We start from the raw sequence: 55,816 nt of genomic DNA, 5'->3' as shown, positions 1-55,816 counted from the left end.
ATTTCAGTGTCTTAAAAGAATAAAGGATTATTGCTTTCTCAAAGCAAATCAAATGTCAATCACTGATGAATGGATAAACAATATGGGCACATCCATAAAATGGAATATTATTTGGCCATAAAAAGGAACAGAGTACTAATACATGCTACCTTAAAAACATTATGTGAAGTGAAAGAAGCCAGGCACAAAGGACCACATATTGTATGATTCCATTGATATGAAAAGTCTAGAAGAGGTAAATCTATATAAACAGAAAGTAATTACTAGTTGCCTAGGTCCTGGGTGGGGAGCAGAAATGGGGAATTCAAGGACAACAGCTAAGTGGTGTGGGTTTCTTTTCATGGCAATGAAAATGGTCTAAATTGATTTGGGTGCTAGATGCATGATTCTGTGAAGATACTGAAAGCCAGTGAATTGTATACTTTAAATGACTGAATTTTATAACATGTGAATTATATATCAATAAAGCTGTTTAAAAAATGTATCCATACAAAATATAGAAAGAACTTACAAAACTCAACAGCCAAAAAACAAATAATCCAACTAAAGAATGGGCAGAGGACATGAACAGACATTTCTCCAAAGAAAACATACAGATGGCCAACAGACACATGAAAAGATGCTCAACAGCACTCATCATCAGGGAAATGCAAATCAAAACTACAATGAGATATCACCTCACACCTTTCAGAAGGGCTAAAATCAACAACACAAAAAACAAGGTGTTGGCAAGGGTATGGAGAAAAAGGAACCCTCATGCACTGTTGGTGGACATGCAAACTGGTGCAGCCACTGTGGAAAACAGTACGGAGGTCCCTCAAAAAGTTAAAAATAGAACTACCCTATGATCCAACAATTTCACTACTGGGTATTTACCCAAAGAATACAAGAACACTAATTCAAAAGGATACATGCACCCCTATTTTTATAGCAGCATTATTTACAATAGCCAAGATATGGAAGCAGTCCAAGTGTCCATCAATTAATGAATGGATAAAGAAGATGTGGTATATATAGGCAATGCAATATTATTCAGCCATAAAAAAGAATGAAATCTTGTCATTTGCAGTGACATGGATGAAGCTAGAGAGTATAATGCTAAGTGAAATAAGTCAGTCAGAGAAAGACAAATACCATATGATTTCATTTATATGTAGAATTTAAGAAATAAAAAAAGATCATGGGGGAAAAAAGAAAGGGGCAAACCAAGGAACAGATGCTTAACTATGGAGAACTGATGGTTACCAGAAGGGAGGTTGGTGGGGGGATGGGTAAAAGGTGAAATGGACTAAGAGTACATTTATTTTGATGAGCACTGAGTAATATACTGGATTTTTGAATCACTATATTGTAAACCTGAAACTAAAATAACCCTGTATGTTAACTACCCTGGAATTAAAATAAAAAATATAGAGGGTTTTTGTTAAAACAAAACAAAACATGTATCCATAGACAATAGGTAAAATTGGCAGTGCTGTATTTCAATAAATTTTATTTATAAAAATAGGTGGCTGGTCCGTGGGCCATAGTTTGCTGATCTCTGTTCTAGGGTAGTAAAATCTCATAACTTTTAGCTGGGTACTGACTTATGAGGAAAAAAAGTATTGCCTTTCCCAGCCCCTCTTGTAGAAGCTTGTGTACAACTTCCGAGAACTGTCTTTAAATGGAACAAGTGTGCTACTCTTTACATATCTCCATCCTCTGTTCACTAGAAGACTAGAACTCTAGCAGCCATCTTGGACCAGGAAATGACTTTGGAAAATGGTAATCACACACAGTGGGGCAACAAGCTAGCAGGAGCCTGGAATCCTCACCCACGAATGACTATCTAACCCCAAGCTAATTTCACCAGATTTCTTGAAAGAAAAAAATGAGTTTATATCATATAAAAAGCATAATAAATAACTTTTATTTTGGTGCTTTCTGTTACTCTGTGCTCACAGCTAAACTTAGTTCCTACTGGGGCACCTGGATGGCTCAGTCGGTTAAGCATCTGCCTTCGGATCAGGTTATGATCCCAGCGTCCTGGGATCGAGTTCCACATAGGGCTCCTTGCTCATCAGGTAGTCTGCCTCTCCCCTTCTCCACTACCCCCCACTCGTGCTCTCTCTCTCTCTCTCATTTATTTGAGAGAAAGAGAGAGCGAGACAGAGAGAGAGATACCATGAAAGGGGGAAGGGTCAGAAGGAGGAGACTCCCCGCTGAGCAGGGAGTCCGATGTGGGACTCAATGCACAGACTCCAGGATCATGACCTGAGCTGAAGGCAGTCACTTAACAACTGAGCCACCCAGGCGCCAATATGAACTTAGTTCCTACTACTAAACCCTCAAGGAATTAAAAACCAACTCTGCTTCCTAAAGGGATTCAAGTAGATACTAGGGACATCCAATACCCAATTCTATGGACATTATCATCCAATTCTATGTGTGTGTGTTTTTTAACAGCATTTCATTCCTACATTTGCTCTTAGCCTAAAGGCCAAGAATGGATTATAGCACTTCATTCTGATTTTACTGGCCTTTTGATCCAGTGTCTTGCAACTACTTGGGTTCATACCTGTAAGGAAGATACAGGAGAATACATTCTCTGATTATCCAATCTTTTGTAACTTTTTAAAAAATGTCATAAATACAGGCAACACCATATAGAACGGTTCCACTGTTTATTAAATCCCTCTTCTGTCCAAGTCCCGATCACCATATGCACAGCTATTGTGGGTTTCTCTATAAGTCCAGTAATGTGAACATGAGCTTGTCACCTCCTCTGCTCTACAGGACAGAAAAACAAAACAAAAAAACAACCCAAACAAAACAAACAAACAAAAAAACACCAGCACAGGCCTCTGGTGGGTTCAACTTTACCTTGACATGATTAAGATAATGTACGAAGAGCCCTAAAAGTGCCACAAATGATCTCTAAATACAATATAATGTTTACTTCTGTTCATAAAAAGATATAGGGCTTCAGAGTCAGGATAGTGTATCTTCTCCATAAGGGTGTGAGGCATGAAACAGACCTAATATCTTCATGATCCCCTCCCCAATAAAGTATCTCTGTGTTCCAGAGTTACCCTGGTAGGTATTGAATGTTTGTATCCCCTTAAAATTCATATGTTGAAGCCCTAACCCCCAAATGTTGCTATATTTGGAGATGAGGCCTTTGGAGATTTAAGGTTAAATAAGGTCACAAGGGTGGGGCCCTGATCCTATAAAATTAGTGTCTTTATAAGAAAAAACATCAGCAATACCTCCGACCCCTGCCTCTCTCCTCACACAGGCACTGAGGAAAGGTCATGTGAGGATATAGCAAGAAGATGGCCATCTGCAAGCTAGGAAGAGAGTTCTCACCAGAAACTGAATTGGCCAGACCCTTGATCTTGGACTTGTGAGAAAATAAAGTTTTGTAATTTAAGCATCCCATCTGTGATATTTTGTTATGGCAGCCTGAACACACTATACCCACTCTGTAAGGATGGTGTGGAAAAGAAGGTCCTGCTGCAGCATCATTTTCCAATTACCCCCTTGATAAAATCCACTATAATACTGGTACAGTCATAAGCTGGCTTCACATATTCTGAACCCGCTTGATATTTCAACTTGACTCTTATTCTCATGGGTGACTTGGTGGATTTTGGAGGTTCCCTGCTGGAGTGCCTTCTGACTGCAACTCCTGTGACAGGCCCAATGACCAACCATCCTGAGTTGCCTGGGACTGAGGAATTCCTGAGACTCAGGACTTTTGGTACTAAAACAGGGAGAGTTCCAGGCAAACGTGAGCAAGTTGGTCATCCTAGATGGGCAACACATTCTCTTTCCCCAGTTACTGCTCCTTCTACAGCGTCAGATTTTCTGACAATCCACACAAGACAGACTTTTTCGGTTGGAGTCCCATTTCCCTTCCAGGAAGTCCTCTTGGCCAAGAGTCAAAAGAGCTCCAGGCCAGCTTTTCTCGCATATGGTACAAATTTGGTGCACAAGAAACACTCAAACATGACTTGCCCTGACAAACTATGGGAATCACAGCTGATCCTAATATAGCAACACTCCTTTACTCCTCTGCCCAAACTTCTCACTGGCCCATTTCCCCTACCCTGGGATTTCTCAGATGTGAGTCAGGCACTATTGTACTTCTCAAAACCCATGGGACACATATCAATCTCCCTAAGCAGTGCCACTGAAGTCCCACTCAGTAGACTTGAAGGGGCGTGAGGAAGCATAACGGCTCTCTCCAAAGATCCTCCTCATGAAATCACCTCTTTTATAATCTTCTTCTAAGCCTTGAAACTGGCGAAAAGTTCCAGTAATTGAAAAGCCAGTTTTTGGACTGTGGTAACCAAATATAGGGAGCAAAATTGCCTAAGGGCCCCAGATGCTGCGGCACTCTGAAATCTTCTGCCACATTTGCACCAAGAACCAAGATTTCCATGGGCTGCTCCAGCCAGTGACTGAGTGCAACACAGATCATAAGGCAAGCTTCTTCCTAGGAGGACCCTCTGATGGCAATTTTGGCTTGAGCAGTCCCAGCAGCCTTTGCCAAATCTTCCTTAGACTGTACCGCAGTCTAGGACACTTCCACCAACCTCCCCCCACCCCCTTCACTGCATTTGACTTCCATCAGTCTGATGGTTCTCCCAGCCTTCCCTGGCTCCCTCCCCATTCCCTCTCACAAGTGTTTCCTCTGATAAAATTCTTGAATGTTTAATGTCATCTTAACAACTGCTTTGTAGAGGGCCCAGACTAACATGAAGATACTTCCTTTGAAAACATGCATCTTGTCAGGACCTCACTTGGTGTTTCATAGTTGTTGTATCATAATGCAGCAGGCAACACTTCCAGTTCGATATCCACTTACGCTACTTACTAATCACAGGATGAATGAATGATATGGTAAGAGGGAACACCAGGAAAACTATGGGATTTTACTTTACAGTTCTTGTTCAATCCACTCTAGGTTTTGTTAAAATATAGGTCTAATTTGTATGAGTATAAAGCTGAAATTTTGGTAAGAATTATCATAGTGGGTGCTCAATGTGTGAGTGAGAACACTGTATATGTAAATCTGAGTGGGCAACTGGTCTTGGGCCAGGACTTGGATGAAAGGGTTGTTACATGCTACCTTGGAATTTCAAAGCAACCTCAACCCCAGTATCAGCATTTTCCTTTATTCCTTCACATTTTCTTCCTCCCCAATCCCTTCTCATTTTTCTCTTCTATCTTTTCACTGTATTTCTTGTAGTGCCACTGCTTGAGATGTTGCTAAAAAGCAATAGTGGAAGTAGAATACAGAAATAGAATAGAGAAGCCTTTATTTTGCTTTTATCTGAACCTGGGAAGTTGTTTAAAAGTGTATCCCAAAGAAGGCAGAATAAAAGTAGCTTTTTATACTTGTTCTCCAGAATTTCAAGTGTCCCAAATCCTCCACTCCTCTTTTTTTTAGAAGAAAAACTTCTGACTGTAGTATATTTTTATACAAAGGTGTGTGAAAAACATCAATACCAAAACTATACTTTGATAATATCCTGACAAAAACCCAATGCTTTTCCAAGCAAAAGAATTCCTCTCTGTAATTTGTATCAAGGACTGTCAATTGTCAAAATATGACAACATGCCTTTGTCATCATTATTAATATCAGGGAATTAAGAAAGGTTTACTGTGGTCAATTTATTTCCCCATATTAAAAAGAATTGTAGCGGATGTGGAAAATAAAGACAGAAGAAAATAAATGGCCACCCTTCAAATACTATCATTCTTAATTTGTTTTTTACTATGCATAATTTGTTTTTACAAAAATATTACTTCACCCCCATGATGTCTAGCACTGGGCTCTGACCTCCCCTGAGGATGTGGTGCCCCTGGGACCTCTGACACCCAGGGGTCTGAGAGGTCCTATTCTGGGGAAGTGCTGGGGTGTGTGGCTATTTCCCCACCTGATAGCCTCTGTGAAAAAAAAAAACAAAGAAAAAAATGACTGAGTGGCTATTCACACTTTATCATTTGAGGGCTGGTTATAGTTAACGCTGACATAAGAGCGAAGTATTGGTTCTCACTTATACTCTAAGGGAATGGAAACCAGGACAAACAACTGATTTGGTGGAAAGTCCAAGATAATAGTAGTCAGGCCTTTATTATGGCCAGAGACTATTTGCCAATGATGACAGGCCTCGAGCTGTCCGAACAGTCTTGACTTTACAAGTGCTTGACAGGAGTTAAAATGTTTCCCAGCGCCCAACAGTCAGTGCCAGTTCCCTCAGTTAACCGGCGGTTGAGGGCAGCAAGAACCCTCCGTGTGCAGAGTCAAGGGGCAGGAGACCAAGTGAAATCGCAAGACACTGGGTTAGCGAAGGTGGCTTTGTCCACCGCAAAGACCACGGTGGCTGCGGCTTAGCCCTACTACTCCAAGGGCAACAGTGCTGAGCTGAAGGTGAACGCCCTTGCACAAGTGGCCTGCCAGGTGCAAGCACCAGGGCTTTGGGGTTTTTCTAAATGGAAGCATTACAGAGGAAATGTAAAACACTGGCTCCACAGACAAACTGAGGGGATTAGAGCAGCTCCAATACGAGCTGTATTATCTTAGACAAATCACTCGCCCTCTCCTGGCCTTAATTTCCCCGTAATGGAAACGATACCATTTCTTCCTCCTGGACCTGTTGTGAAGAAAGGATTCAAATGGCATGGTAATGCTGGTGTTGGGTACAATACATGACACGCAAAATCTGTTACAAGAAGGTGGTAATAAATAAAACTCCCAACCCTTCCCCGACACCGCCAGCGTCTCTACCGGACCCACTTCCGGAGCCCTTTCACCTCAGCCGAACGCAAATCCCTCCGCGCTTGCGTCACTTCCGGGAGACTCTGGCGGCGACTCCTCGAAATACCCGGATGCAACTATCATGGCTGCCATCAGTGAGAGACCGCAAGGGAGATCGAGTGAAGAGCTGCCCGGAAATCGCTCAGAGTTGGGGCTTCAAGGAGGCCTGTCAAAGGACAAAAGATGAGATTACTGGGCGGCAGGGTGCCCCAAACGTCCTAGGAACTGCGCTTCCGCGTTTCCTGTTAGTTTGCCGCCAAGTTTTTCTAGAGGAGTCCCTCCTTTTGGCAGGGTGGGGCCTCACTTCTTGCTTGGGCCTTCCTTGTGTGCCGGGTTTTGGTTTCCGTTACCCCGCTTAGCCCTGGAATTGCGTGGGCAATGCGGGCGCTGGCCGGGGAGGAAGGGGCGGGGCAGAGGCTAGGACGGAGAGAGGTGGGGCGCGGTGGGAAATTTGGGGTAGCAGAGGTTTGGGGCGCCCCACTAAATGCAGGCAGCGTCAAGCTGCTGCCCCATTGGAGTCTGGTTCCTGTGTTTTTGGCTGACATACACCTTGCCGTGGGGCTCTCATATTTGGCCATAGGGCTCTTCCCTGCTGACCCAACCATAGTCAGCATTAGACTTTGATCCTCGAATAATATCCAGGATGTGTATAATGAAGTATGCGATTGGTTTTTTAAAAATCCCAAACATAAGCAAACTAATAATGTTAGTTTTAAGTTTCAGAATTAATAGGGGAACTCTACATGTTGAGTATGGGGTTGGTTTTCTTTTAAGGTTTAAATTTGGATAACATGTTAGTGCTTGTGAGATTTTTTAACAAAAGCACTCAAAGTAACTGGTATGAGAAAATATGCTAATATTTAAAATATTCAGAAAATTGTTGCACTTTGCTACTGCGCAGTTGTCATGATGAAACACGAAGACACCAGAATTGTACCTCAGGATAAGACTTTAATTGCGAGGGGCTTCTGCAAATACAGTAATTCTAAATACAGATATATTCATTTCAGTTAGTTCTCTTTGCACAGTGGCCTATAGGTTTTGTCTTCTAGTGAAACAGGAACAAATGTGAGTTGATTGGTTAACATTTCCTAGTAGTTAAAACGACCTTTTAAGTGCTTAACTGTATATCGGTTGCATTCAGAACCTCAGTTGAAACCATTTTTATTTGTCTGAAATATGTAATGAACTCATAATGTAAAAATACATAGAGAATGTTATAACAAAAATATAGAAACTAATATGTAAAGCAAGTTGACCCCATAAAACATAGTTTTATATTTTGAATATAATTTGAGTTTTCACTTAAACTCTCAAAATTAGAAGAGCTGACCAGAAATGCTTAAAAAAGAAATGTAGACATTTACCCCTTCTCTAAACATGCCATTGTTTGACCAGAAAACAAAATGACATTGGAAAGCACCTGGGATTTATTTTTACAGTTATACTATATGCAAGGTACTGAGTTGATAATGGATAAAGAAAGTGCTTTACAACATATAAAGTAATCTATCGATCATGACAACAGTTAATACTCTCACTCTGACCAAATCATGTCTCCTTATGGTACATTTTAACCTCCCAAACTTGTGGTTCTTGTACAAGTATTAATATACAGGGTTGTAATCATATTTTATAGAAAACAAAAATAAATGAACTGTTTACACATTTTGAATATTTTTTCTTGTTTATATGTTGTTTCAGATTGTATTTATAAATGCATTTGTACACAGTAGAGTCCTTAGTAACTTGATAATCATAGTTTTTTGTATGGTTTTTTGCAGGTAGGTCTACTGGGTTCTTGGCACAGTACCATATGGACCTGGACAAAGCATTGTTAAGGTGGAAATTTTTATTGTATTAATCAGTTCAAACATTTGACCAGTCTATTTATTTTCTAGCATTTTAGTCAAATAACTAGATGTGGGCTTCATAATAGTGAGCAATATTTGTAGGATAATTGGTCACTTTAAATTTCTTCCCAAATGTAAAATTTGATCTCAAATAGTTAAATTTTACAGAGCACTAACTATATGCCAAACTGTGTTAAGTCCTGTACATACATTATCTTAATACAGTATCATGAGTTCGGTCTGTTAAACTCCTTTTTTTTACAGATGGAGAAGCTAGGGCAAAGAGGGATTAAGTTCCTTGTCCATGGTCCCAAAACTAGAGCCATATTCTAGAGGCTTTCTTTCCATATATTTGAGGACTTTGGTAGAAGAATAAGAATAGAAGTTAGGAGCTGGGCTCTGGTACTACCACCTACCCTGCTTTGTAAATTAGGGCAAGTCATTTAATCTATCTGAATTTCATTTTCCTCTCCTACAAGAAATGAACACTTTCAACTATTATATTTTTATTGAATCTTGAATCATCAAGAATCCTTAAGAGTGCTTTCACCATTGTCTCCCCTATTTTCTTCCAAGCCTCTGACACTGTTCCATGAGTTTTGATGCACATGCACAGGAGTGACGACTCTCCCTTGAGTGCAGCCTGGTCTGACCACATTGTAAGATGTGTCAAATTGTAAAATAATGTGCATCTTGGAATTGATAACATATAATAAATGATCTCTGAGCTCCTTTCAACCCCAATTCTATGACGTGACTATCTAACTTATTGCTGGTTTATGTATTTTTTAATATGAATGAATCAAGATAAAACAGGCTTCTTGGTAGTGGAAAAGTTGGAACCATTCCTGTCTTTTTCATTGCTAAATCTTCAATACCCAGAACAATGCCTGGCATGTAGTAAATGCTCAGTAAATATTTGTTAAATTAATTCAGCAAATCTTCATTTTACATTACAAATACAACGTCTTAAAAAATTGTGTTTGACTTGAATTTGACATAAAACAGAATAGTATCAACAGTGCAAAAATATTTTGCTAACATTTTTTGGGTTCAGGAGTGTACTGTTAGAAAACAGTCGTCTTTGTTTCCAAACGTCTTTTCTGTGCGTTGTTATTGATTGTCATCAAGTGTGTGGTACATTTTGTTCCTTGAAGAGGTATAGTAAAAATCGAAGTGCTGGCATAGACTTTTTAATAAGGCATCAAACTTTTTTTTAAACTAGCAAAAGTATGGAAACACTGATTAATTATGTAGAGATTCTCATTTTAACAAAAGTTGGAAAATGTTATTTGATATCTTTATTAAATTTTCATGTTTATTCTGGAGGTGATTAAACATACCATCCTTCCAAATATACAAATAATATTAAATATGACTGAGTTATCAATGATGAAAATAAACTATAATTGAAAGATATTTTGGAACTCTGGGCAGAAAAGTATTCAAGTTTTGGGGTGACTAAGTGTAAGATAATGTAAGTAAAGAGATTATCCCAACTATATTTATAGTATGTCTGATGAGGTCTGTACTTTCAGTTAGAACCAGGAAGGGGACACAGTAATTATACAGAGTTCTAGACTATTTTCTGGTGATAATCAGCTAAGTGTTCTGCTGTGGCCAGAAAAGCCAACAACCTGTGAATTATCATCAAAAAAGGATTTGGGGGAAATCAACAAAAAATATCTTACCCTGAACAACACAATGGTCTATCTAAACATGAAGGGACAGGCAGTTATTTTACATTCATGATGGATAGATCTAGAATGTTCAAAATCCTTTTAATTCTTAAATATGACTATAGATATTGTTTTCCTCACTTAATTCTGGAAAAGCTATATGCCTACATACCCACCTTTTAAAGACTAAAATACATAGCTAGTAAAATTTACATAGCTACTAAAATTTCTGCCACTAGAACAAAGCTCTGTATCACATTACAGCATATTATTACTGGATGAACATTAACCACTACTCTGAATTTCCACTATCAGTTTGCTTTTCTCAGGGCACCTTTTCATAGAAAACACAGTTTTTTATTCTTTTGTAAGTCACAGCCTGTGCAATAATGAGGAGGGAGAAGTGTTCACTTCTCTTAGTGCTTATTCCCTTGCACCAGCTGTGTAAATGTATCCTTTCCCGAAGCCCCAAACTCAAAGGAGAATAAGGCCAAGGGCCCACGAGACATTATAAATTCAAATGAAATAATTCAATTTATGAGGTTTTTACAGAAGTTTATGTGTATTGATTAAAGGCTTATTCCTCTACAGTTCTGGAGAAGTGAAGGAGGAGTGATATTTATCATTAAATTTGGGACAAATATGTTCATCAAAACGTGTTGAAAAAAAAAAAAAAGAATTTTTTTAAGTACCTAATGGTAGTGCTTTGTACCACCTCAAAAAACTTTTTGTTTAAAACTTCTACTATTTTCACATCTTTTTTTTCATCTTTTTGTTTCCCTATAAATAAATCAGTAAACCCCCTCCCCCTTCCTGGGCTGCCATCCTCCCTAACCTCCTGCCAGCTATGATTTCATATGGCTTCATCTGGATAAAATCCTAGGATACATTCATTTTGTTTTGTATACTCCACCTGTTTAAGAATTTATGTCAAATATATATGATTTGGAAAATCTGACATTTGGATAAAATAAATATAAATCAAAATAATAAAATCAGAAAGTCATGGGACACTTGAAAGTAAACCAGAAACAAAATTTTAAAACCTTCTCTGGTTATTTATAAGTATCACATTTAAACTCTAGGGCAAGTAAATCCCTCAAAAGTTTTTAGAAAAGGAATACAAATGGAATGTTGCTAATTCATTATTGTTTTTAGTTTGGTACATTGAAGGTAAAGGATTTTGCAAGTTCACGTAGCAACCTTATTCTTCAAATTTTGATTTTTTTCCCTTTGAGGTCTCAACCATGACTTCTTTTAATAGAGGGTGTTTAGAAATGTTATGCTGCAAGTTGGTGAAGAAGTACTGCATCTCCTTTCTAATACTTATTCGAAAATCATTTTTTTAAAGTAATCTCCCACTCATCGCGGGGCTTGAACTCACAACCCCAAGATCAAGAGTCAGATGCTCCACCGACTGAGTCAGCCAGGGACCCCAGAAAATCATTCTTTATAGTCAAAACTTAAAGTCTTGATGACCCATTTTCATAGGCAGAAAATTCTTTTTATGCTCTGCCTTCTAATTTGGTGACTGTGAGAAGTCTGTTGTTTAACAAATGACATTTATTAATGCATGCCTACACGGTTGAGAGAGAGACATGAAAAGATCTACACCTTGCCACAACCCTGGAAGTACCTGTATGAGAGTGACATTTAAACATAAGTGCGAGGAAGGATGACCTGTACTATGGTGAAAGTATGTACAGGGTAAAGAGAGACACAGGTGATCCTTCCTGAGGTCTGGAGAGCATGTTAAAAGGGGGAGAGGGGCTTCATAGAACTGTGATACCTTGGAGAGTCAGGATCCTTTGAGAAAGCACTCTAAATAATTTGGTGGCTGTGTTTCTTCACAGGGATAGTATTAACATAGGACAGGACAGTTTATCACTGTACTGGACTCCTAAGCGATATAAAATACTTAGCATCCTTGGCTCTGTGGTCTTTTCCCACCAACTAGCCTCAGTTGGCATCATGAGGAGCAGTTAGCTTCCTTGCTTCTCAGTTCTGATCGTTACACATGCTTACACAGACTGCATTGCTTTCGGATGCTTTCTGTCCATGTGTGTCATTCTCATTTATTCCTTGCATTCTCCAAAGACTTTGGTACCTGACTCACAGTTTCTCTCCCTGCCCTGAGTCCCACCTTTAAGCCAGGTTACATAAAATTCCATGTGGGTAACCCAGGCGATACCCTCGTCTCTTGATTGCTTCAACTTCTCAAATTCAGTGACCTTTACCTTTTCTATAAAGCCACCCACTCCCTGGACCTTGTCATCACTTATGTCAACTTCACCCTTAAAAGCTTAAAATAAACTCTTCTACTTTGTGCCCATTTTCCCAGCTTCCTAACTGAATGACTTCCAGTGCATCTATACTTCAAGAATTCCAGGCCCTTGACTGTGCTACTCTCCCCTATCAGTTTCTTTTCGCTTCCCATCACTTCAGCCACTGCACAAGACTCTTGCAATCTTGTTCTTCTCTTAAACCTATTCAAGAAAACGCAACCATAGGTCAGAAACGATAATAGTAGCTAACATACACTGTTTGCTTATTGTATTCCAAACCTTCTTCAGTTGACCTGGATTGTCTCCTTTAATCTTCATAATAGCCCTATGAGATAGGCATTATCATTATTTTCATTTTGCAGATGAAGAAACTAAAACACAGTTTCTGTCTACTAAGTAGGTCTCTAGAGTATGAACCCAAGCAGTTTGCCCCTAGAAACCGTGCTTTTTTTTTTTTTTTTAAGATTTTATTTATTTATTTGAGAGAGAGAGACTGAGAGAGAGCGCACATGAGAGGGGGTAGGGTCGGGAGGGTCAGAGGGAGAAGCAGACTCCCTGCTGAGCAGGGAGCCTGATGCAGGACTCGATCCAGGGACTCCAGGATCATGACCTGAGCCGAAGGCAGTCGCTTAACCAACTGAGCCACCCAGGTGCCCGAAACCGTGCTCTTCCCGATCACTTTAGACTACCTTCCAAAGCAGCTGTCTTCTGTGCTTCCATGCTTGGACTGCTGAGCTGTTTTAGGGACAGAGTGGGTTTGGCTAGATGGAGAGTGTTGAAAGTACTCCCATTAGCCCTTGGTTCCTTAACTACCCCTCGTGGTAAGTTTCAAGCCAAAGCCAAACCAGGAAGCATAGAGGGAAGTAACAGTGATTAGGTATTTAATGCCCTCAGCTACTTTTGGGTGTCTGTTAGCTAGAGGGAGGGGAAAACTAAAGAGAATATGCATCAGTTTGGGGGCTGGACATGACATGTCACCTCTGCTTGATGACCAGGTAACTACTGAACCGGAGAGACTGAACTTGGCTTTATCTGCAACGGAGTAGACAGGAGAGAGTCCGTCTGTTTTTAGAACAGTCATTCTCACCAGTTTTTCTTCTGGATTTCTTTCTCTAGACATCCCTCTTTTTTTTTTTTTGAAGAGACACAGTGAGAGAGGGAACACAGGCAGAGGGAGTGGGAGAGGGAGAAGCAGGCTTCCCGCGGAGCAGGGAGCCCGATGCGGGCCGATCCCGGGACCTGAGCAGAAGGCAGATGCTTAATGACTGAACCACCCAGGCACCCCTAGAGGTCCCTCTTTTTGTCATGGATTTGTTGACCCTGACATTATCACCTTAAGTAACAGGATAAAGCTCTTGAGAGCTGATTGTTCCAGTTAATTGGACCTACCTGGGTGGCCCTGTAAGTAGTTATTTTAGGGCTTTGGTTTTGACGGTGATTTTTGGTTCCCTGTATAAAAAAACCTTGCCTGTTGCCATTCTTAGGTACTTAAAAGGCAAACTTTTATTTTCTATGTATTTAAAATAATACCAATGACTTCTTACCTTTAATATTAAATGCACCATAATTTCTGTATTACATACAGAAATTTTATCTTCACCACAATTCTGAACCTGAATTTAAGTTACTCAATTTCAAGAGAGAAGGTAACCTCTAGTGAAGTAGGGATTTTCTTAGAAACCCCTTTCTGCTTAAAAGACTTTCTAGAGAAAAACCACACATCGGAGGACATCAGTAGCACAACAAATTTATATTCACGACTTTGCCTGGCAATTCTTCCCTGTCTCGCATTCTTCACAGGAGCTATTTTAAACTTCTGCTCACCTAAGACCTTCCCTGTTGTGTCCACCATCCCCTGTACCCCTTCACTCAGGAGATTATTTTACTTCTCATTTTCTCAGAGAAAAGAAAAACCATAAGATGGAATCTTTCTCAAATTAGTACCACCAAACCTTCAAACTTACTTAATTGATACCCATTCTTTGTCCTTCCCTCCTTTCGCAATGGAAAAGGTAACCCTTTTCTGATGCAAGGCTCTGGATCCCTTCCCAGTCCTACTTCCTAGTACCTTTGTTCCTTTACCTATCTGTGGCTCCTTCCCATTGGCATTTAGGTATTTTCAAGTCTTTTCTATCTTAAAAAAATAAAACCTTCCTATAGGAACTCCTCATTTTCCATTCTGTTTTTTACTTCTTTACAGAAATGGTTTATGAAAGAGTTCTCTCTATACACTGTTCCTTGCTTTGTATTCCTAGTCATTCTCCAACCAACTGCGATATTTTACCCCAACTGAAACTATCAGTTTTAAAGGTCTCCAACTACCACTGCATTTCTAAATCCACTGTGCACTTTTCAGACCTTACCTGACGACCTTTATTCAACAAATGACAGTTGAACCACTCTCTCTCCTTGAAATCTCTTCCTTGGCTTCTGTGACACCATTGTTTTCCTGGTATCAGATAACTTACTTCTCCAGCCATTTTTCTCAGTGTCATTAAGGGTATCTATTCATTCATTTTCTCATTCTCTTACTCAGATATTTACTAAGCATCTGTTACATGCCAGGCACTGTACCAGGCGCTGGCAACAGAATTTGACATAAAATCGAGTCTTTCTCCAGAAAAATGCACTCCCAAACATACGCTCAAACTTTTAGCAAATGTTTTCGAGCGTTTCATGATCACTAAATACTTGTTTATCACTGTAGATTAAGAGACCTTGCCTTGGAACTTCCAATTTCCTTAGTAGAAGCTTTTACAAAAACATTAAAAAACAAAACAACCTAATTAAATAAAAAAAAAAGTGGCGGAGGGGGGCTCAGAAAATGAAAATGAAGTCAGCTTTTCCCAGAAGATTTTATAACCATTGGATACTTCCTCTAAGATGTTAAGATTAAACCGGTTCCTCCAACCTAACATTTGTGGACAAGCTACTGTTTCCCTACCCTCCAACCCCCACTCCTCTATGCCTTGATTGGTGTCACAAGAATAAAATTCAGCAAAGAGTCTTAACTCATCCTTACAAAGGAGAAAACGAAGTGATAGAGTTGGTATCATTACTTTGAAATTAGATTGAATAGGATTCTAGTTTCTACTACGGTTCAAGCGATGTGTAGGATGTCAGCTTCAGAGAATGGGGCAAGCAGAAGGCTGAGTAATTCCTCACTTGATGAAGCTATTTCTAGTAACAAGAGAAGGAAATGGTGCTGGTGTTGATATCTTGTGGTCACAGTAATAGGACATTTACATTCTGGGCACTATCTTTTTGTGCCATCCATTGTCTCCCACCGGCCTCCAAAACATGTGGGTGCTGAGAAGATCCACCTCTGTCTTCTCATTACATGTTTTTAAAGGAAGAATCTTTTAGTCACAGATTCCATATTGGAGTTCCTTTGATCACTGGAAACAACCAGGAAAAACAAACAAACAAATGGTAAGATTCACGTTTCTTTTGGGACTATTGTGTATGAGATAAACTGTTTGCCAACATTTTTTTTTTCATCCAATGCATATAGTAAGCATCCACTGCTGTGCTCAACTCTGGTCATGTAATGATGAGTAAAAACAGATAAAACCTCTGCTCATAAAGCTTATAGTTTAGTGTAACAGATCACCAGTAACCAGATAACCACACAGAAATATAAAAATACAAATTTAACAGGTAGTAGGAAGAAGTATAAGGTTATATGAGAGTCTATATAACAAGAGAATTTGACTATGGTAGGGAAGTCTTAAAATGATGCTCAGGCTGAAGACTGACTAAATGTTATCTAGGTGAAAAAGGAAGGAAAGTGTTCCCCAGATAAAAGGGCTTGAATGTGTAAGAATCTCTGATAGGAGAGAACATTCAGGAAAGAGGCAGAAGAAAGGTTGGGTGGCACAGGGGAGAGAGTGAGGAGGAAGTGAGGCTTGGGGTCATATTTGAGTTTTGAGAGGATCTCCTTGGCTGAGGTTGAAGAAAGGACGAGAGTAGGGCAGAGTGCAGGAGAGAAGACCAATCACCCAGGTGTGAGATGATGGGTGCTGGGGATGGAAACGAAAGGGAAGAAGTTGATTGTATTTGGTAATTCATCTTGGGTATGAATACTGGATTAGATTGGATATAAATTTTGCTAATAGTTAAGCAGAAACTAAATTTTGATTATTCCTTTTGGCAGTGAAATAAGAATTACTGGTTAAGGGCACCTGGGTGGCTCAGTTGGTTAAGCGACTGCCTTTGGCTCAGGTCATGATCCTGGTCCTGGGATCGAGTCCCACATCCGGCTCCCTGCTCAGCAGGGAGTCTGCTTCTCCCTCTGACCCTTGTCCCTCTTGTGCGCTCTCTCTCTCTTTCTCTCTCTCAAATAAATAAAATCTTTAAAAAAAAAAGAATTACAGGTTAAAATATATATATATATGCTTTCAAAAAGTTACGGAAGACCACACTGGGACACAGGTTAGGCCCTCCTTGAAGCTTATTATATACACTGAATATGAACAACTAAAGCCCCAAATTGGAGAAAATTGAGTCGTGGACCTTCGAGATTCAGCCTCCAGATTGAAAAGTATCTCTACAATTTTAAGAATAAAACTAATTTTATTTATTTGAGAAAGAGAGAGAGAGTGGGGGGGGGAGGGAAGGGGAGGGAATGAGGGAGAGGGCGGAGGAGGAAGCAGATTTCCCGCTGAGCACGGTAGTACCTTGGGCTCCATCTCAACACCCTGAGATCCAGAGCTGAGCCAAAATCAAGAGTTGGACACTCAACGAACTGAGCCACCCAGGCACCCCAAGAGTAAAACTAATTTTCAGAACCAAGTTTGAGATTATTTAGCTTGTTTGGATGGCCTAATGGAACATTCTTTTGTTAATATTTTAAGTGGTTCTTTTACCCTCACCCCTTCCGTAATTGTACTTATCTGTAATTTAATGCATTTAATTTAAATGCAAATTTAGACATTCCTAAAAGATAAATACCTGTGGTAAAATTGCATGGAGAGGGTGTTTATCTTCCCTGGCACATTTTCTGTGATAGTGAAGGTTTGTTGCATTTCTCACTTGAGGGCAACCAGCAAGCGTTGAATAACAGGGACACTTACTACGGCCACACATCTGAGCTTGTCAGATGTGCAGTTGCTTCAGACTAATTGGAATAGGACAGTCCTAGATTACAGCACCGGGTGTGTTGGTGTAATTAGCGTAATTTTTATTTTGTGTCCAACTGCAGGGCAGGCTTCAGGGTTGGTAGCCTCTGCTCATCGGCCCGTGATGTCATCAAGGACACAGGCTCTTTCCAGCTCTTTCTGCCACCTTTTGTGTTGTGTTGTGTGGGAAGGTGTGTAATTATGACGCCAGGGTCAAGCTGGAGCAAGATTGCTGCAGCAGCCGCGGGCATCACACCCAGAGCTCTGCCACGGCTGTTCCCACAGTTCGCAGCGGTCTGCAGACTGACCTGGCTTCTTACAAGCTTCGCACTCTCCTTTGAGATGGCCTCTGACACGGCTTCTCAGGTTCCTGCCCTGGCTGTCCGTTGCATACTGCCCAGGGTCGCCAGAGCCTCTCTTGACTATGAACGCGTTCTTCATTCGTCGTTGGCTACTTCTGAGGACTTGCCCCGGGACCGGAAACCCTCACCGGTAGAAATCTAGACTGAATAGATTGAATTGATAGCTTTATAAATTCCATTCTCTTCGGCGGTTGTGTCTCCTGAGAGGCTTCACATTAAGGCCCTTTTCTTTTTTCCTCCCACCCACCACACATCACTGATAAGGGTCCCACCCTTTATCCTGGACTTGCGTAATTGGCTCAAAGAGTCTAGATCAAACATAAATTTCCCTATTGTTTCCATTTTCCTAAGTACCTTTCTTTGAAGGTGTTTTCCTTACCTGTCTCATTATCTTAGGACTAGAGTCCTTATAGTCTTTTTTTTTTTTTTTAAGAATTTTTTATTTATTAGTGCATGAGAGAGAGAGAGAGCAGGGGCAGAGGAAGAGGGAGAATCAGACTCCCCACTGAGCAGGGAGCCTGAGGTGGGGCTCGATCTCAGGACCCTGGGATCATGACCTGAGCAGAAAGCAGTCCCTTAACCGACTGAGCCACCCAGGCACCCCCTAGAGTCCTTATACTATGTTGTGATTTCTCTGAGAGGTTTATCTTGGTTGTTATTTGAAACTGGTATTAAACAAAAACTTGTTTAAATTCTAACTCCATTGAGAGGCAAAATGAAGCGGCCTCCCCTTTCTCTGCTCTGGTAAGGCTTGCAAAAACAGATCGCTTTGTTACCTGAACCCCTCCTTGGCTCCCTCAACGATCCTCGTCTCCTGGGTATTGCTTCAGGTTTCCTGTGGAAGGAGCTTCAGAGAAGCTTTTCTGTTATTCCTTAAGAACTGTCTCGCCATCTGCCCTCCCCAGACAAAACCATTCTGCCTCCATCTCCACGTAAGTTTGGTGGCCAGAGCACAAACTCCCCATCATCCATGTTTTACCTCAAAGGAGAATGCAGATGCTGATTTTATTGAGCTTTGTCCCTGTGCCTCAGATTGGCTGGACTGTTACTCTTTCAACTCTGAGCAACTAGGTTTCTTACGAGGAAGGATGACCACTTTGATTTAGCGGAGACTAAAGCCGATTTAATTGCCAGCAACCACATCCTCAACTTCCAACTGATTAGGTCCAGTTACCTTGGTGGATCAGGTTTCCCCCAGGGACTTAGATCAAACCAACTGACTTCATTTTTGGTGCTGGTAAATGTGTTCTTTTGCCAGTTGAAGAATCCAAGTGGGCAACTTGCTGATTGGCACCTTCAGAGGAACTGAATAAGAGGGTATGCAAGATTTTTATTCAGTTTAAAAAAATCCAGAGGTCCAAGTATTGAAGGCCTCACTTCCAGGAGCTTTGCAACCGTTGATATAGGACAAAAGTTTGGCCTTTCCTGGCTCAAAGATGCCCCATGGCAAGGAGCCTACAAAGAGGACTTTGTTTGGGACCACTTCCTTGTAGGATCAGAAAATCTGGCAAGTAAGCTTTTCATCTCTGTTCTTCTCTTCCATGTGGATTTCGTATGGCTGCATGGACGCACGGCGATACTCAGCATCAGTGCTTCACCCTGTTAATGGGTCCTGAAGACATGGGCACCCTTTTTTAAAATCAAACTTATTAATATTCATACAACAAAATACACAAATACATACACCTGTATAACCACCACCACAGTCAAGATACAGAACATTAGCATTACCCTAAAAGGTCTCGGTGTGTCCTTTCCCACTAAATCCTCCCCCACCCAAGTCCCTGGCCCAAGCAGCCATTGGAAGTAACACCCATGAGATGAGGCTCTATCAGTGTGAAATAAACCTGTCTTTCCTAGAGTTATGGATAACCCCACTATCTGAAAGCATTCCTATGAAACCTTCATAAGCCAAATGGTGTAAAGCAAAGTAGCATTTACCTTTAATTTATATGGAAGATTGTTTGAGTGTTCCCAGACCCAAAAAGAGATGCATCTTGCTAACGAATGCACAAAATAAATCAGGATAAAGAACATGCTCACAGACACAGTTCAGAGCTATGGCAGCTTGATGCTGAGATGCTGAGTGTAGTTCCTGGGGAGGGAGCTTCGTGGAGCTGCTCTTGCTACTTGGGGTTCGGGCTGCCCCTATAATGGCTTGCTGCAAAACAAGCACTGGATGCTATTTTTGCCTTACACATTTCCATCAAAGTGAATATCCTCTCTGGATTTCTTTTGGTTAGGGAAAACAGGTACTCCTGCGGGTCTTTCCTAAAAGCAAAGCAGTGTTAACACAAACTCAAAAAGTGGGGGACATGTATAGAATGTGTTCTCTTTGGGTCTGGCTTCTTTCATTCAGCATGTTTTAGAGGTTCATCCATGTTGTTTATATATCTGTAGTTTGTCTCTTTTTATTGCTGAGTATTATTCCACTGTGTGGATATGCCACAATTTGTCCATTCACCTATTGATGGACATTTGGATTGTTTCTCATTTGGGGCTAGCTTTTGTTTGGACATAATGTTTTCATTTGTCGTGCGTAAATACCAAGGAGTGGAACGGCTAGGTCATGTGGTAAGTGGATCCTTAAATTTATAATAAACTGCCAAACTGTTTTCCCAGAGTGATTGTGTTATTTTATATTTCCACCAGCAATATCTGAGAGCTCTTGTTCCTCCACATTCTCACCAATATGTAGTCATTTTAATTATAGCCATTGTAGTGGGTGTGTAGTAGTATCTCATCGTGGTTTTAATTTGCATTTCTTTGATGACTACTGGTGCTGAGGATCTTTTTTCTGTGCTTATTGGCCATACTTGCATCTTCTTTTGTCAAGTGCACAAATATTGATGAGCAACTGATTTTACTAGGCAGCGTGACACCTCATCTCCTGGCCACTTGAACTTCTAGTATGGGTACCAGAGTTGCACTGTCCCTACCCAGCCACACACCCTCTTGGAGCCGTACCTCCTCCCTTTCTCTAGGTCGGGGATCAGTAAACTTATTTTGGGGGCACCTGGGTGGCTCAGTTGGTTAAGCGACTGCCTTCGGCTCAGGTCATGATCCTGGAGTCCCAGGATTGAGTCCCGCATCAGACTCCCCGCTTAGCGGGGAGTCTGCTTCTGCCTCTGAACCTCTCTCCTCTCGTGTTCTCTCTCTCATTCTCTCTCTCTCAGATAAATAAAATCTTTTAAAAAATAAATAAATAAAATACAAATATTTTGTAAGGGCCCGATAATCAATAGTTTAGGCTTTGTAGGTCATGTCACAACTCTTCAGCTCTGCTTAAAAGCAGCCAGAGACAACATGTAAGTGAATGAATGTGGCTGTGTGCCAATGAACCTTTACTTATAGACCCTGAAATCCCCCAAACCGTCTTTAGATTGTTTTTCAACCATTTAAAAAGGTAAAAATTATTCTTAGCTTGCAGACCTAAGCTTGCCAAACTCTGCTCTGGATGGTTCACACGATCTCACCCTGTCCTTAGCGTGCAGTAGTCACACAGTTAGAGGAGTTTGAGTCCAGCTCCCCACTTACTGGTCTGTGTCCTTGGGCATCTCTGTCGCCCTCACTTTTAAAGGAGACTTTCTGGAAGTCCCAAACAATGCTTCCACTTATATTTCGTTGGCCGAAACTTAGTCACATGGCCATGCCTAACTGGAAGGGAGGGTGGGAAAGTCATCCTAGCTACCTGACCATGTGCCCAGCTAAAATTTTGGGTTCTGTTACAGAGGCTGAATTGGTTTTGGGGTAGGTAATGCAGTCTGTGCCATACACGCCTTGTCCACAGCCCTATTCAGATATTCTCTGAGCCCTAGAATAGGCTCCTGAATGAAACTAGACACTACCCTCAGTCACAGCTACCTGCGTGGGAGTTGCCTTGTGGAGCAATGATGTCTGTTAAGTTACAATGAAAAAAACAACAGATTTTCAAGTCCAGTGATGCTCAGTACAATCAGTGAAAACTCCTGTTAGTATGGACAAAAATGTCATCCCCCAAATCTTTAGAATGTTACCATTTCAGATCTCTCTTGTGATGTTCTATTTTCTATACTCTTCCAAGTTCTGGATCAGATTCTGAGGTTTCTTCTATTTCTGGTGATGACAATGCTTTGGTGAACAAAATGTCAGCATGGACTTTTTCTACCCTGCTATTCGGTAAACATTCAAAATAAGCAGGTATAATAATTATTTTAAATATTTTGCTTTGGGTTTTTTCCCCCCCTCCCCTAAATGCTTGTCTCCACAGCACCTGAGATTTTAAGAAATTGATAGTTTGAGTGGTAACATTTGAGTGGAGGAAGTCTTTGTTGGCCATCTCCAGAGGATTACATTTGAGTGGAGGAAGTCTTTGTTGGCCATCTCCAGAGGATTTCATGATTGATCTAATCTTATTCAAGATCTTTGACTTCCTATTATTTATATAATAGTTAGATACATGGGAAACTCTTCCAAAGTCATAGAAATAGTCATGCAGGAATGGCTTCCACAGAGCACACTCCTCTTCAAATGTCCACAGAAGAGGGCATCCCAAAAGTTTAGGCAAATTAAAAATATTAGGGTGGAAGTGGGGGCCTTAGATTATTTGGATTTAGATGGCTAAGCCTTTCTGTTTGGATTAAAATAACATGCTTTTATACTGTTATGGAACAGACAGAACATGTTTTATTTACAATTTATATACTATGATTTTATTATGTTTCTAACAGTTGGCAAAACTGCTTTGCTTTTGTGGAAACAGTGCAAGCACATGTTTGTCTGTTGGAATCCCCTCCTCCTAAAGCCATCTTATGCTGAAAATGTATCCTCTTCAAAGTGGAAAACCATCACCATCTTCTTGAGGGCTCTCTTGGAGGGTGTTATTGTTATGTTAGCCAGAGACCTCTGGGTTTTAATGTAAGTGTTTGGGGTCACCTAGAGTAGTCCATAGTTATAGAACGAATTGATTTATTGTGAAGTTGATGTATTACAATTTTTAAATCAGTAAATGACCATTCTTGAAAGCCTGCTGGTTTTTTGTTTGCTGCTCAGTAACATCTTTGGGCACTGAGAATGGGATCCTATTAAAAAGAAACCTGCATGAGTACTTACTACGGCTTTCATCTAGAACCTCTTTGAAGCATGGGTGAAGAAGTCAGTCTACTTGATCTGAGATTTTTATTATCGGTAAAAACAAAATAAACAAAATGTATTTTTCCCAATTGTAAAAATAATCCGTATTTACTGTAGAAAAAGAACACAAAGTTACCAAGGAAAAAATTGAAATCATCCACAGTCCCACTACCCAACAATAACTATGTTAAACCCTTTTACAAACATCCTTTGAGATGATCAAATTAAGTTAGTTGTCTTTGAACCAGTTAAGACTTACCCAGTGGCCCACCCTAAAGTGATTTGTGATTAAGGGAATTTTGAGCCTCTCTATAACCCAAAGACTGCTTTCACTTAGCACCTCACTGGGAGAAATATTTGTAAAACGTGAATCTTCCTAAGTGCACGAATTGCTAACACTGCAGCACATACCCAAACAATCCTTTATGTATTTCTCAAGACCTTTTGGAGAACATGGTTTCTAGGATGACCATTATTTTGTGATGCCTTGATAATAGGACCAGCAGAGGTTATACTTCCTTAAGTGCATGAACAGTGTTTCCCTTGGCTGTGTGAAAGAAGGAAGAAAAGGGTACAGTTGGAGGATACAATCCCATCATCTCAGATATTAGCCACTTCCTGGCATCTGAAAACCATGAGGCACCTCTGCAAGAAGCAAAGACAAAATATTTGCTGAGCTACTTTCTTGCTTTCTGTGTGTTGGGATGGGGTAGTGGTGGTAGCTGACTAAGAAGACTTCCAGGGCAGACATCTTTGTAATCCCTCTAATGCCAAGCACAGAGCCTGTAGCCTTGTACTGCAGTAGTTAATTAGTAAAAGTATTCACAGTTGTGTTAAGAATAATCAAGGTCAAAGAGCACTTGAGGACACATACTGACACCAGCTCACATCACACATACCACTTAACCATGTAAGAGATCCAGATCTTAGCCATGGTTGTCACCCTTCTCAGACATGTCGCTGGCCCAGTAAATTAATATCTAAGAATGGAGGCAGGTACAGGAAGGATCTGCAGACCGACATGAGGACATGGCTGTAATCTGCGGGCACATGCCACCTAGCCCTGCACGTTTGTACCGAGGTGGCTTTCTGCAGCAAAAGGAGATCTCCATCTTGGGAACTTTCTGGAGAAGACATGCATGTACAGTAAAAGTGCTTTGTTTTGCAGCAGCACACCCTCCTGACTATCTGCATCAAAACTGCCTGTAGTGCCTTCTAAAAATGCAGGTTCTTGACTCCCAGTCCAGATTTACTGAATCAGAATCCCTTGGACTTGAGGTCTAAATGATTCTTATGCACCCTGTTGTTTGAGAACATGGGGTTAAGTAGTGTTTTCAAGTTTTTGACTCTGACGTAGAGTTAGAAATGTTTAATAAAATACTTATTCCTACTAGGGCAGTACATTCATATATTCTATTCCATTCTTTTCTATTCAGTTTGCTGACTCTGATCCACTAAGTTGATTTCATGACCCACTAATGCTGAAGTAGGAAATTGGATTCAATGACTTTTAGTGTTTCAACATTAAACATTCTCTAACTAGGAAGAATTGAACAGCATACAGAAAATAAAAATAAATGTAAATATAAAAAATAAAAAAGATAAAATGTCATTTTTTTTTCTCTTTTCAGATTGTAGCCAATATGAAGATTGTCAAAATTCATAGAAGCACAGCAGATGATATGCTTTACTGGGCTTTACTCTCTTGCAGCTGAACAATCAAAATCTTTGGGCTTCAGTTTTCATCATCTATAACAGGAAGCTAATATTCCCCTTTACATTCTTAAAAACTCTCAAATGAGAAGGGTGCCTGGGTGGCTCAGTTGGTTAAGCATCCGACTCTTGATTTCAGCTCAGGTCATGATCTCAGTGTCGTGGGACTGAGCCCCGGAACGGGTTGTGCGCTGAGCGAGGAGTCTGCTTGTCCCTCTCCCTTTCCCCACTTGCGCGCTCTCTCTCTCCCTCAATAAATAAATAAAATCTCTTTAATGAGATTAAAACTATGAGGAAGCTCTGTGAACTCTAAATGCATACACTGATATGACATTAATTAATTGTAATACATCAATGTAATGCAATTAATGTAATTATGTCCTTTTACATTAATTGTAAACTTGAAAATGTTTGGACATCAGGGCACCCCTCTCATAACACCTGTTGCTTTCTGGTCATAACTTACACTCTCCTTGATCCGTGGTGGCTGGGCTTTAGAGGAAAAGGCACTGCAGAAATCATGTGAATGTTGATGCAAATATTTGGTTCTTGCTCTTACATTCTTAGTTGCTTTCATACAAGAGAAAATGTCCTGAAAAAACACACCTGGGAGAGCCATCTAGATCTTTGGTCTCTGAGATATGTTGGTTTTTTTTTTTTTTAAGATTTATTTATTTTAGAGAGAGTGAGCAAGCGAACACAGGGGAGAGACAGAGGAAGAGAAAATCTTGAGCAGGCTCCCTGCTGAGCACAGAGCAAGACATGGGGGCTTGATCTCATGACCCCAAGATCATGACCTGAGAAGAAACCAAGAGTCAGAGGCTTACTGACTAAGCCGCCCAGGCGCCCCTCTGAGATATGTTTTTAAGCCTCATAACCAACACCCCCCAGTCATTGTTGGGAAAGTGGTAAAATACATGTTCATTAGAGCATTTTTTTAATCATTTCAAAACATTGCAAAATGGTTAAAATATATTGTATTCGGGTGCCTGGGTGGCTCAGTTGGTTAAGCGGCTGCCTTCGGCTCAGGTCATGATCCTGGGGTCCTGGGATCGAGTCCCACATCGGGCTCCCTGCTCTGCGGGAAGCCTGCTTCTCCCTCTCCCACTCCCCCTGCTGTGTTCCCTCTCTCGCTGTGTCTCTCTCTGTCAAATAAATAAATAAAATCTTTAAAAATAAATAAATAAAATAAATTGTATTCATATAATTTAATACTAACAACTCTTCTAACATATATTTGGATATACTTTAATTTGGATATATTTTAATTTCATGAAAAATTGTTGATGTATTGTGGAGTAGAAAGTTACATATTCAATATACTGATGATGTAAATATGTAGGTGTGTAAAGGTGCCAAAAGAAATTAGTTATGCCATTCTGCTTTATATTTTTCATTTTCCAAGTGCACACTGATAGACAAAAAAGACTCCTCCTAAGACCCTGTAAGCATTGGTATAATGGTAGCATTACTCTATGCTTTGATACATCTTGGAGACTGCCAGTATCAGTTTATATAAATACTTTGTTCTCTTTTTTTAAAAGATTTTATTTTTTTTATTTATTCATGAGAGACAGAGAGAGAGACAGAGGCAGAGGGAGAAGCAGGCTCCCCGCGGAGCAGGGAGCCCGATGCGGGACTCGATCCCAGGACCCTGGGATCATGACCTGAGCCGAAGGCAGACGCTTAACCGACTGAGCCACCCAGGCGTCCCAATACTTTGTTCTTTTATTTTTTTTTATTTTTTTATTTTTTTTTTTAAAGATTTTATTTATTTGACTTTGTTCTTTTAAATGCCACTGTAATAGTAAAACAAAGTCCCCAACTGATGAACATTTAAGTTGTTTATAATCTTTTGTTCTTACCAGCAATGACGAAATAAATAATTTGTACCTATCACATTCAATATATATAACTTTACGCACAGGATAAAATCCTAGAAGTGGAATTTCTGAGTTAAAGTACTTTTGCATTTGTAATCAATCGTGACACATATTGCCAAACTGCCCTTCCTAGAATCTGCTTCATCAGACACTCCCAATTAGTAAAGTAGGATAAGGCCTACCACCTCACCAACACTGTTATCAAACTTCAAAATGAAGTTAGGCATCTTTTCTTCAGAAACATCAGTATTTCTTTTTCTGGGAACTGCCTGTTTATATCATTCCGTGTTTATATGTTAAGAAAATTTGCTCGTGCCTGGAGATTAATTGCAAATACTTGACCCATGTTGTTGTCTTTTACCTTTGATTATGGTGATTTTTGTCATGCAGAAAAAAATTATTTATATAGTTAAATTTTATTGCTTCTAGATTTCTTATACATACTTAGAAAGGTAATCCCCTCCTTGCGGTTATAAAATAATTCTTCCATGGTTTCTCTTTGATCAAAATTTAAATTTTTGATGGGGATCAATTTTGTTTTTCCAGATGGCTACCCCAGATGACCCAACTCAATTTATTGAATAATCCATACTTTCCTCCACTGACTTGAGATGCTACCTTTATCACATATTAAATTCCATATGGGTTTAGGTTTATTTTTGGAATTTCTGTTGTTTCATTGAATTGTCAACTCATTTGTCCGTAGCACAGTGACTTATTTATTGCAGGTTTGTAATATATTTTAATATGTCAGAGAGCTCATCTCCCCTCATTTTCCTTGTTCAGAATTTTCCTGTTTATTCTTGTTTAGTTCATTTTTTAAAAATTGGCTTGTGAGGTTGTTTAATTTATAGATGAATATAAGAATTGTCATCTTTATGATGTTGATGCTTCCTCTCTAAGAATATGGCATGACTGGGGTGCCTGGGTGGCTCAGCCAGTTAAGCGTCTGTCTTCGGCTCAGGTCATGATCTCAGGATCCTCAGATCGAGCCCCATGTCGAGCTCCCTGCTCAGTGGGGAGCCTGCTTCTCCCTCTCTCTGCCCCTCTGTGCCGCTTGTGCTCTCTCTCTCAATAAATAAAATCTTAAAAAAATATGGCATGACTTGTTCAAGTATTCTTTTGTGTCACTCACAAGTATTTAAAGTTTTCTTCATATTGATCTTCCACATTTCTTATGTTTATTGCTAGGCATTTTATCTTCTTTTGGTGGCCATTATAATTGAATATATCTTTCATTAAATCTAACTGGTGGCTGTTTGTATATATGAAAGCTATTTTAATTATGCACCCAGTCAATTTACTGAATTCGCTTATTGTCTGTAGTAGTTTTTCAGTTGGTTATCTTGGAGTTTCCAGGTGTACAATCATATCTGCAAATAGTGGCAGTTTTACCTCCTCCTTTTCAATTTTTAAAAATATATTTATTTATTTATGAGAGAGAAAGTGAGAGCGAGAGAAATCACAGAAGGAGAGGGAGAAGCAGACTTGCCACTGAGCAAGGAGTCCGATGCAGGACTTGATCCCAGGACCTGGAGATCATGACCTGAACCGAAGGCAGACGCCCAACCGACTGAGCCAGCCAAGCGCCCCTTCTTTTCAGTTTTTAAACTGTTTTCTTTTGTCTAGCTGCACTGCAGGCATGTATCAGGTTTTTTTTTCTTTTATAATTCTTTAATTTCTGCATTTATCTTATTTCTTTCCTTCTGTTTTTGCTTGGTTTACTTGTTCTTGTTGGCATTTTGACTTTCTTTTGGTTTTGGTCCTATTATCTATCTTTTTTTTCATTGAATTTTCATGGAAGTATGTTTTCTACCATGACTATACAATGTTAATTCTACATTTTGGAATTGATTGCTGTTTTCTTTATGGATTAATATATAGTCAAGTTTTGTGAAAGTTCACATTAGAGTTTAATATTATCAAAGAAAACGTAGATATAATTATTAGTACACTATTTACTTGTTCAAAGGAAACCAGTAATGGGTTAATTTCATCTAATGAAGGCAAAAATGGGAATATTTTTGCAGTTTGGAAGCCATGGATTTTCTCTTCTTTGGGTGAGCTGCAGATTAGCTGGCAGCTAGCAAAGAGGCCAAGTCAAGGCATTGTGATCGTAGGCACCCAGATGTGTCAACAAAGAAAGCAATTCCAGTTGTTAAAAACTTTTGAGAAGACTGAGAGTTTTGCTATTGGCACAGGTGACACTGTCAGTGTCCTCTATGACCTTGTCCACCAGGTCCATACCATCTCCCTTCTCAGAATCTCTCCATGTATGACAGTTAGATCATAATGTTGTTATAATCTTCTAGAGCTTTACTTATTTTTTAAATTACCAATCTGCCACGACCAAGAGAGATGAATTACAGTTTCCTACTACCTAGGTTTTTCTTTCATTTCTCCTTATATCCTCTGTTGCTTTCACATAATATTGTTGCAAAATTATTTGATTCACAGATATTCATTAACTGTTCACCTTTACTGTGAATTATAATCTTTAGCATTATATATACTGTCCCCTTTTTTCTGGTTGGTTTAATACATTTGGGCCTGAATTCAGCCTGTATGTTATTAAGATGTTGCTTTTTGAGGGTTTTTTTTTGGTATCTCTTTACTCTTCCTGTGTTTTCAACCCTTCAGAATCATTTTATTTTTGTTGTAGCTCTGTTATATAGCATAGATTTGAGTTTTGCTTTGTGATTCAGTCTAAAATTCTTTTTAAGAAATGAGTTTAGCCCTTTTATATTTATTTATTTGTATGTTTGGTCTTACTTCTGTCCTATTGTTATACTTTTTTGTATTTATACCGTCTATAAATATTTTACTATATAGACTGCTTGCTTTGTTTTCTGTATTTCTTTTGATAATTAGGAAGGTTTGTTCCAATAGTTACCTTTGTAATATCTTGATTGTATAACAGCCTCAGTTCTGTATTTATTCAGCCAGACTTTCAGTATTTGTAATTCCCTCCCATAAGTAATAACAAATGATCAGCTGGATTTCATTCAGATAAAAAACTTAGGCTCTGTGAAAGACAATGTCAAGAGAATGAGGAGACAAGCCACAGACTGGTAAAGACACACCTAAGAAAGGATTGTTATACAAAATATACAAAGAGGGGCACCTTGCTGGCTCAGTCCATAGAGTATTCAACTCGTAATCTCAGGGTTTTGAGTCTGAGCCCCACTCAGATAGATTGGGGATAGAGATTACTTAAAATAAAAAAAAAGTGGAACACCCAAAATATACAAAAAACTCATAAAATTGACAATATGAAAATAACCTGAGGGGATCCTGGGTGGCTCAGCTGCTTGGGCATCTGACTCCTGATTTCGGCTCAGGTCATGATCGCAGCGTTGTGAGATTGAGCCCCGTGTCGGGCTCTATGCTCAGCACCGAGTCTGCTGGAGATTCTCTCCCTCTCCCTCTGCTCCTCCCCCCACTCGCACATAAGCACTCTCTAAAATGAGTGAATAAAACTAAAAAAAAACACCATAAAAAATACCTGGTTAAAAACTGGGCTAAAGACCTTAAGATACCTCCCCAGATATACAGATGGCAAGTATACATAAGAAAAGTTGCTCCACATCATTTATCATCAGGGAAATGCAAATCAAAACAATGAGATACTATACACTACATACCCCTACACAAACTACACACTTACAGAACAGCCAAAATCCCACTGACACCACCAAATGCTGATGAGGATGTGGAGCAACAGGAACTCCCATTCACTGCTGGTGGGAATGCAAATGTACTACCACTTTGGAAGATAGTTTGGTGGTTTCTTACAAAATTAAACATACTCTTAACCACACAACCCAGCAATCTCACTTCTTTGGTACTTACCCCAAAGAGCTGAAAACTGACATCCACAGTAAAACCTGCATACATGTTGATAGCAGTTTTACTCGTAACTGTTGAAACTTGGAAGCAGCCAAGATGTCCTTCAGTAGGTGAGTGGATTAACTGTGATCCACCCAGACAACGGAATATTCAGCACTAAGAAGAGCTAACAAGCTATGAAAAGACATGATGTAAATTGACACATACCACTAAGTGAAAGAAGCCAATCCGAAAAGGCTATGTACTGTATGGCCCCAACTATATGACATTCTGGAGAAGGAGAAACTGTGGAGACAATAAAAAGATTAGTAGTTGCCAGGGGTTGGGGATGGGGTAAAGGGACGGCATGGGGAGGGATGAATAAACAGATTACAGAGGATTTTTAGCAGTGAAAATACATAGTATGATACTGTAATGATGGGTACATGCCATTATACTTTTGTCTAAACCCATAGAATGTCCACCACCAAGAGTGAACCATAATGTAAACTAGGGACTTTGAGTGATTATGATGTGTTAGTGTAGATTCATCAGTTGTAATAAATATACCACTCTGGGGCAGGACGTTGATAATGGGGGAGAATGTGCATGTACGGGGTAGTGGGGACATGGGAAATTTCTGTACCTTCTGAATTTTGCTCTAAAAATTCTAAAACTGCTCTAAAAAAAAGTCTTTAAAGGGGCACCAGCTTGGCTTAGTCAGTTGGGCACCTGCCTTTGGCTCAGTCACGATCCCGGGGTCCTGGGATCGAGCCCTGTGTTAGGCTTCCTGCTCGGTGAGGAGCATCTTTCTCCCTCTCCCTCTCCCAGCTTGTTCTCTCTCTAATAGATAAATAGAATCTTTAAAGAAAAAAAGTCTTTAAAATAATAATAAAAAGAATGGCAGTTGGGTAGGGATAGGGTAGCAGCCTACCCCTACTTTTCCATTGGAAAGCTGGAGCTTGGTCTTCATGCTTTCCACCTACTGTATTTTTTACTTTTTTTTTTTTTTTTTAATCTAAGGGATTTTAAAATGGATGTTGGGTGCTTCCTAAATGAAGATAATATTAAACTGAGTTCCAGACTATACCACTGTTAACTGCTCCAATGTGAAAATTGTATCAAGCTAAATATGAGCTGCTTGAGGTTAGGGAGGTTAAGTCTTTCACCATGTGCTTGAAGACAAATGATGGATATAAACTTGTTACATGGGGTTCAGAACTGCCTCCACGTAAAGCTACCTGCCCTGGTCTAGAATGTTTGTTGTTTTCTTAAATTCAGCCTTAAAGAACGTTGTATATTAACTGACTCGAGGTCTGTCGCTAAACCCTGGCACTGCGCCAGAGCAAGGGACAATACAGAGGACTAATTTTAAAAATGCTTCTTAGTACATTAGTAAAATGTTAAAATTTTACTCTTCAAAACAATTTCTATCTGCTGAGTTTTAAGTGGCAAATGATACATATACTTAGGTGAACAGACCATTCTCACTCACTGTTGACCCTGCTTCCTCTCACACCCTTGACCATCTTGTGCCCCTACTTTTCTGAGATCAGACTTCAAATTTTCTGAAGTATGTGTTGTTTGAGAAATCAGATGCTGCAATTGCTAATATACTGATTTTAAGCTCAAAAGGCCAGAAGCTGTGTCCAACATACTTCCGTGGGCTTTGATGCTCAGTATGAATACATAATCAATGGACAAGAGTTTCCTACCACTTCAGTTATACTCTACATCTGGATGGCTTTTAGTAAATATAATTAGGATTCCAAGTCTGACTAATACGATGACATGGTTCACTGAAGCTACAAATATATGTCAAATATATTTAAAACAAAACGCTAAAGCCATTTTACTGAAAACTAGTTTTATTTTAAAATTAAGTGCATAGCACTCATCTAATTCCATTGGTGTAGAATTTAGCACCATACTCGCTATTTGCAATTAATGTCACAACACAGATACATTTTGGTTTGCAGTCTGTACTTGAGTAGTGTTTATTTAGTGGACTTTGGTAAAGCCCTTTATACATATCATTAATCTCTTCACAGTACACATTTAATGATGGTCCAGTAATCTCAAAAAAAAAAAAAAAGACCTACTTTAAAGACTAACCAATAAATTAAACAAAACAAAACCCACACAACTCCCCCCACCCCCATCCCGCAAGGCTAGCAGTTGTGAGCTATTATTTATATTGAAACTTAATGTTTTAAAAATAGTTCTGATTCTCCAACCACCCCATTCCACCCCACCCTGGGTATGCAGCAATAGTAACCAATTAATTATTTTATTCTACCCCCCACAAAATTAATCCAGTGTTCTTTAGCTTTTTTAAATACAAACTGGGAAAGTGTTATAAGCTTTTTAAAAAGGCATATTCTTCTATAACAAGAATGACATTTAAACCAATCAATAAAAGCATTTGACAAGACATTAAATTACCATAGGCACCGGTTGTTGTTTCAAGTTGGGATCTCTATCCCAATATCTTACATTCATAGCATTATTGAGGTAGTTAAAATACTGAAAATTGGACTCCAGATGCTGGGTTCTGAATGTGAATGTGAAAGATATATTCTCTTTTGAACCCACTTTCCCCCAAATAATTCAAGCTCTCTTTGAGGTAAGAACTACCAAAATCCAATTAGCAGCCTTCTGTAAAGAGGAAAAGTGATTATACTTTCAGAAAAACAATTTTCAGGGTTGAAAACTGCCATGAGTGAGTGTTCTTACCTGAGTGGTTTTTTATCTACCAGACTAATAAATCCACATCATGCCCTATGTACTCTAATTATAAAAGTTACCATTCTTTTAAGGAGAGGACATTCTCTAGGAATTCACGCTGGCAGAAGCCACCCACCCACATTTATCCACTGGAGCCATCTGATCAATCCACTACTGCGTTGAGTCCCTTCCCTTCCTAACAAAAGCCATCGGCGTGATTACTGAGACTCCAGCTGCATACCCACAACATCTTTATAATAAGTTTGTCTTCAATGCATATTGTGGCAGTCACACACCTGCCATGCAGTTTCCCTTCTATTCAAGTGCTATCTTTAAAAAAACACAAACAAAAAGACACACCTCACTAATTTTTAAATCAGAAAGCTTCCCTCCACCAAATCTCTCTTCTCCCACAGATAAGAGCACAATGTATAGTTTCAGTTATTACAATGCTTTCTTTTTTACTTTTTATTCCCTCCGAACTCTCTCCCCCCAATTGCCCTTGCTGTAATGACGACTTATTGCTGTTTTCACTCATTACCGACACAGTGAAATGTCCCAGGGCCGTTCTGGGGCTAATGTAATCCAAGTGGCTGCTGCAATCTAGTACTGGGTTCCTTCGCTGATACACAGACGGGCTTGGATTGCAAGGCTGCTTGTAAAACTTGCCCTCCACGTGACAAAGTGCTGCTCTAGCACAACCTGAGAACTACCCTGGCCACATTCCACTTCAAAATAAACCTACAGGACTTCATTCTAGTACTGACATTTTACCGTTACGCCTTCCCTTGAAAAAACTTCTAGAGTAACATCAAATCTGAGTATAAATCATTGATTGCACTGAGAAATGCAAAACCTATATATGGATTATGAATGATAGGAACCACTTCATTCATTCTAAGCTACAATTAGGTTCTCAGTTGAAAACACATCCTAGCAAGAGTATTTTAACCTATGTTATAAAGGTAGTTCATACTATAACATTCCCAAAGCATGTTGCATTACAGTTAAGTGTTTCCAAGTAGTACAAATTCCCTGAGTTAAATGTGTTTTAATCCTAAAGATTTGAGGTTGATCACTTAGGGCAAAAAAACAAAAATTTATGACCATGATTTTAAGAGATCTACTCCACCCTTAATTTTAGTACATAAATCCAGATACCTACATATTGAGATAGGAAGTTATAGAGACTCATCTAAAAAAAAATTTTTTTTTTTTTTTTACTGCACAGATTGGTAGAGCATAGCAATTCCTGAGTTTAAACTCAGTCAAAAATTCATTTATAGACCAAAAATGTAACTCAAAACTGCAGAATAAAAAAAAAGGACCTCTTCAAAAATTAATACTGTAACTTTCCTTCATAAAAAGACCATTTGGCAAGTCCACAGATAAACATTAGTCTCTGACATATAAGCCAACATTAGGCCCAGAGCCCACCACATATCAAATCTCAAAATGGCGATTTAGAGTCTGTCCAAATTTTCTGTTGCATTGAATATTTCTGAAATATTTGGACCATCAGCCAAGGGCTTGAAAGTTTTTGTCATATAAGGATGTGTTTTAACAGGATTTGATATACATACTGTTAAAGTGTTTGCAGTGTTGGTTCAGTCCTCCCCGGTATTCGTGGCGCACTGAGAGAGATATTCTGTCTTCCTAATGCTGGTATCCGAAGCATTCTGATGCAATCTGGATCCCTTTCCTTTGAAGAGAACTTTACAAAAAGCTTGCCCCAGAGCTTCAAGTCACAGAACAGCCTGGGTCAGGAATTACCTTCACATAACATCACCTTTCAAAGCAGGGAGTGATGCAAGGGTAATGTTCATTTATCTGATAACTCCGGTTATAAGAAACATTCAGACAGGGCTTAACTTCTACTGGTATTGCCAGGGACATCCCGACACCAGTCTGCACGTGCCCGAGGCCCTGCACACTGGTTTGGAAGCCAGCAGGACACGTCTGTAGTGTGTAAGACGAGGTGTGTGTGGTAGATGCAATCTGCGGGCAGCTTGGCTGCTCGGCTACAGGATGGCGGTACTGCAGCGGGGTGTGGTGCGTCTGATGGAGATAGTGGGGCTGCTGAAAGTGAACTGGCCGCGAGGCCTGGGAGGCTGACTGCAGCACACTCAGCTGCGCCGGCTGGGCCCCCGCCTGGCCTCTCTGTTTGTTTGCCTCTTTCACATCGTTATCATGCGCGCTGTACGGAGAGAGAGAAAACTGTTAATAACGGTACTTCCACTCTTCAACGGCTGACTCCGCGGACGGCCCCACCGCCTACACAGCAGTCACTGTAACCGGAATTCCGACAACGGTGAGATCTCACTCTTATCCTTCTAAAAAGCTCCTTCCTTTGGCACAAACCTTGGGAACTCGCTGCTGGTAGCCTACAGGCCTATTTCCTGCTTGGGAAATATATCCACAATAAGCACTTGAACACCGCTACCCCTTTGGTGACACCCTGGTGGCGCCACAATTCAAAGGTGTGGAAAGAAGGAGCAGGGCAAGAGCTGCCCGGAGTGATCTGGGTTACGGGCTCACTCACGCAGAGCATGCCGTGTACCCAGAATCGTGACGGCAGCGACAGCCTCTCCCCAGGAAACAGCCCAGGTGCAGCCTCCCGCCAAGCACTGCTCACGGCAGCCAGCAACGGTCAGGGCCGGTGTCCTAAAAGCTCTGGGCTTGCGAGAAGTTGTTTGTAGGGCCCCTTATCCATGAAGAAAAATACTGAGCAATCACAAACACAAGATTAAGAAGGCTTACATCAATAGCCGTTCAATGCACTGCACTAAAAAATCCCAGGAGTAAGCAGTAAGACGATGCAGTCTTGTAGGCCACGTTGGAGAAAGACGAAGTATAATCCTTGAAGAAGCCACACATGCAGCAGCTACTAAAGAAGGTGCATAATTTAGAAAGGCATAATCTGTGGAGACATCAAAAATGAACTTAAGCAACAGAATACACAAGTCACCAGCTCCCATGTCACCTCCTGGCATCCACAATGACTCACCTTGCAAAGATACTTCCAGGAAATAATCTGCATACTTGGCCATGTAGAGTTTCGTTTTCTCCAAGCAAATCATCGGCCAGCCATCATGAAGATCTGTTTCGTGTACTGCTTCGGAGAGATAATACTCAATGAAATGGGCAGCTGTTGGAAGGCAGAGGTTCCACTGAAAGGTTTCTAATAGTAACAGTTCCATATGTAGCAAATTTTGCTTCGTTAATACTAGATTCATATTAGTCATACAACCCAGGCTGTTGAGCTGTTCCAGCTTAGGCACACTATCTTCTTTTTCTTCAAATTTACCTTATAAGCAAAGGGGGGGGGGAGAGAGAGAGAGAGAAAGGTTACACAAGCCATCATTATAGGTCCAGTCACTTAACTGGGATTTGCTGTCTCACTGCAAAGATTTAGATGCAAAGACATTCTTTCTCCTACCTCGGGCCGATACAATTGTGCCAGAACTCTGGCTCTCATATTCTGCGTGTTTTCTTTCCTCCTGCCTCCATCCCCTGCCCCTCACTCTCCTCTAAAAAAAATGGAACATGTAAACATGCTGACCTATGTGACACTACATAATGAAAATAGTCCTATGTGCCAATGAAAAAATAACTCTCTCAGATCTCACCAGCCGAGTATTTCCAGGAAATTTCTTTTGGGGAGGGGGAACAGGTAGTGGTCAGTGGAAGAAAATTAGTTTATTTTAGAATAGAAGAAAGTGTAAAGAATTTAATGTCTGAAGTTATCTGAAATGAATAACTTCATTATCTGAAAATACTGAGTTATCTGAAATCAAAAGTAGCTAAGCTTCAAGTGTTTCATCTTGGTGTATTTTTCAGAACAATCTCAATTCTAGAGAGACAGCAGGAGAAAAAAACTGGGTGAATATCTAATAAGCCTTCTCATTCCACAGAGCAACCTCCTCTTCAGAATTCAAAACAGAAACCTAGCTAAATCTGTTACCAAAAAAGGGAGGGGAGGATACTTTTTATCTACTTTTATAACCTCTTCCTGAAAGCAGAATAGAAGTAGACAATCTGATGGCTGGACTTCATTATTCTAAGGCATTAACTTCTTTTCAGGAAATATTCATCCATATGTACAGCTGAGAAACAGAATTCCCTCAGAATTCTAGCCCCAGAATAATGTTCCTATAGGTTTTGTACCATCTTACACTTTAATCTTAACTATACAAAAATCATTCATTTTAGGTATCTCTAGAACTTATGGCTGGAGAAAATTGAAACTATCAAGTACCAGTATGGTTTTCCAGATGCAGCAATAGAACCAAAGAATTGTCTTCAAGTTTCTTTGGGTTCATTCCACAGTGGTCCATAGAAGAAGGGAAATTAACTAAAACCTTCTACCTTCTAGTATTATGTTCTATTTTACATTAAAGTTTAAAACAGTCATATTATATTGCAATTATTCCTAATTGTATGCAACACAATCTATCATACAGATTTCTCACAACAGCTTTTATGCTTGCTCAAAATTACAGTTGTTAGACTATGTTACATATTACTGTATAAAATTTTCTGTTTTACTATTTTGATAACTTTTTCAACATATTTGGTTTCCTTGGAAATCTTCTAATTTTATTTTATCCATTAAAAACATACTTTGGAGAAGAGCCAGAAAGACTGCCAAGCAGTAGAAACCAGGCAGGCTTCCCTGGGAAATTTCTCTTCCAGAAGGGCTGGGTTTGGATCACCCACTGGAGGTACTACAACAAACGGCAGTGGCCCTCGGGGACTGGACCCAGTGGGCCTGCCTCAGGGCTGGGGAAAAAGCACTGCTGACTACTTGGGTCTTTGCTTGGAGGGTGGGAGAACTGGAGTAGAAGGCTGTGTCTCCTATGCCAGGAGAGTCAAAGCTCAGGACTTGAAGAAGAGTCGGAGCCCAAAGAGAATTCCTCTCCCGCCTCAGAAATTCTGACCTTCTTTAGATCTAAATTATTCTTAACACTAAATATTGCTGTGGGTAGGAGCTGATTTAAAAAAAGTACACAAGGGCGCCTGGGTGGCTCAGATGGTTAAGCGTCTTCCTTCGGCTCAGGTCATGATCCCAGGGTCCTGGGATCGAGTCCTGCATCGGGCTCTCTGCTCCTTGGGAGCCTGCTTCTCCCTCTGCCTCTCTCTCTCTGTGTCTCTCATGAATAAATAAATAAAATCTTAAAAAAAAAAAAAAAAAAAAGTACACAATTCAGACTTTTAAAGAATCTGGATAGCCCTTCCCAATTCAAATCACACAGAGAAGAATTTCCCAAGTTTTTCCGATATGATATACTTAGTACAGCCAAACGCACTAACATGGTCTTTAGAACATGGTCATCCAGCATCATCACTGCATAAAGACACAGGAAAGGAACCACCGCTCTCAGTGTCAGAGTGGAGAATGTCCCAGGAATTTAGTTCAGTGCCTCTGGACGAATCGTTAAGGTTCTTAAAGTAAGTACCCTGCCATTTGTGCAGCAGTAACACTAGCAGTACACTTCAAAGGACCATCGTAAAAACTAAGGTGTTTCTTTACATCAAGCTTGAAGATCCTTTGAAGAAACTAGTACACCATAATTCACTGTTTAACTCAAGGATCAAGAATGTTCCATATTATCTTCCTGAAACTTTCAACACTGAAAACAAAATTGTATATGACTAGTTTCAAAGCTCAAAAAAACCAAGACAGTGAGGTTGGCCAATTCATTTAAGGTCAAGTAAGCTGAATCAAATAAAAAATGGAAGCCAAAAAGGAAGACTTCTGTTTGAATTCCCAAATCTGTACTTCTAGATCAAAGCATTGCACTGGGTTATATGGGAACGACAACTATCAAAACAGACAAGATGTCAATATTAGTAAGCATCTACGTGGTTTCTGTATTTATAAAGTACTTGGCTATTCCAAGTGTGAAAGCCTTTGCAACTTGACATGTAGAGTTCAAAATAACCTTGAACTACATAAATAACCATACTTGGGATTTTATTCAGGCTTATGTTTTTTGGAACTTTTTCATTATATATAGTGACATAAATATTCAGAATCACGGAAACTAAAGGATTTCAAAATGTGTGACAGTGTCAGTGAGTACCTGCATTCGTATCCATAGTTTTTGTTGTGCTGAAAGCTATGTGCATGGGTATTTTAAATCTACTTATCTGTAATACCACATACAGATCACAAACATCAGTTTCTTCAATTGAAAGGAAATACCAGAAGCCATGTGATTATATTGATAAAGGCCTCAAACAGGAAATAAGGGCACAGGAAATTCACATCTGCTTCCCAGAAAATAAGGAATTAGACGCCACAGAAACAAAACATCAGACTTTCTTTCCTTTATAGGAAATGCTCAGATCAGCCATGGAAACGAGCACATTTTCAAAGCCAGCAGTGAACGGCAGGTATGTGGCAGAAGGGCAAGGATCAAATGTCATACTGTAAGCTCTGCCAATCCACATTTGATTCTGTTAGTACCGAGTAGGAAAAAAAGTCATCCTTAATATATACCAAGGATTTTCACAAATTTGTAAGACTACCAATCTAATGGAAAAACAGGTAAGGAACAGGAAAAGACAATTCATAGGGAGGGAATAAAAGGTTCTATTCTCATTAAAAATTGAGATGTAAATCAAATCAACTATGAGATAAAATTGTGACCTTTCAGTTAATTAAGTAAAAAGCTCTGTCAACCCATTACTGGTAAGGAAGGAGAAACAAGCACTTATCACAGATTTTTCTACTAACAGCCTATAATCTTACTTTGGCTTCATCTTGATTCTGCGATCATTTCTTAGTTACACAAATTATCAAAAGCCTCATCTCCAAGACTGCTTTCATGTTCTCCACAAGTTCAGTGCTGATCAAAGAAGCCAAGGGAGGCCAGGGTATACATGACAAAGAGTTGGAATTTCAGAATTTCCCAGGATAATTGGAGACTTTTCTGGAAAGAGCCAGAATCTTTAGGGCTAGGGAGCCAGATTAAAGATTACAGAACAGATTATGGCAGAATTAATCATTACGATGCTGACTTTTGTTTCAATTTCCTATGTGCTTTTAAACATCTTACCCACTTGATCCTCACAACAACTTTGTCAGTTAAATGTCTTTATTTTCATTTTATGGACAAGTAACTTCAGACTTAAGGGTTGTTGAAATTCATATTGCTGACAAGACATACAAACCTAGGAAATGCATCACTGTAATCCCTACTCTAAAACACTGCATACCCCTCCTCTCCAATCAGGGACAGTCTGTAGGTCCTTTCTTCCTACTTCCAATAGTGCAGACACAGGCAGCTGGGTATGCATATTACCTGGAACTTATACCCTGTGCTCTATCTTTGGCCAAACCAGAGACAGCCTCCCATCCTACTTAACAAGTGGAATCCAACTGTCACCCAGTCCTGTCAGCTGTAGGCTGCTCTTCACTTTTACACAACAGGCTGCCCATCCTAAAGCAGGTAGCAGCTGGAGAAGGACATACAAAGTTCAATCATTCTGGGAGGAGAGAAGCATTACTTAAAAGTTTATGAAACCTAACTGGAGAGCTGCCAAAGGTAAGAAGAGTGTAAGAATGTAAAAAACACTAGAATGTATTCCACAAATTAAAAACAGACATTAGATACTAAAAACAGGCTACTAGTTTATAAGCACCTTAAGTGCTTTTGTTGCAGTAAAGTTACAGAGCAGAGGCAGGAGAGATTGTAGCCAACTACTAAGAGCCAGCCTCTTCGATTCCTGACCCAAGCACAGAGCTGACAGCTTGAACTTTTTTTTTTTTAAAGAAAGATTTTATTTTTAAGTAATCTCTACACCCAACATGGGGCTTGAACTTACAACCCTGACAGCTTGAACTCTTGCCCACTACCTACCTGGAGGGGCTGAGACCCTGGGAGACACCTACCTCATACTCTTCCATTCTCCAGTGGGAAAGGAACAATGGAAAAACAATTCTCTCTCAGGGAAAGAGAGGGTAAGGGGTTGTCAGTAGAACAAAAGGAGGAGGTATCTGACTCTTTCAGTAACAGCTGATTAACAATTCATATTTGAACCACAGCAAATACAAATCCTAAAGCCTAGTTCCTGGAAAATGTGCAAAATCATCTTCAATAAAATAAATTGATCATAATCTTAAACTAACAATAATTTAAAAAAGAACAGCTGAAAACTCCATTCCAATCAACCTAAGATGGTGTGCAAATAAAAGTATCCTTCCCCCAAACTGTACAAACTGCAGAAACTTGGCACCAATGCCAAGCACTGCATGGTGGCCAGAAATCTTAATAGATTATTTGACTAGAGTCCCCAGTGAACTTTCACAATAACATGTGGTTTATGAGTATCTAGTTTAGTATCCCCTAATTCTTTGATAAGTTACCAGTAAGTAAACTTAAGTCACAAATGTAAGTCAGTCCATGAACTCTACATCATTCATAATTTCACAGTCCACCAGCAAGAATCTCCCACTCGGTCTGCACCACACTTTTAAGAATCTCAGGCATAGAGCAAACGGGACTTGGTAGTGGTAAAAGCACAGTGACAGCCAAAACAGGCAAAAATCATTTTTCATTAACGATCCGAAGTTTTTAAAATAACCTAACTTGTGTATGTGATTTCCAGCATCTCTCTTCTATAAACTGATCCTATTATAAACTAACACTTTGTAGGATAACAAGAAACCATTCCATGTGTGGATTCTCACACATCCGATACGTCAAGGATGGGTTTTTCTAGTCCTATGCAAACTATGAAACCACAAAGGGCTTCACAGACAGTGATGAAACATATACAGAATTGTACATGAGATTGCTTATGAGAATGACACTCTGATTAAAGGTTAAAGGTTAATTATAAATGCAAGTATTACCTCTCCAGCTTTCTGGGTAGAGGGGAGAAGAACAGGTGATGTGTCTGAATCTTAGAGGACAACAGATTAAAGGAGAAATACAGATTTTCAGGAAATAGATGGTATTCTGGTAAGACTTTGGCTCAAGGTGCATGGGAATAGGGTGGGATGATAAGACTGGAAAGGTGGCGGGGTCTAGACGAAAGGTTCTAAATGTTACATTAAGGAGTTTCTACCTTAACCCACAGGGAGTGGGAAGTCATTACTGGGGCTGTGTTTATTTATATTCAGCCGGGTCCACAAAAGATTTGAAATAACTTAAAAAAGACCTCCAAGGAGACAAAATCAGATCAAAGGAATAATAAGGGTAGAAAAAGAAATCTGTCCTAGAAATGATTACACAGGCCTGCATTTGGTTTTAGGTTTACTTGCAGTCTAAGAACAAAGTTGTTCTAGAAAGAACTCTGGTGGCAGGGTATGGGGGAATGTTCCTTAGACAGCAGCCATACAAGATCCCAAACCCTCAAGTGGGGGTTAGAGATGAAGGCAGTAGGTATTTCTACATCCTACTTTAAAGTGGGGTTTACATTCCTATTGTAATGTCATAAATAATATAAAGAGTAATGAATTCAATTTCAATATTATATACAATCTTTCTCACATTACTAAAAGAAGAAAAACCCAATTTCAATTCCTTTACTCATCCTCTTTCTCTTTGGTCAAGGTACTAACAATGAAATAATTTACAGGAAGAAGCTAAAAGAAAGAGGCACCAAAAGACCCACCAGTACATTCTGCATCAGGTAACAAATACGGTTTATCAGAGTCTACCTTGCAGCTGACCACGGAACTGTGCCTACTGCAGAAGCAAAGTCCTCCCCATTTGTAGCAGAGGCCTGTGAACCTTTAGTTCATTAAGCCAACTCATTATGTAGTCAGTAGAAGGTATTCTAACAATACAAGAGTACAGTATCTTTTAGACAGAGTTTCTCAACCTAGTTCCACTGATATTTTGGGCCAGTAATTCCTTATTGGGGGCTGTCCTGTATATTGTAGGAATTTAGTAGCATCCCAGACCTCTCCTCACTAGATCCTAGCAGCATCCTCCCAGGTTGTGACAACAACCAAAACCGGCTTCACCCAAAGCCAACTATTTCTTGTGGGGCACAGTTTTTCGCAGTTGAGAACTTTAAGGCAATGGTTCTCAATTGGAAAAGTACATCAGAATCACCTCTGGAACTCGAGCCCCATGATACAGATTCTGAGTCAGTAGATCTGGAGTGGCCTAGACTTTTGTAGCAGAATCTTCAGGATGTAGGGCTTAAGAACATGTTTTCAAAAGACTGCAGAGCCACTTCTTAATGTCTAGTTAAAAATTATTATGCCAAGAAGCACTTTCAACATAAACTTTCTGATATTAGTAAATTGGAATGAATGGAATTTGGTGATATTTCACTGAGCTCTACATACATTTTCTTTATTATAAACAATGGAAATTTCCAGTCATATACATGAGGTTCATACTTACTTGCTAAAAGCAGACAGGAAAGTGCAACTAAATGCAGCTGCTGGATAGATATGTCATATCGATCCATAAATAAGTCCAGCAAATAGACAGCAAGATGTCGGGCAGAAGGGCAGAGTGTGAAGCGATTGCTCACAATGGCAATCAGGTCAGCAAAATACCTTCTGAGACTTAGTTGAGGGGACTGGCCTTTGTAGGAAGGCAACTTCAGCTCCTGTATCAAGAGGAACAATATTTAGTCTAACATAGCCCGTAGGAGTAGTATACCTGCACAATGCAAAGACGACCCCCCCCCCAATATATTAGTGTTAACAAGTGCCTAGAACACTTTTCTTGAAAGAAACACAAACATGAAAAAGTTCATTGGAAGGATAATGAACAGTATTAATTAACAGCACTTGATTTAAAATTTAAAACCAAACTTTTCTCCTTCATTTTTAACCATCTCTGATGTGAAAAATTGTGTTTCTTGCATTACAGAATGGATATATTCCAGCAAGATTTTTGTATCTTATTTTCCTTACCAGGTGTTTTCAGAAAAACATCCTTATCAAAATCCCAACCACACAACACATACACAGCCCTTCCAGAAAGCTCAAAGCTTTGGATCAGACGGTAACAGGGAAGTGAATATGCTCCTGGTATGTCACATGCTTTACTACACTTGCAGAGGTATGGAAGGTAGAGACTAGTATTCATCCACTAGTATCTTCTAAGCATGTTTCCCTTTTAGCAGTTTTATGATGCTCTCCTTTGCCATTACCTTTTCATACACCTAAAATTTCTCCCCTCATTGCTGTTCAATCTCAGAATTGTATGAACCCATTTTTTTCAAGTTAGAAATTTTCTGTAGTACTAAAGTATTTCCACAGCATAGAGAAAGACAGGTTCTAAATTATTTCATGAGATCAGCATAATACTAAAACTAAACCCAACAGGTATCACAATAGCAGGAAATTACACAGATATGACCCCAAAAGCACAGGCAAAAAAAGATAAATCAGACTTCATCAAAATTTAAAACTTTTGTGTATCAAAGTTCACTCTTTTCAATAGAGGGAAAAGGCAATCCACAGAATGGGAGAAAATATTTGCAAATCATATTCGGGCAAGAGGTTAATATCCAGATTATATAAAGAATTCTTTTATACATGCAATCCAACAACAAAAAAACAACTTGCTTAAAAATGGGTAAAAGATATGAAAATCATTTCTCCAAAGAAGACATATAAATGGCCAATAAACACGTATAAAGATGCTCAACATTACTAATCATTAGGGAAATGCAAATCAAAACCATTATGAGATAACATTTCACACCCACTGGGATGGCTATTATCAAAAAAAAACACAGGGGCACCTGGGTGGCTCAGTTGGTTAAGCATCCGAATTGATTTTGGCTCAGGTCTGGGAGTTGTGAGATGGGAGTCAGGAGATGGAGCTCTGCATTGTGCTCCATGCTGGGTGTGGAGCCTGCTTGAGATTCTTTCCTCTCCCTCTAGCCCTCTCTTTCTCTCAACAAAGCAAAATAACCACAGAAACAGAAAACAAAATTAACAAGTGTTGATAAGAATGTGAAAAACTGGAAGCCTTGTGTAATGGTGGGAATATAAAATTGCACAGACGCTGAACAATGGTATTGCAATTCCTCAAAAAAAAATTAAACACAGAATCACTATATGATCCAGCAATTCACTTTTAGGTATACACCAAGAAGAACTGAAGAAGGGACTCAGATATTTGTATATATATTGACAGCAGCATTATTCACAAAAGCCAAAAGGTGGAAACAATCCATCAACATATGAATGGATAAACAAAATGTATTTTAGTTTAAGAAGATGACAGGGCGGGGCGCCTGGGTGGCTCAGTTGGTTAAGCGACTGCCTTCGGCTCGGGTCGTGATCCTGGAGTCCCGGGATCGAGTCCCACATGGGGCTCCCTGCTCAGCAGGGAGTCTGCTTCTCCCTCTGACCCTCCCCCTTCTCGTACTCACTTTCCCTCATTCTCTCTCTCTCTCAAATAAATAAATAAAATCTTAAAAAAAAAAAAAAAAAGAAGATGACAGGGCTCCTGGGTGGCTCAGTCGTTAAGCGTCTGCCTTCGGCTCAGGTCATGATCCCAGGGTCCTGGGATCGAGTCCCACATCGGGCTCCCTGCTCAGCGGGAAGCCCGCTTCACCCTCTCCCACTCCCCCTGCTTGTGTTCCCTCTCTCGCTGTCAAATAAATAAATAAAATCTTGAAAAAAAAAAAAGAAGATGAAAAAGTTCTGAAGATGGAGAGTGGTGAAAGTAGCAGAATGTAAATGTACCAAAAGTCACTGAACTGGACACTTAAATATGGTTAAAGTTCTATGTTGTGGACATTTTACAATAAACAAACACCAAAAACCGAAGTTATATATCTAACTTAGTAAGGTATAAAACTTTAGATAAAATGTTAGCCAATGTAATTTAATAGTATATCCAAAGAATATCATCAATTGTAGTACATCCCAGGAATTCAAAGATGGTTTGATATCAGGAAATCTACTACTATAAATCATAATTTAAAAATCACACATGAATATTCACAATCATCTTGATAGATGCCAAAATAGCATCTGGACAAAGGTGACCCTGGGAGAAATAATATCAGATGTATATTTCTTTGATGAAAGAAGGAAGGTAAAAAAAAAAAAAATCTCAAATTAAAGAGCCAGCATCTCACTTGAAGATAAACAGTAGAAGGATTAGCATTCTAGTGCCTGCTATTGCAATATTACTTAACATCATTCCGTGAACACTAACTAATCCAAATAGAAAAAAGAAAGAAAAGGTTTAATGACTGGAAAAGGAGAATCAAAAGTCAGTAATAGGAAAAAAAATATTTTTTAGATGATAGAATTTATATCCAAGAAAACCAACAGAAAAAATAAACAGTATTCAGTAAGACGGCTGTTCACAAAATTAATATTAAAAAAATCAATAGCCTGGGGGCGCCTTTGGCTCAGGTCATGATCCCAGGGTCCTGGGATGGAGCCCAGCATCGCTTCTCCCTCTCCCTCTGCCTGCTGCTCTCCCTGCTTGTGCTCTGTCAAATAAAATCTTAAAAACAAAAACAAAAACAACAATAGCCTACTTATATATTAACTGGTTAGAAAACAGAAGATTCCATACAAAGTAACTATAAAAATTAAAACACCTAGAAAAAATATTTATATTTCAGCACTCTATGAAGGTAACATTAAAATTCTAAAGGAGTATGGAAGACTTGTATACATACTCCATCTCACGACTCCCATTTTTCTTGGATAAAGAAATCGATTTGATAACAATGGCATTTCAAATCAGGAGAATAGATGAATTTAATAAATGTTTCTGACACATAGGACAGAGTGAATTTCTCTATTATTTAGAGAAATCCTACACATACACATCGATAAGAAAAAGGCAACATTTAGGGGCGCCTGGGTGGCTCAGTTGTTAAGCGTCTGCCTTTGGCTCAGGTCATGATCCCAGGGTCCTGGGATCAAGCCCCGCATCGGGCTCCCTGCTCAGCAGGAAGCCTGCTTCTCCCTCTCCCACTCCCTCTGCTTGTGTTCCCTCTCTCGCTGTGTCTCTCTCTGTCAAGTAAATAAATAAAATCTTAAAAAGAAAAAGGCAACATTTATAAACGGTTTACAGGAAAATTAAATATGGCCAAAAACATATAAAAAGATGGCTATTCTCATTCAAAACTAAAGAATTACATACTTTTTCACTTCCCAGATTATATTTTATTAACTTTTGCTTATGCTATCAAGAGTGGAAAGAGGAACTACCATGTATTTAATAGGTCAGGTTGACAACTGACATAACCTTTTGGAGGGAAATTAGGTAATATAAATTTTTTAAAATGCAGACTGCAAATACCTTTCAACCTAGCAATTTACCCTACATATAAGAAGGTCCTTTGCAACATCGTTTTTATAGCAAAATAGTGGGAAAAGCTTGATATCCAAAAATCTGGATGAATCTACAGAGATTTATTGCTGAGTGTATAGAGCCAATCCCAGGTCACATACTCGTAATTCCACATACATAACATTCTTAAAAGGACAAAATTACAGACATGAAGGACAAATTAGTGGTTGCCAGGGGTTAAGGGGGAGAATAAGGGTGGGAGAGAAGAGGGTGTGGCTACAAATCATAAGAGATTCTTGTGGTGATAAAAAAATATTCTGTATCTTTGACTATATCAATATTAATATCCTGGTTGTGAAAATTATACTAAAGTTCTGTAGATGTACCACTGAGGGAAACTGGGTAAAGGGTATAGAGGATCTCTCTGTATCATTTCTTACAACTGTATGTAAATCTACAATTATCTCAAAAAAAAAAGTACAATAAAAAAAAGCTTGGCATTCATCAACAGGGAACTGATAAACCATAGGACATCAATTCAATGTGGACATTAAAATAAAGGGCAGTTAATCCAAATGTGTTGATACAGAAAAAAAAACATAAATAGAATGAGTTGAATGATGGTGAGGTGAAAGGATGGTACAGAACAGCGAATATATATTCTGACCTCTTGTATCAACAACAAAAAATATTTGCATATATACTAATTTACTGGGTATCTTTTCAGGAAAAAAAACAACAATGGTGGTAACCTTAGGGGATCAGGGAACAGTGAGGGTTGGGAAAAGCTTTCTAACCATATGCATGTATCACTTAAAATTTCTAAAAAATAGGGGCGCCTGGATGGCTCAGTTGGTTAAGCGACTGCCTTCGGCTCAGGTCATGATCCTGGAGTCCCGGGATCGAGTCCCACATCGGGCTCCCTGCTCAGCAGGGGGTCTGCTTCTCCCTCTGCCCTCTTCCCTCTTGTGCTGTCTCTCATGCTCTCTCTCTCAAATAAATAAATAAAATCTTTAAAAAAAAATTTTTCTAAAAAATATTAATAAGAGTTACTTGGTAGATAGACTAATAGGCCATTTCAAATTTTTGTACATGTGAGAAAAGCATAAACAAATGCTATTTAGGAAAAAAACTACTGGCTTAGGCTTGCTTGGTTCTTTGAAGAGAAGAAAAATATTAACTTCCCCCAATAAAAGGAACATGCCGATTTCTCATGCAGCCCCCAGGATCTCCTCTTTTACCATTTCTGCAGATCTTTAGAATGGTGTAAATGAGTTACAATTTTAAACTTCACCTTTCTTTGCTGTCATCACATGACATTTATTGAGCATCTCTTATGTAGCAGATACTGTGTTAACCCCAGGGATAAAAGCTGGATAACAGCCTCAAGCCTCTCTTGCGCAGGTAAACCAAAACAAAGAGATGATTAGGATATAATATAGTAACCACAGGGTATTACAGGAACACTGAGACGGAAGATCTAACCCAGCTCAAGGGATGGAGTGCTGGGAAAAAACAAAGTCAGGTTAGGCTTTCTTTAAAAGAGGCCTGAAAGGGGCGCCTGGGTGGCTCAGCGGGTTAAGCGTCTGCCTTCGGCTCAGGTCATGATCCCAGGGTCCTGGGATCAAGCCCCTCATCGGGCTCCCTGCTCCGCAGGAAGCCTGCTTCTCCCTCTCCCACTCCCCCTGCTCGTGTTCCCTCTCTCGCTGTGTCTCTCTCTGTCAAATAAATAAATAAAATCTTAAAAAAAATAAATAAATAAATAAAAATAAAAGAGGTCTAAGGGTCGCCTGGGTGGCTCAGTTGGTTAAGCGTCTGCCTTCAGCTCAGGTCATGATCCCAGGGTCCTGGGATCGAGCCCCAAATCGGGCTCCCTGCTTAGCAGGAAGCCTGCTTCTCCCTCTCCCACTCCCCCTGCCTGTGTTCCCTCTCTCACTGTCTCTCTCTCTCTCTGAAATAAATAAATAAAATCTTTAAAAAATAAATAAATAAAAGAGGCCTGAACAAGGTGTTAAAGCTCACTGGGAAACAGATGGAAAACACTGTAGTTGGTGGACTTTATTTTTCACTATATTAACTTTATTAAATGTGGACAAAACAAAGGCAAGAACACCAAAGACCAACAGGAGATTTTTAACGAATACATTCTCCTTCTGTCATTTTAAATGGTAAAGTACAAGTGCCTACCAGATGGCTGTCAGATTTCGTTCTCCTTGTCCAGGTACTGCCTGCTGTTGGGCAAGCTGAGGAAATAACCTGTGCTTCTCTCAGCTTACAAGGTTTTTCTACTATCTATTCCTGATCCTCCAGAATTTTACACTCTTCTTCCTCCCTGCTTCTCGGAATCCCATAGGACCAAAGCACTGAGACCTGGACTTGTCATCTCCATCTCCAGTCTCAAGTACCAGTCAGCTCCCCACCCCAAATGCCATCCCTTTCCCAGAACAGATTACTGTCCAGCCAGGATGGAAATAAAGGCATAGAAGGAATACTCACAAATGTAAATACAACTCTGTGGGATATTTTCTGAATGTTTCTCACAAGCTAGCATTGTTCGCATCGGTCATAAAGACTCCTGAAAATACTTCCCAAGCATCCTAAGGCACTAGTATATACAGCAAACAACGAGAAGACAGAGGAGAAGACATAGGTGTAAGAAGACAGTTGCTTTGTAGGGTTTTTTTGGGGGGAGTGTAATTATATTTTACAAAAACAATACATCTGGCTTTTGGGGTTGAAGAGAATTTCCATTTGTTGTCATTTTTACCCTTCTCTAGTAGATACAATGCTGGTCGAAGCAATTATTTCTCTATACACCTTGGATCTAAACACAGAATACCTTTCATAGTGTCTGAATGGCACCTGCCCAAAGGAAGACCTAAATTGAGATGCTCTGATTTATAGGAGATTAGACCACGTAAAGGCGGATTATACCTTTCTCATTCACTATTACTATTTTAACACCTGGCATAGCACCTTGTACACTGCAGGTACTCATATATGTTGAGTAAATAAGCATATGACTATCCAACTAAACCACCTAATTAACAGCTTGGAATTAACATGTATTTTTTTTTTATGAGAAAAGTTCATTTTAACTTTCCTTGACTTCAGTGCACTACAACCAGGGTTCTTTCCAGTTCTACGATGCTCAAGTTTACTGATTAACATAAATTACTCAAAAAAGTGTGGCCTTTGTGTCAAATGTGGCTTACACAGTGCTTAAAGATAAAATAAAGACAACCCAGGGTAGCATGCCACAGGTGGCCCAAGGTAATTTTCAGTGCCATTCCCTCAGACCCTGTGCTAGCTCATCCTCTTGATAGTTCGTAAGCAACTTTAGTACAGGGTTGTGTCTTATTCCTTCAATCCTCCCCAGAGCCTAATACACAAAAAGTATTCAACAAGTCTGTGGAAAAAAAAAAAATCCACTTCCAACCTCAACTGACAAAATTAATTCAGGAAATCATTCAGGATTAAAATTACAGATAAAATAATTGAAAACCATGGAAGTCCATTAAGAAAAATCTTTTGAGGGGCCCCTGGGTGGCTCAGTCTGCCTTCAGCTCAGGTCATGATCCAGGGGTCCTGGGATGGAGCCCCACATTGGGCTCCCTGCTCAGTGGAGTCTGCTTCTCCCTCTCCCTCTGCCCCTCCCACTGCTCCTTCTCTCTCTCTCACTTTCTTGCTCTCAAATAAATAAAATCTTAAAAAAAAATAAAAATAAAAAATAAAACTAAAAGACCACATCTTAAAAAAAAAAAAAGTATATGGACAATTTTCAAAGTGGAAAACCTGAAACTCTCTTCCTAACATTCCAGAGAACCATTCCACAGTTGAGACTTTTTTGTGATAGGAAAAACCTCTTAGGGGGCTGAGGTGTCTTTAGTCCATCTAAGAGGCTTAATGTCAGAATTAATACGTAGCATTTAGAAGTCTTAAACCTCAGAAAAGGGTACAGTTGGAACAACTGAAGTTAGAATTAGGTTTTCTAATCTAGTTAACCCAGCTTAAAAAAAAAAAAATCAAGATACAAGTTCATTATCATCCCAGGATCTCCCAACTCCAAGAGTCAACATCCCTTTTATTAAAGAGTCAGTGCTTTGCTTCTCTCTCATTTTCTATACATAACAAATGGCTATCTCCATCCTTGGTGAAAATGAGTCAAGTTAGGGATAGTTTTGATCTGGTCTCTCTTCTGGTTATCAAAGAGGCAGAGATAAATCCTTAAGCTGGGATATGACAGAGTAAAACTGTTACTTAAGAGCAACAATACGCAGACTTTGCATTGTGCCAGAAAAGTGAATTCTCCCTACCAACATCTATTAAATATATTAAGTGTACTTTCTGCCTTACATTAGTTGGAAGCAGCAGTTAATTCCTACCTTAAGGCATTCTGAACAGCCCGCAAATCTGAGGGTCTCAGGGAAAATAAGTTATGGCTTAGTGCTTCTATATACCAAGCCCTGTTCTAAAGCTCATGTACAGTATCAGCTCATTAATCTCACAATCCCCGCCCCCACAAGGCACGTTCCATTATTATTATTCATTCTACAGATGAGGAAATTGGGAAACAGGAAAATTAAGTAACTTGTCCAAAGTCTGACTTACAGCAAGTTAGTGGACAGGCTGGGGAGTTAATGTACAGATGTGACATAACAGCCTAATGCAACAGCAACTACAGAACAAGGAGGGCTACTCTGCCCAAGAGAAAGGCAGCACACACATCTGTTTAAACACAGTATCAAAGTCATGTTCCACCTTCCCTCTCCCAAATACCGCGCCCCACCCCCTTCCTCAATTTAAGTTGCAGGTTCTTCTGATACATCCAAAGGAAGAAACTAAGAAGTTAATTAACCTCGAGCAAATAAGCAAACGCGCCCTTTCTGGTCTGGAAACTAGCGACCGCATTTCCCAGGGAGCTGAGATTTATACAAACTGGCACAAAACACTGCAAGGAAAAGTCCGGGATCGGGGTTACCTTGTATCGAAGCGCTTGATGAATGTCTGCGGCCAGCTGTCCCCGCCACCACTGTCCCTCCAGCTCCATGGGACCGGGCGGCGCGCCTGCCCAGACGCGGCAACTTCAGTCTGTAAGACACACCCCAGACGCGGTCACGGCCAGCACCCTCCACACGACCCTCCGCGCCCCCTTCTTGAGGGGTGTGCCCTCAGGCCACCCTGGGGGGCTGTTCCTCTTCACCCGCCTCGACCTAAAGCTAGCACCGATGCAAACCAATTCCCCGACGCCGCGCATAAGGCCCCAGTCAGGAGGAGCGGGCTCACGCTGAGAACTGCCGGCCTGGGTGCCAGGCAAAGGGGTCCAACTTGGGCCCGAGTTCCCAAAGCGCGGCCCCGGCTGCGCGCACGGGAAGCTGGAGGCGGAGGCCCGGCTGAGGGCTCCCCGCGTCCCGGGTTCGAATTCTCCCGTCGGCCGCGGGGAGCCGAGAGACTGACACCAGTCGCAGACCCCCTGAGGAGAAAACCTCCCGCGGACAAACCGACGGACGAAAGCCCGCCTGGCTCCGGGTCCCGGCTGCAGGCGCCCGGGCGCTCGTTCCTCCCGGGGGGCGTCCCCGCGGTCCCGCCGGGGCCGGCGCACACCCAGGCCGCCGCCTCCTCGTCCGGAGCAGCGCAGGGGATCGCGCGGCCCCAGAAAGGCGAACAAAAGGCCGGGCCGGGCGGGTCCGGTGTCCCGCGCCCAGCACAGGCCTGCCGGTCCCCACGGCGGCCTCCCTTACCCGGAACCGCGGCCCTTACAGCCCCAGCCCCGCCGGCGTGCCTGGGACGCCGGCCCCGCTCATGATGCGGACAGTCGGCCGCGAAGCGCCGGCCTCAGCTCGGGCCCAGCGCCGGGGCGCTCGCGCCGCCCATTGTTAAAGGACCGGCAGGCGGCTCCGCGTACAAAGCCAGCGCGGGGGCACATGCGGCCCCGCTGCTGCCAATCTCGTCTCGCGATACAGCCGGGTCACCCTGAGCCGTCCAATCGGCGGCCGGGCCGGGCCCAGGTGCAGCGGTCGGCGGCGGCTCGGTGGCCCTGGTCGGGACCCGGTAGCAACAACCCGCGCCGGCTCGGCGCGACCCGGTGCTTGGCGTTGCCCGACATCTCCGCCACCGCCTACCGGGAAGCCGGCCCGAGGGGCGGGCAGAGGTCGGAGGAGGGCGCCAGACAAATTACAACGTTGATCATCATTCCGCGGGCCAATCTGGTCATGCCACTCACCTGCTGAGAACCTTCGATGGCTCCCGATGCCCGCAGAGCAAAGTTCTGAAGCCTCAGTTTGGCGTTTAAAACCTTTACAGTGTGGATTGAATCTGCTTTATCTCACATCACAACAGCCCCGTATACATCCTAGGGGCTGCTCAGTGGGATTATTAATCCCTGCACAAATGCTTTAGCCGTTTCCGAAGCTCCTAAACGGGCTTGCTCTTTGAAATTCTGCTAAGTTCCGCCTCAAAACCTATTCCTGCTTCTAGAAACGTAATTTATCATTCCCCCTCTTTATTTCCTTTGCTTTAGAGATCCCCAAGAGCTTTGAGTAGAGATTACCTTTAGTAACCTAGTTTGTCAAATCCAAAGTGGATGTAATTTGCCATCTGTGGTCTTAAATCAGCAAACTACAAAACTGTGGAAACACTCCAACATCAAGTAAGGTGATATGGAACCTGGAATATGATTCGCAGAAATCTAATCAATTGTATTTTAACCTTTTTGGTGGAATATCACAACAGAAGTGCATGGTCAACCCAGGACAGTGATGCTTGCTTTTCTGAGAATGTGGATCAACCTCATTTAATATTTAAAAATGAATCATGGAAACTTCCCCCTTTTACTTAGAATTCTTTGTCCTAAAAGAGGCATGCTTATAGCTACTATAAAGTGAGGAATGTATGTTACATAAATCAGTCTTATTACCACAATGACATCTTGATATATTTGAAGAGCAGCTGCAGATATGTATGTGAGACAATGCTTAAGCCCAGGAGAGCAGGGCTACAGGAACTAATGGCAAGACAAGGAAAACTCAGAAGCAGAGCTCGGCAGAACCCAGCCTAGCCCAGTGTTGTCCAGGGAGAGGCTGCCCAGGCCTATCTCAGTTGCAGGGTTTCCCTAGAGAGGAGAGGAACACATCCAGGCCAAAACCTCCATGCCATTTATAATGGTGTTTAAATAGTACCTACCTCCTTAGGTTCTAATTCATGTGCACTAAGCAACTTTATGACAATAATTTGGCATCCCAATAACTTAAATGTGCAGGGTCTAGTTAAGAACCCTTTCAGAAAAATAGGTCACAGACTGTAATCATCAGTATAATAAGTAGGTTGTCTCTCATGGCTTACTTTGAAGATGTTATTCACTGGGAGATATTTGTTCACAAAGTATTCTCAGATTTTCTGGATTTACCTATGATGAAAGGACCTTAATGTTCATTCATTTTATAAATTTGTGTGTGGGTATGTATACACACATATATACGTGTGTATATGTATATATACACTTTATATATATATATATATATGAATTTGCCCTAGTATGTCTTAGATTATAAATCCCTAAAGTGTAAAACTCAGGTTTATTATGATTTCCTCATTAATTCCTTTCGGGCAAGCTGGACACAATTAGGTATTTACTTAATTCCTTAATGAAGTCTGGTTTCATAGAGTTTATATTCTAATGGGGAGAGAAACACAATAAGTGAGCAACAACAAAAAGTCACATGGTGACAGGTGCTGTGAAGAAAAATAAACAGAAACAGAGAACAGAAAGTGACAGTGAGCAGACATTGTTTTACCATAAAGTGAGGTGTGCAAAGGCCTGAGGGAAGTGAGGAAGCATGCAGATATCTGGTGGCTGAGTGTTCCAGGCAGAGGGAACAGCAAATTCAACAGCCCTAAGGAGAAGGCATGTTTGGAATGAACATGGAGGTCAGTGTCTGCCTGGAGTGAAGAGAGAGGAAGCACTTGGAAATCTTGGAATCAGCAGCCGGCAAAGGTATGAAAGGATGGAAGTAAAAAAAAGACAGAACTTCTACACAATGAGCAGAGTAGAGAACTCGCAAAGGGTCTGTTGTGCCTGCTGCATAAGGCGCAAAACGGATTAGGCAAAAGATGAGGGCAGGACCAGATTCTCCGGAAAGCTTTTAAAACTCATGAACTTTAGGCAGTGAAAAGCAACTGATGTTAAATTGTTTT

General features: G+C 40.4%; 1 protein-coding gene, 1 long non-coding RNA gene and 1 other non-coding gene across 5 annotated transcripts; 2 read left to right on the top strand and 1 right to left on the bottom strand.

Moving 5' to 3' along the window:
- The first annotated feature begins 5,798 nt into the window (after positions 1-5,798).
- Positions 5,799-5,888, top strand: LOC123325238. Its single transcript, XR_006540337.1, has one exon. It is a non-coding gene; the product is annotated as a small nucleolar RNA SNORD88 (small nucleolar RNA).
- Positions 5,889-7,080: 1,192 nt separating this feature from the next.
- LOC110589573 lies at positions 7,081-16,013 on the top strand. The gene is made up of 3 exons (XR_002480899.1): positions 7,081-7,101; positions 8,594-8,651; positions 15,993-16,013. It is a non-coding gene; the product is annotated as an uncharacterized LOC110589573 (long non-coding RNA).
- Positions 16,014-32,182: 16,169 nt separating this feature from the next.
- On the bottom strand, positions 32,183-52,705 carry CCNJ (cyclin J). 3 transcript variants are annotated; one of them, XM_021699823.2, is made up of 5 exons: positions 52,605-52,705; positions 43,742-43,952; positions 36,379-36,678; positions 36,132-36,291; positions 32,183-35,568 (listed from the first exon to the last, which is right to left on the bottom strand). In XM_021699823.2, the coding sequence occupies exons 1-5, from the start codon at positions 52,671-52,673 to the stop codon at positions 35,157-35,159; spliced, it is 1,152 nt and encodes a 383-aa protein (XP_021555498.1). In that variant the 5' UTR covers positions 52,674-52,705; the 3' UTR covers positions 32,183-35,156. The 3 variants fall into 3 exon arrangements, with proteins under 3 accessions (XP_021555498.1, XP_044772499.1, XP_044772500.1); XM_044916564.1 differs by having other exon boundaries at positions 34,925-35,568; positions 36,132-36,258; positions 52,605-52,673; XM_044916565.1 differs by having other exon boundaries at positions 34,925-35,568; positions 36,132-36,255; positions 52,605-52,673.
- Positions 52,706-55,816: the final 3,111 nt, after the last annotated feature.

This window comes from Neomonachus schauinslandi, chromosome 6, assembly GCF_002201575.2.
Source record: "Neomonachus schauinslandi chromosome 6, ASM220157v2, whole genome shotgun sequence".
Lineage (NCBI taxonomy): Eukaryota > Metazoa > Chordata > Mammalia > Carnivora > Phocidae > Neomonachus > Neomonachus schauinslandi.
The sequence above is the reverse complement of the archived record's forward strand: the minus strand, read 5'-3'. Positions and strand labels throughout refer to the sequence as shown.

Coding starts and splice junctions, on each gene's coding strand:
- CCNJ (XM_021699823.2), bottom strand. CDS start 52,673: ATGGAGCTGGAGGGACAGTGGTGGCGGGGACAGCTGGCCGCAGACATT. Junction 36,679..43,741: donor TTCCTGTCTGCTTTTAGCAA/GTAAGTATGAAC, acceptor TTTGCTTATAAG/GTAAATTTGAAGAAAAAGAA. Junction 35,569..36,131: donor TGCATTGAACGGCTATTGAT/GTAAGCCTTCTT, acceptor CTCTCCGTACAG/CGCGCATGATAACGATGTGA.